This window comes from Gobius niger (assembly GCF_951799975.1).
Source record: "Gobius niger genome assembly, chromosome: 6".
NCBI lineage: Eukaryota > Metazoa > Chordata > Actinopteri > Gobiiformes > Gobiidae > Gobius > Gobius niger.
Window position 1 is genome coordinate 19,250,332 of NC_136857.1, and position 57,141 is coordinate 19,307,472.

The 57,141-nt window shown below is 40.8% G+C and overlaps 2 protein-coding genes across 2 annotated transcripts in view; one reads left to right on the plus strand and one right to left on the minus strand.

Moving 5' to 3' along the window:
- Nucleotides 1-3,237, plus strand: part of tti1 (TELO2 interacting protein 1) — an 11,641-nt gene extending 8,404 nt beyond the window's left edge. Inside the window, exons 13-14 of the mRNA XM_079559135.1 lie at nt 2,256-2,343; nt 2,836-3,237. Of these exons, the coding sequence (XP_079415261.1) occupies nt 2,256-2,343; nt 2,836-3,049 (302 nt within the window). The 3' untranslated portion in view covers nt 3,050-3,237. The remainder of the gene's footprint in view (nt 1-2,255; nt 2,344-2,835) is intronic.
- A 4,199-nt stretch (nt 3,238-7,436) lies between these two features.
- Nucleotides 7,437-54,016, minus strand: vstm2la (V-set and transmembrane domain containing 2 like a). Its single transcript, XM_079557648.1, has 4 exons — nt 53,637-54,016; nt 11,584-11,753; nt 11,105-11,149; nt 7,437-8,294 (listed from the first exon to the last, which is right to left on the minus strand). The coding sequence occupies exons 1-4, from the start codon at nt 53,752-53,754 to the stop codon at nt 7,881-7,883; spliced, it is 747 nt and encodes a 248-aa protein (XP_079413774.1). The 5' UTR covers nt 53,755-54,016; the 3' UTR covers nt 7,437-7,880.
- Nucleotides 54,017-57,141: the final 3,125 nt, after the last annotated feature.

Here is a 57,141-nt window from a genome sequence, read left to right on the forward strand (position 1 = left end):
GACACCATCGGAGAAGCCAGTGGCTTTCTGACGATCTCTGCTGCTTCACAAAGGCCGCGTGTTGTGTTTTAACAGTACGCGGTGGAGTTTTCTTCCGCTAAAACAGAGTTTCCCACTTTTCTGCGGTCTGCTCCTGTGCCTTTCTCTCACTCTGCTGAGTCTGAGCGGACCATTTAACTCCGCCCCTTTCCCTTGAGCCTCCATGAAGACGGTTGTCAATCACAGCAGAGGCATGAAGACGATAAAACTAAAACACTTTTGAAAATTCCATTGCTTATTAAGAGGTTTTGCTTTTGAGAGCAGACAAGGAATATCTAAGACAGAAATAAACATTAAAATAAACATTTAAATAAAGGGTTATGTTATCTTAATTGGCCTAATTGTAGGCTTCATTATAAAATATTAATTAAGGACTCTGAGCATTTTTTTTGAAAGGTCAGGAGACTTTTTAAAGTTTATTTCAAATAAAATTGATTAAAATCGTATTCATCCAAACTGAGTTAAAAAAAAAATGTAGATTTTATTTTTTGGCCATATCGCCCAGCCCTAACCTAAATATTGCTTTTTTTAACCACAATTTTGAAATAGCTATCAGAGTATACTTTCATACCACAGATTCACTCTCCAGACTCCCCCATACTCTACCCCGACTTTCATCTTCTCTCCCTCCATCCCGCCGGACTTTTTACCATAACCCCTAAGCTCCAAACTGTGCCGACTTTCAAGCCTCATTTCAGAAACTCATCTTTTTCTCTCTTCTTTTCCTATAGCTCTATTTGCCAATTCAAGCCACAAGTCATACGAGTTCACTGTGTATGGAGAATAAAAACCATGGCACACGATTATTTAGCCACTTCTTTCATTCGTTTCTACTCCTGTTTTTATAGTCTTATAGTCTTCTGTGGAAATCGAGATGCAGGGGAGAAAAATGCTCGGGGAAAAGACCAGGTGCGGTTACACTTTGTGGCCAGCGAATAAGAAATAACATTGCCAATTTGGAGGTAAATGATTTGCTTCAGTTGCTCTGTATTGCCTCGGTTCTCTTTGGGGGAATTGGAGGCCTAGTAATTGGCGGGCTGCGGTCCTCCCAGAGGTAAAAGATAGAGCCAAATCGGTATTCACGCAAGGAGAGGATTCTGCCGTGTTTCTGGGATGCTCTCTCGGCCCTTCTCAGACCGCTGTGGCGAGTCGCTAAAGCAAAAATTGTACCGTTTAAGTGATCTAAAGCAATCCCGTCTAAGTGGCTACAATTCATACCAATTTGGTGTGAAGGGAAAGGTTTAGATGAAAGAAGCCTTAAAGCCAGGTTATTATGCCTTTTGCAGGTATTTGGTAATGATTTAAAAACGTCTTGGTCACTATCTTGTCGCCTCTGAGCCTAAGTCTTCTCTCCTCGCTCCCCTTCACGCCAAACCCCTGTCACCGCGGATGTAGTGGCTGTCAGGACATCGGTGAAATTTTAATTCATTCAATTCATGACATTGTTCAGCATATTTTGACATTCTTCCTACTCACTCCATTAACTTAAAATCTAATAATACACATCACTAAGAAGGTTACATGCATGTTAAAGATTTTTTGATATTGAACTATTTATAAGTGTCATCAGAGCTGTAGTGTGCATGGGAGACAGTCTTCCTGCACGCTCATCTGAACCCATTAAGACTTGTAGTACGGTGAAAGTCCAGGCAGGATATATTTCCGCTTTCATCTGCTTTTCTCACACTCTTCTTTCATCTTGCTCCTCTCTCTTTCCAATTTAAGATCTGAAAATGACTCCTTTAAGCTACAGAGCTGGCTTTGAGTCTTGATTTCAGGGTTAAGCATATTATTTTCCAATGTAGTTTCTGGTCACAAATACGCTGACTATTTCTGATTGGGTCTTATAGGGTTGATGGTTGAACTCCACTCATTCTGTGCAAATCCATTCATTGTCTGTGTGACTGTGTGAGGCTGGTTTATCATATGTAACAAGTAAATTTCTCCATTGTGAGATCAATAAACGCTATCTTATCTGATCTTATCTTATCAGTTAATATTAAAATTGATTATGTAAAACAATTCTCAGTCTACCAGGTGGTTATCAAATAAAATACATAAATCATACACAAAACAACCCAATTCATGAATAATAAAATTATGTACACGAGTGTATTATGTGTATATTTTTAGTGTTACATTATCATTTTGCAGTCAAAGAGAAAGACGTGAAGTGCCAGTGTATTAATGGTTATTGTTGTTTTGTTTTCCCTCAGGTGAGGAGGATCTGGATAAAGTCTGTGAGGCCTGTTTGCCGTACCTGAGCTGCAAACAACCTGCCAGACTCCAGGAAGCTTGTCTCAGGTACGACTGCAGGACTGTTCAACCCTGTGTCAGTATCTCTGTGTATGTGCATGTACAGTAACACTGCCCTGTCCTCCACTCTGCCCCTTTAACAACACCACTTTTCTGACTGTCAAGCGATCACATAACACATTAAATCAGGACATTACAGAGTGGAGCAGGATGTGGGCGTCAGTGATGCTGACGGGTGGACAGGTCCCCAGGGTGCAGCCTGCCTCAGTATATCTACTCTGGGCTGGGGACGTTTGGTGTATGTGGGAGGGGGGGTCTTCACCTGCTGTGACTGACACATTGCATTAGAAAACCATTTTTTTATATTCTCTCAGCACTGGCTCTCAACTTAATGTAGTGCTCATGTGTCAATTTTATTTATTGTTATTGTTTCTTTTTTTCTACAGTAGTGCTTTCATTCAATTTAGTCACCAGTAAACAAAAATATCTTGTAGTTTTATTGAAGTGACTTATTTACTGTATTACTTTGTGTCCCCACAGCGTCTTTCGACATTTAATTCAGGTGGATCCAGACACATTCTGGTTTACACTGAACGAACTGCACTGTCCCTCAGACTTCGCCCCTCCTCGCCCGGACCTCCAGCCTGTGCACCTAACAGGGATGGGACGTCCCAGGGATGAGTATACGGACAATGTACTCAGACTTCTCAGAGAGGAGTTTAGTTCACAGATGACGACAAAGCCAAACTCATGAAGAAAATGGCTTGCCTGTGTAGTTGGTGGACTGGGGTACAAGCAGCAATGCAAGAGAAAAAGATGTACTTTCTCTTACACTGTATTTTCTACTGAATAATGTTTTTATGGAAACGTCATGAACCCTTCAGTCAGACTGAACTATTAGGGGTATATTGCGATACTATAATGTGACAATATGCGACACACCAAGTGAGGTGATGCATAGTGTTGTCCATATTTTCTATTTGTAAATTATACTGCATTTAACAAACTTTCTTTCTTTCATTGATCAGATGCCACAAAAATACTTTCCATTGTTTCGAATTAATAATAATTGAGAACAAAGCAAATACCATTTTTTTGTGACCAGTGATATAAATATGTTTAAATTGTGGATGTCGTCATCCATCGAACCAAATCGCAACCTGACTGCACCATTACATTCATAGTTCGTTTTCACTATATTCTCTTGACGTAGATATGAGTCAAAGCTCTTTATGTGTTGAATTTGAACTTGAAAATACACTGTACCTTTTTTGTGGTACAGTGTGGCCTCTCCAGCCCGACACCTAAAACCTTTAAGGTGAATAAGTTTAAAAGTCAGGGCTTAATACACTTTTCAGCATCATCTCTTTCTCAAAGGCCAGTATGCCCAGCCTGATTTTCGGTAAAACCTATTCACTCAGTGTGCTGAATTTCTCTTTTCATTTACTTTTCCTCTGTGACAGAAATGGCCTAACCTCTCTTTAAGTGCAGTAAACAGGAAGTGTCCATGTTATCAGGGTGTGATAGGAGCAGCTGCCTCCGCCTCATTGCTCCATAATGAATGTGTGACTGTGTGGAAACATCGGGCTACGTGTTAGCGGTTAGCGACCGGGCTAGCTCACACCGTGCAGTGCCTCTTTATCTCATAGAGCCATGTTTCTATTTATCCTGCTGCCAGCCCCGACAATGGCACCATTAGTCATCTGCAACAACAGGAGAGCTTTGGCAGCACCTATTACAAGCAGCCAGCGGCCTAATATAGGCTGTGCTTATAATGCATACAGACAAGCCGACATGGACACCCAGGCTCAGAGCAGAGGCTACAGCTGCACAAGAAACATGCACGATAACCCTGATGGTGAGGGGTTGTAGTGTCACTTCAGAGGAAGAATGTTTTAGTGTCTTTATCCAAGGCACGGTGTGTTTCTGCTTCCCAATCACTCAACGTAATGACATTAAAGTTGCATTATGGATTTTTTTTAATGCGATAATAAACATTTCCAATAGTGCGTATTAGACCTTTTTGTGACCCAGTGGCTGTATGGGTGGATATCATGATTCCTTTGCTTTCAAAGAGGCCTTTATGATGCTCCAGGATCCATTGTTTTTAGGGTTTCAGGTAGGTTTGCAGGATGGACTATATGTGTTACCATGGAGATGGTTCATTAGACAGAGTGAAGGCACACACATCCACTGGTCCTTAGTCAGTGTGCTGGATCAAAAAATGATAATGAGAAAACGACAAAAAAATGGTCTGAAGAAGTGCTACACGCCCGAAATGTCACATGTGGTGAGCTAAAAATTCAAAAAAAGCTTTCTGAGTTTTCTCATTAGCAGAGAAAACCTACCAGAAACCAAAAGAAAACAATATTGATCCTGGAGCGTCAGTGAGGCCTCTGTGATGGAAGCAAAGGAACCATGATGAACACTCATACCACTGTCACAAAAAAGGTCAAATACGCACAATTGTAAATGTTTATTATCGCATTAAAAAAATCCATAATGCAACTTTAATGTTGTTACATTGAGGGATTGCCATACAACCAAAGGTCAAATACGCACTATTATATATATTTTTTATTTCTTATAAAAAGTTGCATAATGCCACATAAAAATTTAAATTACACGTTTGTAAGGTGGTTTAAATCTTGCACCCAAATGCGCCGGCCTTCTCTTCATTGTCACCTTGCCTCACACTATTGCCTCAGAAAACTTGCCAACTTTCTCCACCGTAGAAAAGCTAAATCATCGATTGGACTGGGTTTTGGTACAGTTGAGGACATTTCGCTTCTAGTCATAGAAGCTTCTTCTTAGCTGTTTTGGTCAGAAAAGACACTTTTTCCCAAACTGGACAAAAAAATGCCATACAGCCCTACTCAACTCTATCCCTACTTTAGCCTGATTTATCTGTTCTATGATTAATACTCCCTGGATGAATGAGAGCCTTCACAAACATACAAATTCGTGATTTTTACAGTGAGGAAGACAGGTTTTATATACAATGTATTTTATTTGATAAAGGCATACATTTATGTGAGACCAAACATTCTAGAAGAAATGTATACTTCTCTTTCTATGTTTACAGTGATTTTTTTTTTCCTTTACAAAACCATAAATCAAAGTTTTAATCTGGATCAAACAATCTCTTTTCTCTGGATGTGCTGGAACAGAAGCACAGATAATCTTGAAATATGTACGCAGCACAGCAGGACACGTGAGGGCCGGAGTAGAGTTTGAGGCAATATTGACAGGCATGTCTTTTTCCAGTGCTGCTCCCACCGCATACAACATTCACTATAGCAGTATCAGTACTGAGATGAGTTTAATGGCAGCACAAGGCTCTTCTTGAGTGAAACGTTTGGGCCCTGCACATACAGTACTGTAGTTTGATTTACTCAGCGTCAGTCTGTACTAAGATACAGTACATCAGAGGGAATCTCCTGTGAGCAGCTGTGTGTCATTCATCTGTCTGTACAGCACTTCAGGAGAGGCAAAAGCAACGCAAATAACCATTCTGCACTCCACGCAACAGTAGAAAACAGTCAAGTGCTGTAGTCTAGACCAACTATTGGGGTGTTCATGTTGGGCATAAATCTACACGTATTAACACAGATTGTGCAAATAGCACTATGGAAATTACACAAGTACAACAAGACGGAATCAAGTAACAAAAATATCCAACACGTAGCCGACATGCAACATTAAGAAATGGGACTGAACACTTACAACAGCAAAACCCAGAAGCTTTTTTTATTTTAAATCCTTTGCACTCCACACTTTCTAAATACAGCTTTAAGTCTGGATTATGTTGAACGTCCGAAAAAAGTCGTTTTTTTCTTGACATTTTTAGTTTTATAAATCTATTTATATAGAAATAGAATTTCACATATGCAAGATTTACATATGAGCATTCTAAGTTCCTTTTGATTTATTTAGGTTTAAAAAAGCAAAAAAAAAAGCAATAAGGCCCAATAGTAGAGGTGGACTACAACACTTGACATGAAACTGGGGATAAAGTTATTACTTCAACAAACGCACTGATTCTTTGAATGGTTGGCTGAAAAAGTTGATAAGAAAATTACTAAACATGCGCTCACTTAATTTGCTATAATACATTAGTATTTACAGAGTGGCTTAGAGGCTTGTTGTGGACAGAATTGAGGCTTTTCTACAGTAGATGAGCTCTAGGTCAGTGCAGCAAAGAGTGACTGGAGGACACACACCACTGCTCTTCCCAAACTGCACGCTTAAGCCAGTGCTTTTCTCCTATTTATTCATATCTATTTCTGGGGCACCCCAAATCAGTGGCTTCATTCATTTGTGTGCCCCGGACTAGTGAACAGCGTGTGAAAGCGTCAATCAGCAGCATTGAGCAGAAATCATTGTGGATGCTATTTATTTCAAACGTATAGGTCTATCATGTACAATGATTGGATTTCAGTCAAGTATGTGCAAAGGTTTCTGTTCCACAATGTCACCACAGTTATTCAAAGAAGCTCAGGTGATTAGTGCTTCAGTGAGACCTTGAAAAAAATCCTTCAGAAATATGCTGATTCAGACTAATTTACTGTTGCTGTTATTCAAAATAACATTATATATACTATAGTGTTAGAGTCACGAGCTGCAGCTACATATATATGTGTCATGGTTAAAGAGAGGCAACTCTTTAGCTCATTAAAGAAAGGGGTTGGTCAAAACTATATTTTATGAATAATTTCTGAAATATAATGTATAAAGTATAATGTGCACCGGGAGTACACACAAGTGTTGGCTTGTTGTTATAGGACATACAGCCATAGTGCACTACATAAACTGGTATTTTATAATCTTAGTCTTTTTCAAGGACAATAGATATATTTCTATTAAAAAACACAATCTTTGTGCCATGTTTGTAGGAAACAACTTAGACATGATGTTGTGCCAGCTTTAAGGATTTTTAATTGTTCTGAATAACAACATAAACATCTGGTAGATTTATGATACTTTATAATATGTTTTTCTGTTAGATCATCAGTTTTTTTTTTTTTTTTTACAGAACTGTGATCATCTATGATCTATGAGAAATGTATAGTTTGAGTTTGGAAAATTCATGAAATGGGCAATAACCTTTCCCATAATTGTACATTACATTATTACTCTTGATAATTGAAAGAAAAGTTAAGTGTCATCCTCCAGTTACAAAGAACTGTCATACTTTGAGTGCACTAGATAACGGGGTAAGGCAGTAAAAGAAGAATGAGTATGAGAGCAAGGCTATCATTTACAGACTGTGAAGTGCGGGAGTGGAGTCGAGCATTGTGGGTAATCATAGTCTTTGTTGGCGCGACGACCAGAGAACAGTTGAGCTGCCTATATACACGCAGCCTCTGTTTCGCTGAATGTTGTGAAGCGAGGCCTAACGCACAGAGTGGGCAGCTGCATCCAGGACCTATGTGGGGCAGAAAAAAAAACCTGCCAATTTCTTCCACCTCCACCACTCGACATGGAACAGCTTGGGGGAGGAAAGAGGAGCTTTTTATGCCCCGACACGCTTCATGTTATGCAATCCTTGTGTTATGCATCACTGTGGTGGGATGACCGACCATCTACAGAGCGCAGCTAGCCTCATCGGTGCAGTCATTGCTACTGTCCCTCCGCTTCAGCTCTTTGGCCTTGTGTGTGTGGGAGTGGCCATGGTGAGGGGCGGGGTTAGTATTCGGCTTCTTGCTGTGATTCTGATGGTGGGCGTGGTCTTTAGCATGATGCTCCGCCCCCTTAGCGACGGCAATGGCTGTCTTGGTGTCGTCCAGTGGTTCGAAGTTGCTGTGATCTCCGTTGGGTTTGCCCTGGTTGGCCTCGGTTTCCGGGACGACCTGCAGGTGTGCGCGCACGCGGTGGTGACGGGCCCCGCCCACGTCGCTGAAGTCGATCACGCGGCATTCGTACGTGCCCTCGTCGGACTGCTTGACCCGGGACAGGCGCAGTTTGTGGGAGATGTTGCTGCCAACGACCTTTACCACCTGATAAAAAAGCAGAGAGCAAGAAATCAGAATACGGTAAAAGTTGAACCAGTTATCGCTTTTCACATGTAATTGCCACTTCCTCTGAACCTTGAGCCTGTGGGGATTATAAATACAGTATTTCTGATCCATAAATGAGACCGTGCCACTCTCTTCTCGGGTTAAGCTGTGGAGGAGTGGGAGGTGATTAGCGTCTTAACAGCTCAGCGCTAACAGGAGACACTAACCTTCTCCACAGACACAAACACACCTGCACCTCCGAAGACTTCTGAGACGCATAATTACCGCAACACGACAAAATTAGAAACATGTGGGCAAGTTACTTAAAAGTAATAAGTAATAAGGGCGCAGTTTTTAAACATAATGGCACTTTTTTAATGGTATGCGGATGAAGCTAAAAAAGTCAATATTTTCTGGTTGCAATTATATGTTAAACACACAAAAAAAAACATCCAAAAGCTATTTTTCATGATCCTTATCACGTTTGACACACAGTTCACGCAAGGTTAAACCAAACCTTGGCCCAAACCTCGGCCAAGGTTTGGTTTAACCTTGGCCGAAATGTTTCCAAGAAGACATCGATTATTATGATCCTTTGTCCTCAACAGAAAAGCTTGAGCTCTTAAACATAGAGGGAGGGTCAACACGGCCATGGCCTTTTCCATTCGAGGGCCGTCAGCTGAGGTGGCCTGAGGATCAGCTGTGAAATACAAGCACTAACCTGTGCTTAATTTGATCCCCCCTTTAGGGAAACGCATTCCCCCAATTTTCAGTTTTTTAGGGTAATGGGTCCAGGAAATATTTAGGATCCGACAAAGATTTGATCTGATATAATGGTGTTTAATGAGAATGTTCCGGCAAATATTTTGGCCCTGAATCCATCACATCAGACCAAAAGTGCTCCTGAAAATACTAATTTACAAATTAAGCACTGGCGCAATTCACTGCGCCACCGTGCCGCACAGAAACATCTGATGACAATTTTTCAGGTATTGAGATTGATTGATTGATTGATTGATTGAGCCGTTTATTTGCGCTGTTTATATTCTTATTCTTACAGTAGTTAAACATTTAATCACAATAAGGCTCAAAAGGAGTAGGTTGAAGCCGAGCTTACGTCCGCCTACCCCTCATTCACCATTATTAATCACTCTCGTGCTATACGTATTCAGTAGTAACTTTTTTTTTTTGTTCAACAGCAAGACAATTCAGAATTATTTTTGTGTCCATATGCAAGTATACACACAGGAACATGCGTGCACTTGCCTATAAATTAGATTTGATTTGCTTTTCAAATGACAATAATTAAATACATTGGTATCTCTTTTTATTAATGGTTGCGCGTTATGTATTAATTAGGTATTAACAAGTATTAGCAATCTGTTTAGGGCTAGGATTAGGGCAGCCCATGAATAAACTATTATTAATGGCCTACTAGAATTGTAAAAGATAATAGTATAATGAGCAGCTCATTAATATCTTTACAAGCATGTTATTAATGGCCTATTAATTACTAATGCGAATATATATATAATATATATATATATATATATATATATATATATATATATATATATATATATATATATATATACCAATACAAAGCGACAAGGTTTGCAGGTTTATTCATCCCATAGGGCAAAATATTTTGTTGGTTATAGAAGACATTATATCGACATTATATTGCAGCCATTTCAATCTGAATTTGGATTTGATTGCAGCAGTTTCTGCTGCTCTACCCAGAGGAATAGACCATAGATTGATCAATACGAAAATAATAAAACATAAGAGAACTTTTGAATGAAGAGTCAGAATCTAATAAATGATTTAGGGTACATTAAAATGTTTACTGTGTGCATCTATGGCACTCTGCTGAAAGAACAGTTGTGCGTAGCCTAAGCTGTGCCTTTTGTTAATGTGGCTCGGTGTGAGCTGCCATCTGGGAGTGTCTCAGAGAGGAGGAGCTGATAAATGAATCAGTATTTATATCTGCTGCGTCACATCTTATCACATCCCACACTCTCATCACTTTCTACAGTGTGTCTCTGGGATCACAGCAGGGTCCTACCGCCAACGTAAAGACTCCCGTCGACATCAGGGAGAGAGGAAGAAGGTGTGAGTGGGTATTTTCAAGGCTATTCTTTGCTTTATTGAGTCTGACCCAAATCATTCTAGTCTATCACTCTAGTCTATTGTGTCTGCGTTCATGAACATAGGGACTAAAGTAAGTTGACCTTTATACAGACCAAAAACTTTCATTGATTTTACATAAATTACAAGGCACTCACTCATTAATACCTTGCCCACTTTATTACCAGTACAAGAAGAGTTTGTCATTTCCATTAAAGGGTTTAAGGGTTAAGGGTTTAAGGACATCTTGGGACACCTTCATCAAATCAGCATTTTTTGTTGTTGTTGTATTGCAATCTGCAAAATGAATTGAACTGAAGAAGAAACTGCTCCTCATTTGAGAAAATCACTGATTATGTTTTCTCCAAGGCATTAACTTTTTATTATATATAACTGCCAAACTGGAAGTATTGTTTAAACTTATGCTGACCTTGCGATCCTGTGTTAATAAAGCTGTAGAGGCGCGTGGGAGGGATTGAGCAGATGCTTGGAGCTCTGGAGAACACTTACCACCTACACATGTTTACAGCGCTGTCAGCTTCATGTTGAACTGTTCAATATCACTGGCGCATCCTACATCCTGGAGTGGCACAGTATACTATAAGCTTTTGAGTCTACACGGTACATTCGAGACAATACGGATTTACAGTCTTTTGTGTTGAAGTGTTAGTTACACTCACACTTATTTTTGTTGCATCTTTTGGCATCTCCTCATCCAGGGACACCTAGAAAAGAGGCCAGAAATATATATTATAGTCAAAATAAACTGCAGACAAAAACAAGGTCCAAATCCGGACCTCCAGAGGCTTAAGTCCAGACCCCCAAAGCGTCTCAAGACACTTACACTGACGATTAATGATCAGATAAACAATATGAAAACACACTGAATTAAAATGGTAGAATTGCTGATTCATTGATGAGCTCTGCTATGTAAAAAGTCAACCTGTGCTCATATAATCAAGAGACTGGACCCTGGACACAAAAGCATAAACTTTTCTCTCACATGCCAGAAATAAGATAATTTATCATTTATGTATATGAGCTGGATTTGTCAAAAGATGGGACACTTTTCTTTAATTATTATGCAACTATCAACAGAACATGAGAGTATCACAATTCATCTGGCTCAGTACATGCTATCAAAACAAGTGCAGCAGACCTCGTTGGTGGTCCAGGGCTGCCGATCGGTCCAGTCCATGTGGTTGCGGATGTACCACCACTGGATCTCCAGGGAGTAGGAGGGCATGCCCGCCCCCCTGAAGGAGCAGGCCATCTCCACGTCCTGACCCCGATGGGCCGTCATGTCGTGGGGCACCTCCGTGAACATGGCTGCAACACAGAAACACAAGTCACATCAATAAAACCAGGGTATGTCTCCAGATCAGCATGAAACATCAAGCAGTGTCATTATATGCTAGAAAACGAAGAATGGATGACTATGCTATCTAGAATGTCGCTGTTATCTCTTTGGGTTTCGTTTTGTTTATGTTGTTGCCAGATCCATTATGATCATTTAACTCATTTCCCATGTTACCTATAGAATACATGATGGACCATTTACCAAACCGATGTATGAGCTCTTACATGGACAGAGATTAAATTGACTCTCAATCAAATGAGATGGCGCAGTTGTCCATTCAAACTAAAACCATTTGTGGCGAATTGCAGATGTGAGTGAAGTGTCAGAAGCGCTCTCGTAAACTCATAAATCATTTTGTTGTGCTGGGTCTGAAGCTGATGACAGTGATGAACTCTGACGGGGTGCACTCACGCAGCCTGTTGTGGTAAAGGGGAGGTCAGAGGTTCCATTATGAGCCAGAAATTCAATTCAGCCTCTTTTGAAGCATAGCCTACAGCCACAAGCGCCATTTTGATTGTTTAAACTATGTTGAGGACAGCAAAACATACAATTGAGTATGTTTTTTCCCCCCATTAAAAATAAACAGATATTTTTTTTTGTCAATAATAGGTCAATCTTTAACATCACCATTGCCTATTCCATGTTTCTGAATTGTGGGCTTCATTGTGACCTTTCATTGAAGTACAGTATAATGTGTGTGGTGAGTATTGGGCCTGGCTTCTTGCTCAAACCAGTTCCATCACATGACGTGAGGCTACATCAGGGCAGCAGGTGTTATTGCAGAGAGGGATATTAAGCCGGGGTTAGATATGGGTTCATCAAAAAGGAATTATACTGTATGAAAATGACAGCCACGCATTGGGGGTCTGCACATGGGAGTTTACTGTGAAATGATGACATGATGGTTTTGGCCTCGTGGGAAATCTACAGTCACACATGACAGGCTGTGATCTTTATTCAGATAAACGATCAAATCTGTCACAGCGTTTTGTCGAGGGAAAATGATGTGTTAAAAATATCAGACAATTAGCTCAAGATGGTACCATTACAGGGAATAAAAAAACATAAACAGATAAACAAGCACAATTGTTCCAACTTTGACCAACACTATTCTGTGACTTTTGAAACAGCAGGCAATCAATCAATCAATCAATCGTTCGATCAGGAATCTATCAGTCAGGCTCTTTGCTATGACCTCGATTTACCTCCGGTCAAATACAGTATTCTATGTTATGAATGTTCTAGTGTTTCACAAACCACCAGCCGGTCACACATTGCTCTTGTCCATTGATCACGGCTGCTTGTGTTTTTCATTTGTGAAACCTGAGACGCGAGCGCTATCGATTTAACATTACACTCACAGAGAAGCGAACAATGTCCACACTTCGCTTGCTCGCGCAGATAATATTCAGAACCAGGTCGGAAATGTAAAAGTGCTGCGTCAGAGAGAACGCCTGGACAATCATCATCCGTCTTGTTCCACTTCTGAAGCACACAGAGGTATCCGAGTGGATCTCTCTGAACTAATAGTTCTGCAAATAATGGCCACAGGGAAATGCGATACACAAACCCAATCTATTACACAGACACTGACCCCCTTTTTTGTTTTCTTCTTCTTCTTGTTTTGGAAGTGGTTAGTCAGCAAAATCAACAGGTGTTAGGTCTGTAAGTAGTCTGAGAGGTTACAAAGTTTGCATTGAAAGGTACATAGTCAATAATCATTTTTTTTTTTTCTTTTATCTTAAATGATTAAATATAGTTTGTATATAGTTTGTAAATCTTCAAAGTCTGTGTCCGCCCCAGTGCTGTTGTTGGCACATAGTAATAATAATAACAGTGTGTACAGAAGAGGGAGCTGCGCCTACAGCATCTCATTATCACAGAGATGAACGGAGAGCTCGAAGGCGGCACCACTTGGACACAACCATTTCCTCTGCTCATTTAGTCTAGTGTAGTTTAGTCTCATCTTGTGTTTTCTGAGGTTAACAATGTAAGAAGGAGCTTGACCATGTAGGGCTCAAAAAGTTAGCACCAAGATTTTAAATTGAACACGGAATTCAACGACGAGCCAGTGAAGAGATTTCAACACAGGAGTGACATGGACCCTCCTGTTGGTGCTGGTTAAAAGTCTTGCGGCTGAGATTTGAACTGACTGCAACCGAGCTAGCTCTTTTTGGTGGAGGCACGTGAAGAGGCTGTTGCAGTAGTCCAGGCGTGTGGACACAAATGCATGAATAATCATTTCAAGATCTTCTCTGGGCATCATGGACCTGAGCTTGGCGATGTTGCGCAACTGAAAGAAGCAGTTCTTTACCAGCTGTCTACAGTGTTTCTCCAATGACATGGATTCCTCAAAGATCACCCCTAAGTTCCTCAGCTTTGCTTTGGCTGAGAGACCCAAGTCACCCAAGTACTGTTTGATAGTGGGGGTAGCACTATCTGGGGCGATGATAAGGGTTTCAATTTTGGCGGAGTTCAGTTGAAGACTATTTTCACTTAACCACTGCTTCACTTGTGTGAGACACTTGAGTAAGGAGCTCAGTTTATGGACCTCGGAAGACTTAAAAGAACAGTACAACTGTAGATCATCAGCAAATAGATGATAGGACACAACACTAAACTGCTGGATTATCCGACCAAGAGGAAGAATATACAACAAAAATAGGAGAGGCCCCAAAACAGAGCCCTGGGGCACACCACACAGCCGATTGCCGGACTCGGACATTATATTATTGACAGACACACTGAACGTTCTCCCACTCAGGTATGAAGTGAACCATTGAAGCACTAGGCCCGACATCCCAATGCAGTCACGTAGCTAGTTTATCAGAATCCGGGGGTCGAGTCTGCAGACATCATGATGTCACTGGACACTTTCAAAAGAGCAGTCTTTGTAGAGTGGAATTTACGAAACCCTGATTGAAACTTATCATAAATGTCATGCGACTCCAAAAATGATGAAAGTTGTAATGAAACCACTTTTTCCAACAATTTGCCCAAAAAGGGAAGTTTAGAAATTGTCCTAAAGTTGCTGAGGTCTGATTGGTCCAGATTGGGTTTTTTAAGTTTCGGTTCCACAATAGCATGTTTGAACAAACCAGGAAACACACGTGAAGAGAGCGTCAAATTAAACATTTTGGTCACACATGGCCCAATTGTGTCATGGCCCAAGTGTTCACGAAGAGCTTAAATGGCAGTAGATCTACAGAACTGGAAGAGGGTTTCATTTTGGCCACCGGTGCAGAAATATCATAAAGACACACAAGGTTGAAGGAGGACCACATTTGGGAGGGGGGTTCAGTTGGAGATGGGCTACACAAAGGAAGTGGTAGAATTTTATCTTTTATATCAAAATACAGTTTGAGTGCTCAGAACGGCTCTAGTGATTTTGGGGGTTGTTTCAATAATCCAATAAACTCCAGGAGACACAGCAGCACAGAGCGCTTAAGAAGGAAAAGATTACTAAGACCTGTTTTTGACAAGTGAACAAACTTAAAACATGGAGAGCTAAAAAAAAAAAATTGAGACAGACTTCATGGAAATATTTGCATTACTACTTATCTTGGCACCTCACAATCCAATGTGTGTGATAACATTAGGCCTAAAGGAGCTGGTAAATATAAAAATGTGTTCAGGCATTTCCACCAACCAAAAGCTAAAACTTAAGCAGCAATAACATTAAAATATTCCATTTGCAGCACTGTGTATTGGCAAAGTGTCACTATGATAAATACTGGTGGTTATTTGAATGACTGGGAGGAAATAATTGTGAGAATGAAATACACAAATCGATGCCCGTGGACTGTACAATTCAGATGATGATCCAGATCGAACTCCTCTGATCAATATTCACATTATTATTGAATACATACTGCAAGGGGATTTAAAATCAAATCACAAATGTGGTATATAATGTTCAACAGACAACAGTGCAAGGAAGCAGTAAGTAGAGGTACTGTGAGGAGTGAATTAGGCCAACACGATGGCAGAAATAAATGTGTGTTGTTTTAAGTCTTATGTGGCATTTTCAGTGCATTAAGCTCCGGTTCAGAAACAAATAACTTCCTTCTTTAGATTATTGTTCATCACATCCAACATGATTTCACTCCTACTTTTATTTTGTAATACTGGCCCTGTTCAAGGCAAAAGTCAATACCCTTTTGGCACCTTTAAGCCTGACCCTCATGCTCCACAATGTAACTGCAAGGACAGACATAACAGCAAAGGTATAATAGCTCACTTTTATGTACACATTTATAAAGCTTATAGTTTCTTTGGAAGCCTATGTATAAATCCAGGGTTTTTATGACAGCGCTGGTTCTTAAGTGAAGTGTCAGACTATTGTTATTTATGAGAACTCATGGAGCTTGGAGTCTGCAACAGAAACAAAAGACACGGTTCACGTTGGGACAACACGTTCACATTCTAAAAGTCTAGAAGCTACACATAAATACATCTGTTTGGAGAGTAATGGGGTTAGCCCGCCGAACTCATACTGTATTTGTGCAATGTATACTTACAAAAGGATAGAAAAAATTAAAATCTGTTGAAATGTAATCTAGAGTATACAGTTGGTCTTAGTTCAAACTCAAAGTAGTGGTACTGTGGATACCTGATAAGCACTCACGCCTTTCTGAAGCTTTTCTGGGATCAGTGACACATTTTACACCAGATAATGTTTGCATGAATGTACAGTGAGCCTATTTACATCCTTTTTACGTTAGATGCATCCAACAGTAGTGGCAGCGGTCAGCACTCATGCTTCACAGCAAGAAGGTCCCGAGTTCGATTCCCACCTGGATGGGGCTTTTCTGTTGGAGTTTGCATGTTCTCCTTGTATCTGCATAGGTTTCCTCCTGGTACTCCAGTTTCCCCTACCACTAAAAATTGGTTGTGAATACATGGTGGTGGTCAGAGGCTCCATTGGGGCAGATGTGTGCAGATGTGTGCTGATGTGTGCAGTCACGACAGCACTGTTCTGTTAGTCTCCCCAGGGGAAACTAGTCACATTAAATGAAAATTAAATAAAAACAAACAAAAAAAATCTATTAAATAATCATTTTACTATCTAGTTAAAGCGGGTGGTGATTCATAACAGTGAATTGGTGCCAAATTCCTATTCAAACAGGAATACTCAAACATCAAGGCGTGACCAGCCCTATTGATTTATTGGACTGTGATTGTTTATCTAAATGAATATAACACATGCACATCCCTCATCCGATCCCAGGCTACAACCACAAATTGCACTGTCGCTTCAAACCCTCCTTCACTTCTGCATTCATCTGCATAATACACCAAATATTCTCCAAACTTTTCCCCCCAAGCCTCGCATTCAACTTTTGCCTCTTCTAACTTGGCTCCACAAAGCCTCCTGCCTGCGCTCCTGTGTTATTTCACAGTGCCTAACAAGGATACCCAGCACCCCGTCATGCCTCTGCCTCCCCGCGCGCTGCTGTTCTGTGCCTGCGGGCTGCTATCAACCCTGGCTCACTCTGCATTCTCCTCGCCTTGCACACCGGCAGGCCTAATTCTCCACGAGGACTCAGCCGACCGCGGGCTTCTGTGCGCCTTTTCTGCTTTGGGTCCGAATCCATCACCGCTGAGGAGCTCGCAGAGGCAGGCCCTGAATGTCAATGCTGTTAGGTGTGTGTGTGAGACGGGAGCTGGAGCATAGAGCCAGTCTCAGGAGGTTTTCCTGCCTCTTCAAATGGCTTCATAACAGCTGAGCGAGTAGTTGTGGCGCTCCGGTGCTCGCTGGGCTATTATAATGCTAATGAGTCTGATGTATGTGCGTCCGCTCTGAGCACCAAAAACTGCAGGGTTGGGAGAATGCTGTTGTCTTTAATTAGTCAAAGGACAAAAGCTATCGCTGTTACAAAAGAATTCCCAAGAGTCATTTTTTTGTGCACCTGATCATTTTCTTTGCAAGTTTTATTTTACAAACAATGATAAGTCATAATATTAAGATTGACCCATAACCTGTTTGGCGAGGAGCTCAAAAGTGCTATACAAGTGATATAAATGTACTAAATCCACACAGTTGTTTGTCATACAACGTTTTGAGAAGGTAAAAGTGTTTAAACCAGTTCAGTGGGTCAATTAATGATAATTTAGACCAGGGGTCACCAACGTGGGGCCTGCGGGCACCAAGGGGCCCTTTGGGGCATACCCAGTAGCCCTTGGGACTTTTTCTGAGGTGTAAAACACTTCAGTTTCTTGAATCTGATTCTTAAAATTACAGTTATTTCTGTTCTTGTGACTCTGTTTGAGTTTAAAATAAAGCTATTTTAATATAATATGGGGTCAATATCCTATAAGTGAACAGTGTACATTTAAGTCTTTAGGATTTATTTTTCACTGGTAGCCCTCGGACAACTTAATGCTCTTAATGTAGCCCTCAACTGAAAAAAGGTTGGTGACCCCTGATTTAGACATTTGACTTGAAGGACATTTGTGATCCCTGTCACTGACAATAAAAAAATTATAATATTAAAGTTACTAACTACACAATTTTTCCAAAATGCACAGCACGTTGGTTTACGTTTTTATAGGCTATGTCCGTAGTACAATGAGAAATGCACAAGATTAACCAAATAATAATAATATGGCGGTTTACGGGGAAAAAATGAACCAAAACATTAAATATAATAATAAATATTGCACTGGAAATTGCCAATTTCAGGTGAGAGAATTTATGAAGTTCATTCTGAATGATACATGACTTGACAACGCATTTCAGTGATACGTTACAAATTTGCACCTGTGATTAGAGCAAAAAAAAAAAGCCTAGCGGTTTTGGAATTGGCTGTTTGCTAAAGTGTCTGTGAGTGCAATTCCAGACACTCCTGTGAATGAAAAGAAAACAGGTGTACCGACTGCTAGACTAGTTTTACACAGTATATTATTAATTCCACATAGTTCATAATGGAGTTGGAATAAACAACAGAGTTGGACAGCAAACTCATTACATTACAAAACTCATGCAGCATTTCTCAGATGGGAGATAATTGTTTTCAGTAATGGAAATCTACAGTATTAACCTGGTCCGCTGTTTGTTCTCACACTCCTCAACTGAATTTGCTCCATATAGACCTCGCTCTGTCATCAGAACATCAAAACAGCTCTGTTTTATTGTTGCACAGAATAAAGCTGCTTATTTATAATACACTCATGCACAGAGGATGCCCGGTGAATCCTCCAGTGGCTCTCAGCACAAGGACAAGTGAACAGTTCACGCTCCCATCACTTTATATTCTGCAGCATCTCCCATACTCTCCTTCTCAGGGCCCTCTCCCCCCCACACTGGCCCAGGGCCCAGAACCCAGAAGCCCCCCCTCAGTGCAGGTCAAACACTATTTTGCCTCTTAATCAAATGAGAAAGGTTAAAAGGAGAACATGGCTTCCTGTGCCAGAGGGCTCATCCAGAACACCAAGGACAGCCCTGTCCCGTCTGAACCCTCACAACAGAGGTGGCACTCTGAACAAGCAACAGTCACCACATCATCTGTAGATCAGAACAAGCACAAACAAGTGTCCAGGTGAAAAGTGCACTCTCTCCTGCTACCTCACCGCAGCAGCAAAACCAGCAGCCTCCCTTTGAATTTACGATCACGGTTTGGAAGACTCTTTCTATTGCAAGATGAAGCTAAACGTTTCATTGGTGCCATTATATATATCAACAGACATTTACTTGGGTGCATTTACCTCACAATTCCAATATCCAGACAGATTCTGTGAAGATGAGACCACAGACACAGCTAGAGAAATCCATACCCATGATCACGACACATCAGCTAAATTCAGCAGGTATCAAAGGTCAGATACAAAGTAATTATCTGTTCATTGTTTCCCTGCTCAAAGCGGTGGCTGGTGCAGTTTACAGACAGATGTCTTTGTCAGCAGGGGAATCGCGTGAGGCTCGGCATGAAGCTCTTTTGAAGCTCCTTGGGGCTTATTTCACCAGTGGAGCCCGTCAGCTGTCTGCCTCCGAGCTGCTGCTACTGCTGCTGCTGCTGCTGCTGCTGCTGAGGAACAATAAGACATTCAGGAGCTGTGGCGCCGGGCTATTTCTGTCCTCTGTGCTGTGAATATCAAATCCACTCACCCCCTGGAGGAGACAGAAGCACCACCTCTGAGGGGCCACTCCACTGGACCACCTTCAAGTCTGGAGCAGGGGAGAAATGTGTCTCAATTTGCAATCCGCTTAAATTATTTACAACAGCTCCGCAGTCCAGTGGAATGTTTGGACAATTTCTGTTTCTACAGTTCATCCCCGAGGTTTCTCATATACAACAATTTGTCACCTCCCCAGCACATGGCTCTATAATTGCATGTTACCTTTTCTATCGCAGGAGCAATGTTGTTTTCAGACAACATAATCAATACACACAGCGTTTGTGATATACCAATTGCAAGCATTCAAATTGTGACTTCATTTCGATTGCAATTAATAGTGAAGCTTTGGCTTTGACCAACAAATTCAATCATACACCCTCCAGTCCATAAACAGCTATTAATGATATTGCGTCACATATGCAAGTCTGTTTTTATGATACGTCAAATAAACTACACCATGAAAACACACTCACACTGACAATATCTAAATATTTCTTCTCGATATCAATATCTTTGTTTATTAATTTATTATATATTATTATCAACGATTCAGTGCCATTCTCCACTCCTTGTCGGGCAGCTCTGCAGAAGTAATTAGCAGCTAACGAGTGTTCGTCATGACAAGCCTCATGCTCCAGTAATGAGCCTGTGTAGTGCGCGGTGGTAAACAGCTGCACATCAGTTACACATGGAGACTTAACACTGAGCTAAGCCTAACCAGCGCCCCACCCATCACTCTGTTTCTCTCTCCGGAGCACTGTTTTGAAGATGCTCTAATGGATGCAGAGTGAGGGGCACCGCTGGAGATTGCGGTGCATATTGCCTATTCATAAGTCTCGCACACTTTTTCACAACTTCCATCACCAGCCGTCCAAAACAACAGAATGGGAGCGCGTGGTTCTGCGGTGTAATGAATGTAAAAAGAGTTAGAATGCGGAAATGCAGTTTGGTGAGATGGGGAAACAGGAGAAACATGCGTGAGGTTTCTTTTTATTTTCACAGCAAGAATTTACAATATCACATTAAGATGTATTATCCTGTTTTCTCTTCAAGTACCACTGGTGGTACAATCGTCTGCCAATACAATGTTTTTGTCCTCCTTTGGTTGAATATTTTTAATGACAACCTTATCGTGTTTTATTTCTATTGTTTGTTCAGTTGTTTCTTAGTATTTTATACATAATACGGTAAAAGCTTTAAAACTGGTACAGTCCCATTGCAAACTGGGTTTAGAGGTTTGAGAACGGATTGATTTAGCTTTAGCAGTAGAGCTGCAGTGTGTGTGCAGAGCAGCTTGTCTTGTCAACATTGTAGACATACTTATAAGTGTGTTATTTGCTGAATTAAAAAAAATGGCTCCCAAAACTTCATTATAAAGAAAAACCTAAATCTTACAATATGCTAGAAGTAGCCAGTATCTTGGCTGAGTGCACCCTCAGAGATGAAGGAGGTTACAGTGCTACTTCTCCAAATGACTATGCTCAGGGCATCTTAAACTCTATGAAGGGCATGTAATGTGACCCATGAGGCCTTGTTGGGGTGCTCAATGAAGTGCCCTTGAAGGAGAAATCTGAGCAACCTCCTGACAGCAACCTCCTGACCAAATACATCTATCAATACTGCCAAATATTTGTACCACTTACACAAAATAACGAAGAAGTGCAGATGCATGTGATGAATTAAACCTGTTTGGTATTTTGCATTTAGTTTTGGTGTACTTTAAAAAGATCAATTTGAGTACTGTATTTTACTTGAGCGTAGTGTGCTTGTCCTTGGCCTGTTTTGTTATAATACAAGGAGGAACATACTGAATTGGCTTAATTGGTTTCTGGGAGAAATACAGGTCACTGAGATCACAGAAGCTGTCATCTTTATAAATAAATAAAAGCACTTGACAAATATCTATAATTAACTGGTGGACTGGACTGTTTTTAGCCAGGCTGCGTGAGCACTAAGGAACAGCCCATAAACGCGCTGGCATTTCCACTCTGCGGTCCAGCCTTCCCTCCATCCATCAGAGTTTTATGGCTAGTTAGCTCAGCTCCTGCCTGCACCAGCCACTCGCGTCCCACAGGGCATCGGCAGCGAGCCTTGTAAAAATCATTACGCACCTCGATGTGTGTGCCTCTGTGTGGAGACCTGAGGACACTGTGGGTTTAAGGAGAAATACTGCGCTGAGGCGGAGAGCATACTAAACACATTACACCGCTGAGAGGAAGAGACTGAGTGCAAATATACAGGAAGAAGAACAAGTCTCAACAATGATGTGTTCATGTGGTCATTGTCCCCAAAAGATAAGACAACGCTTTATAATAAGGGTGCATGAATTCATGCATAATGCATAATAAATTCATAATTTGTAATGTATTCAAATGAGTTCATGAGTTTTTATGAATAAATACTCATGAATTAACACTTAGGCAATGAACTCATAATGATCATGAGTAATTAATCATACCATACCATACCAACTTTATTTATAAAGCACTTTACGAACTGTACAGTTGGCCAAAGTGCCGCACACAGAAACAGATACAAATATTTACAGTAAAAAATATGAGGAAAAAAGTACAACAGCAGACAACATCAATTTGCGTTAAACGCCAGAGAAAAAAGGTGCGTTTTTAGGAGAGATTTAAAAACAGGTAGGGACTGTGCCTGTCTAATCTCTAATGAAAGCTGTTCCACAGCTGCGGGCCAGCAACAGAGAAGGCCCGATCTTCCCGAAGTTTGCGCTTGGTTTTTGGGACAACCAGTTGCAGTTGATCCGCTGACCTGAGAGCATGATCATGATCATGATTAATTCTGTGTGCGGAAGAAACAGATGGGGATAAAGAAATACCATTGTCTAAACTAGCCAAATCAAATGGATCATTAGTAAATCTGAAAGTGTTGTACCTTTTAAAACTTAAACAAATATGGAGTTGTTTTAAAGGAACAGGCCACCATTTTTACATACTGAGATACTACGTCCACTATCTCATCATGTGCGTGTGCGTGTGTTTGTGTGCGTGTGTGCATGTGTGTGTGTGTGTGTGTGTGTGGCTATGGGGAGGGGGGTGGGGTGAGCAGGGTTATTGTCTGTTTCTTTGATTGATTGATTGATTGATTGATTGATTGATTGATTGATTGATTGATTGATTGATTGATTGATTGATTGATTGATTGATTGATTGATTGATTGATTGATTGATTGATTGATTGATTGATACGTTCTTGCCTGAGCTTAGACGAGTTGATACGTACCTGTCTGGTCTTTGTGTCTGCCCTCAGTCACTCAAAACGACCAAAGATGTTGTTAGCATTTGGCCTCTCCCAGCATGTTCCTAAACGGGGTGAAGTTAGAAGTGAACAAGCTCTTCCACGGGCACGCACAAAGACCAAACAGGTACGCATCAACTTGTCTAAGACCATATTTCAGTGTGGAAAAACCTGTTTCTTTGAGAGAGCAACATATTCATACTCTTATGATAAAGTGTTACCAAATCCCTGTGGCTAAGGAGTTAACATTCTTGCCTCAAAACAATAAAGCATGTATTCTCACTGTGATGGCTGAGGGGGTGTGTTTCCTCCAGGTGCTCTGGTTTGCCTGATCAAACCAAAACATGCACAATAGGCTAAAACCTACGAGATCTTGGGATGTATTTTCACTGAGGTGCGGTGAGGGATCATGGACACATAAACCTATGGGGACAATAAAGTATATGCATATACTGTATATGTTTAACTCGAAAAAGTTTACAGAAAAGGTTCCCAATCAACACCTTTTCTGGGTTCTTAGGCCTGTCACCACATATGGTAATAACGGAGCCACAGTCTTTGTGAGCGGTGAGTCAGATAATGAAGTTTGGCAAAAATACTGGTCTACAATTTCCATTTCTGGCAGGTGGCGCCGTGACTCACACCTGTTATGACAAAGGGCTGGACCGGACTGGCTGCAGGAGAAAGGTTGTCTGAAAGTGAGAGGCTGTATCCGGGAAATGAGGTGAAAGAAAATAGCCTGGGCGGATGAAATCACACTCATTTAGTGTTATTGATTCAGAGTTGTACGGGGAGCGATGTCAAACATGTAGGTTAATTGTGTACAGCCAACAAGACAAACAGCGCAACCCAGGGGCTAAGTAAACAATGCAAGAATACACCAATGAGGAGGAACAAAGCGAAACAAAACGCATTTCTCGGGAAAACACCGCTGATCAATAGACAAAGCATTTAGCCCCGATCTAAAGGGTAAATCCGAATGCATCACAGATAACTCTCCTTTTTTGAAGGACCGTTATCTCCTTCGGCAAGACCAGCCGAAATTTGTCAAATCACCAGCTTTTCTGTGGAGAAATGAGTGCCTGTAATAAAACTGGGTTATCTGGCCAAAGGGAACTACCCAATGCGATCTGTGCCAGCATGACGTACAACATGCTTTGTTCAGAACCTCAAAACTGCAGAGAAGAAGCGAAAAGAGCTGTTAGTAAATTTAAAAAACACTGTGCATGTCCGAAATGGGGGTGTACCAGGCTTCAATGAAATATAAGGGCGTCAAGGGGCTAACACATATAGCATCTAAAATGTGTTAGTGCATAAGAAGAAAGCAAGTTCTTAATTAAGCTCTTGAGAATCAACAGGATCTTGTGCAGTAGATGGCTAACCGGTTGCACTTCCTGCAGTGAACAAACAACGCTCAAACGTATGCACATACTAATGAGGGCTGTATAGCACATCCTGCGCCGCGCTGAGATCTTTCAAGTCTGTAGCAACTCTGTGGCTCCTCCTGTGCCTGGCCTCCAGTGGCTCCGTCTCTCTCTCTCTCTCCCTGCTTCCACGGCGCAATTAAACCCGCACAACCGCGTGTCGATGAACGTGAAGCAGTGCGCCTCACCCTGAGACAAGCCACTCGATATGCAGCCATCTCCAAGGTGAATCTATACGAGGGGCCAATCGACACAGCCAAAGAGAGAGAGAGAGACGCAAGAGCGGAATTCAAACCAGGACATGCAAAGCCCATGGTAATAACGAGCTGTCCATGTGAGAAATAATACACATTACTTTTGACAGGCACTCGCAGGACTTTGGATTAGGCCATTATTCATACTCTCAGTCCTCAGTCACACTGTGGTGATATGACGCCTCTATAGGGCAAAGGGATCCTGAGGCAGGTATCAGGGTTAACTGTTTTGCCCATACTGTCCTTGGTTGAACATGAATTATGTCATGTCCAAGAGGTAAGAGATTATGTGGCACACTACAAAAAGTAAAAATCAAGCATGGGTTTAAATTAGTTGAATTGAGAATATTTATCTTGTTTTGAGCAAAAGAGTTAACTGAGCCCAGACCTATTCACCACAACTGCCTCTAAAATCCTGCACTGTCACTCAAAAAGTTGTTAATTCAGGTCTGAAGTGCCGTCATGCACAAGCTTAATATAGAACCTGCAGTTACGCGTAAGACCTGAGGTGGCAGTAGTGAGTATAAAAATGAACAAGTTTGCATCTAGTCCCATTAAAGCAGTACTAAGTAACTTGTTTACCTTAATAAATCCTTTTCAAAGTCCCTCTGGGGGTAATACAAGTGTTAATGGGATGATTGGTGGGTCTTTCAGGTCTCTGGCCAGAAAACCACAATTGCAACTTTCCTGCCAATCAATACACAATAATAGAATTACAAAGAAGAAGCCAACAGGCTAACGGGCAAAGCTAACTGTGGGCTAGTGCCACTTTAAACAGTATTTACAGCCAAGTTTGAGTGAAAATAAAAATATCTCCATTGTGTAAATGGATGTACAATATCCCTCTCTCTCTCTCTTTTCTTTTCAGTGTAGTATTTACTCTCATAGACAATTAATAAGTTAAAAAATCACAGCATGCTACGACACCTGCAGTGGCGCTTGTGGCCTCTAGGGGCATGAGTTACTTAGTTCTGCTTTAATCTTGTGCATGACGGCACTTCGGCCCATTGCTGGAACATGTAGGGGGGAGGAAAATACTTGTTTTAACACACCTGTAAGCAATTTCATTCACAAAGATCGCCCTGATGAAGACATAGCTGTCGAAACGCGTTGGCGTTTTTTAACCTTCTTGTCCATGCAGTAATAATGGATTTTTAATTTTTTTCTACTCCGGAGTGCCTCCATACCTTTTTTGACAGCTCTCTCTTCTGTCCTCATGCACTATCGGCTCCTTGGAAGAGCACCCGTGAGTCTACTACAACCTATTACACCTATGGGACCTTAGCAGCGCTCATTTTCTATTTTTCATCGAGGAAAATACTTAGCTTTAACATTTTTAAACTTTGTATAGTCCCTTTAACTTTTGTTCTAAAAATCGTATCTTAAAGGAATAGGCCACCGTTTTTACATACTAAGATATGTTCTTACCTAACCTTAGACGAGTTAATATATCCCCGTCTGGTCTTTGTCCGTGCGCTCTGTCACGCAAACGGAGCACATACGCAGCCTCTCCCACATGTCACATAGCTCCAAAAAAGCTCACGATAGAAGCTACCAAGCTCTTCCACGTGTTCCCTATTTAAATAAAGTTACGTGAAGTGTTTTCATGCAAAGTATATTTACACAGAAATGTAGCATGTCAATTTTATAAGCAGATAAAAAGGGGTACTATATTGTGAGGCGTAATGATACGAGGAGCAAAACGTCCGCGCAGTAACTCCTAAAGACTTCCCCCGCTCACTTCCGTCAATAGAAGCTGCGTGACTTGTAGAGAGCCTTTTACAACAAGCAGAAAATGTATTTCGGAAAGTGCTCTCGCATTCCTACCTCATGGTAGAGGTCCTGAGTCCTGTGTCGTCGTCCGGGGTGAGTTGGAAATCTGTTAAACATTACTACACTATATACTTTCTGCTTGTTATCACAGCCCGGCACGATGCACGTAAGAGGCATTGTTCACAAGTTATCGACGCTTCTTCAACTGTTCTCTGCGAGCTCTCTACAAGTCACGCAGCTTCTATTGACGGAAGTGAGTGGGGGAAGTCTTTAGGAGTTACTGCGCGGACGCTGTGCTCCTCGTATCATTACGCCTCACAATATAGTCCCCCTTTTTATCTGCTTATAAAATCGACATGTTACATTTCTGTGTAAATATACTTCGCATGAAAACACTTCACGTAACTCTATTAATAGGGAACACGTGGAAGAGCTTGGTAGCTTCTATCGTGAGCTTTTTTGGAGCTATGTGACATGTGGGAGAAGCTGCGTATGTGCTCCGTTTGCGTGACAGAGCGCACGGACAAAGACCAGACAGGGATATATTAACTCGGCTACGGTTAGGTAAGAACATATCTCAGTATGTAAAAACGGTGGCCTATTCCTTTAAAAATATCACCCACGTTGTGATAATAACAAAATACAATAAAACACAAATGACTTCAGTAAATATAGGAAAAAGGACAATAATCTGATAATATTTGATTTATATACTGTCCTATCGTAATTACTGTATTGTGACAGACTCATAAATTCATAAATTATCACTATGCAAATCACAGTGATTGATCTCTGGACATTTTTAGCTTTCAAATGAGGATATGTATGTAGTTTTTAAACTCACTAAGAGTGCATACTACAGCCTTCACGTCTTCAAAGAATTGTACAGCTGTAAACCATAATGCCTGCAATGTTGTCGCCCGCTTTTTATTTTATTTTCTTGTCATGTTTTGCGCAGCGCTGCACCCACGTGAGAGGAGTCAGAGGAAGAAAAGGATGCTGTGCGTGTGAATTCACAGCAGGGAGCATCTCTCTTCCTCTACACTGGCCTATTCTCCAGGGCCAGGGGAGAGGAGCAGACAGGAAATATCAGGCCTCACAATCTAATCGCTCCCCTCTCTAATGCACTGGAGGATTCTCTGCAGCTCTCAGCGATAACGTCCACACGCGCTCCTACACTCAGCTAAAGGGAGGCTCCCAGCATCGGCTGTCACTCAGACCTGAAGGGGGCTATAGGAGGAGCAGCATGAGTTCGAAATGGATTGGCCTGTACAAAAAGTCAGCATTGAAACGACAATACTTATAGAGCTGCCCAATATAGCGAGATCCTTGTTTTCTGCGAATACACAAATATGTATCACAGGAATCTGAAGTAATGGCAGTAACAAAATGTTTTTTCATCTGACAAAGATTTACAATTCCTCTGTTATGTTATCTCCCATCCCCATAGAAAACTGCACAGTTGTCACAAAACAAGCTATATGAATGAATGAGTGAATAATTATACAATATATATATATGTATATAAACTTATCTAAACCAGTTTTCTTAAACATCCATGTATTTACACATCCATGTATTTACATTGATTTAATTTTTCTTTTTTAAATAATGAATAGAATTGCTTAAGAACATCGGCGAGGCCATTCTTTTTTTAATTAAGTAATAAACATTACACAGACATTGAGTGATGGACATAGTATAAGATACATAAGGTGCATATTTACATAAGCGAGAAGGACACACAACACAATAGAAGAGACAAATGGAATATATATGGGAAAGGAGGATTGTGCATGATTGGATGACTTAAAGCATTACTCAGTAACTCATGCCCCTAGCGGCCATAAGCGCCACTGCAGATGTCCTAGCATGTTACAGTTTTTTACTTTTTTAATTGTCCATGAGAGTAAATACTATTGTACATCCAATTACACAATGGAGATCATTTTTTTCATTCAAACTTGGCTGTAAATACTGTTTAAGTGGCGCTAACCCGCAGTTAGCTTTGCCCGTTAGCCTGTTAGCCTCTTCTTCGTGATTCTATTAGTGTGTATTGGGGGCTCCGACCTGGAGACAGCAAAGTTGCAATTGTGGTTTTCTGGCCAGAGACACCAGGGGGAGATGAAAGACCCCCCAATCAACCCATTAACGCTTGTATTACCCCAGAGGTACTACAAAAATTGACATCATGATAACACAAACTTTTGTTTTCTTTCCCCCCTTTCCTTCTTCCTTCCTCTTTTTTCCCCCTTTCCCGACCCCTCCTTCTTGGCAAGTCCATTCCACAAGTCGACCCCTTTAACCGAAATGGTGTTCATTTTAAAGTTTGTTCTACATAGTAAACTTAAAAGTCAGAAAAGATTTATGGGTGACCTGAATTGTCCATGGCGTTAAAACAACAGAGATACTATCACAATGCGACCATAAAAGTCACTACAGAGCCCTTCGAGCACCAGATAACACCTGCAGGTATACAGCCTTTTTGTCTAACACCCCGACTGCTGTTATTTTTGTTACCAGCAGCCCTTCTTTGCCCCGCATCCCTCCACGCTCCCTCCCTCCCCTCCCCTGCCCGTGCAGGTGAGAGCTCCTCACGGGGCGAGCTGACAGCGCAGATAAACGAGGCAGCCGCAGCGCGCTAGTACATAAAGTGGGCACAAGGATACGCAGCGCTTCCCAAAGACGTACACGTGTGATATGAAATGAGAGGGGACGGTTATAGGAAGGCGAGCCCCCAGCGGGTCCTCTCTCCGGGCTGACAGTGAAGAATGGGGCAGATTACGGGGACAGGACGGGCCGCCGCTCAGCCTATATATCGCACAACACATGTGATCAAAGGGACAGCGTTGCCACATTTATAACAGCAATGTGTGTTTTAATATAGAGTCCCGGGACCCTTGCCCCAGTGTGCATTCGATAATACCAATCATGCACATTTCCACACACTGCAAAAGCTTCACAAGTGCTAAAGTCAGCAGTCAATCAAACTGTGAGACCCACAAAGTTGCCAGTTTTGTCAACATTCTCTCGTCTTCTGTTTAAATCCCTCCTGTTGGTTCACTAAAATCCTTTCATCCCTTCCTGCTCATTACGTCCCTGTAGAAAGAGGCTGAAAATAAATACAGTTGGTTTTGTGGTGGAGCTAAACAAACACGGCGGTGCCAGGTTGTCGACTGCGAGATGAAAACCACGAAATTCACATCACTTAAACAAACGCAATAATAGAGAGATTTATTCTCGTCACAGATTTCAACGTTCATTTGTAAATTTATTATTTTCTAGGCTTTGCTATATTTATTAATTAACTGTATTTTGAAAGCTGTCGGCACTAACGAAGCCAGACTGTGAGGAGTTTGGAGTTTCTTCCCTCCACTCATTACCGATGTCTAAACAGAACTAATTTAGTCTTGAAAGTGCACTATGGAGTGACCTCATTATGCGCCGACTTGTGCTAAATGCCACCTCCCTTCTCTGCATAAAGACTTGACGCCAGTGTAAACAGGAAATGCCACGGTGTGCAGCCACTCTCTAGAAATGACATTTAAAAAGAAACAAATTAATGCCACCAGCCGCAAGAAGGCAATTGTTCTGCACTGTGTGTGAGAAGACGAGAGCAGAATGCAGAGGTGCATTGTCAGTCATGTTGGTGATGTATATACACAGATAGTTCTTAACTTAGTGGTGGGAGGGAGAAGATCATAGGTTGCTTCCCGTGTTTTGGGGGAACGATGCAGAACAACACATTCAAGTGTTTACAGGGTCATGCATAAGTTTCAAACAGAGCCCGACCTATATATCAATATTAGGATATTTTTAATATCGGCTATCAGCCAGTATCCGAGACTGAAAGTGATAGAGGTTTCGGCACCGGAAAGAGCTCAGTCAGAACTTTAAAATGAGCCCTCCCACAACGTCCAAGGCCTCAGAGGGGCAGAGAAACATTGCGGTGAAAATTGTTTGTAGACCTGTTTTACATATTTTAGTTTTTGCATATAATTTCAGAACCCTAAGAGATAGAGACTTACCGTTTTTTGTTTTGGAATCTACAGATTTTTATCTTTCAAACAAGTTCCCTCTGAAGTAACTACTAAACATAATTATACAGCGCCACCAGCTGTTCACAGTTCAACACTGACACATTTAGAAGCTTCATACACAGGATTATTTGCCTGGCCTGCCAGACATTCCTCCTTTCTGTTCACAAGAAGAACCGTCTGGACAGCTCCTCGCAGCCTATCATTTCACGATTTTACCCACATCGGTCCAATCCCACACCAAGAGGCGGGACTTCATTCCCCCAAGCGGCGGAAGATGGCGTGCGCGACGAGTGATACGATGTTTTCTTCTGCTCTTTCGTCTGTTTTAAATCATTTGAAAAAAAATGTAATCCCTGAAACCGGAGCAAGAAGCAGCGTTCGAAGCGTTCCTCGTAAATAAGGACGTTTTTGGAAAGGCTTCCTGCCGCTTGTTGCTGCGACGTATCTAGCGTTGCTCTGATTGGTTGATGCCGTCTGTCAATCACGCCCACCGGGAAATCGTTGAGATCATGCTTGCTCCCAGACTATATGTCTTTGAAATATCTATAAAAAAGCATGGAGTTTGGCAGGCCAGGCAACAGGATTATAGACAGTTCTAAAATTTGGCCAAAAATATCAGTTTGCAAACTGGCATCGGCCAATCAAAATCCCCGATAATTGTTTAGTAGTTTAGTTTAGTTTATTGAAAGGACAGTGTGCAGTTACAATAAAAAGATGGCTGCACCAGATTTAGCACTATGCTAATTTCCATCTGTAATCCTCACATTGGCCGACCAATATTTCTATATATTTCTATGATAGAAACCTTTACTATAATAATAAATGCTTAACTTTAGACTATTTGCGAGATTTCAAAAAACAACAACATCAAATGAAATTACTTAAAATATCGGCCTTTATATCGGCTATCGGCCATGCCAACCCCCTTCCTATTGGTATCGGACCCCAAAAATCCATATTGGTCGGGCCCTAGTTTCAAGGTTCAAATTAGAATGAATTATCAGTGACATATCGGCTCATGATCTCCCAAAAAGGAAATATTGTGAGTTTTGTGCTTTTCCAAACCTGACACCAGCTGTTTCCTTTTCCCCACCTACCATTTGTCAGTCTCTGTTTTACTCTGCCTGAGTGACTGTGGGTTTAACCAATCAATCCCAGAGAAGTAGAAACTCTCACAAGAAGCAGCTGGCTTTTGTTACCATCAATCAATGGTTCTGTATGTTTTGTATAGCCAATATCACAACCGGAGTTTCCTCACAGGGCTGCACCAAGCATTACCACTTAAAAGGATCATCCTGATGAAATCTCAAATGTAATCCAAGTTGCAAGGAAATCATGAATAATAATGAATTTAAATAAACAACATCCTTTTAAACCAACTTTCAGTTTACAAAAACTTCTGGCAAAACAGTCCCATCCCTGAATATTGTTCAGATATTAATTGACAATTTCAAACCCCTCCTCCCATCACAGTGTTTTGAGTTCTCAGCTAAACTTAAACTGCACTGTATTGGCTGATGCCTCCACTGATTGGTGGGCTGAACTTTCATCAGTCGCTCTGAAACCTAATGTTCGACTTCATAGGTGAATTTATAAATATGCTGCTCCTTGTCAAGAACCATCCAAACGCCTCTCAACCTGCTTACTGGAATAATTTCATGGCTGTGTAATATTTAAAGTAAAGGAGTGTGGCTTTAGGGTGGCACTGGCAGAACAAACTAGCGCACACAAAAAGGTATGTGTTGCACCAGAAGGCAGGCAGATGAAAGTGCTGTTGAGAAGTGTGACTGAAGTGAGAGGAAATGTGTTTTCCACCGAGCTAAACAAAGTCCTGCGTGAGCGTGTCCGGAGCAGACTGGGGCTTGTTAGTGCTCTGCCACGGTCTAATTTATTACATCCACACGGAGGAAAATACAAAGTGAATTTATAATGCATCTCTAAACTTTTGAGTCCACTAATAGCAGTATAAATACCAAATACTATTGTACGTCGTATGCTGTAGGGGAGATCTTTCCATACAGGTAAGAACAAAAAGCTCAGGGGAAACGGAAGCACCTGGTCTATGCTTTTCAAGAGCGCGCTGTAATATTGTCATATTCACCTTATTCCAGATGCTCCTGCGGGAACTGCCATGAATTGCTCCTGCCCCCTCTCTTATATTAGTTTACATAGGACTGCAGAAGAGAAGATCAGTTACTACACGGACACGAAGCTGTTTTCAGGTCTCCCACAGAAACAGGGCAGTGCTGACTTTGCGCAAATGAACATCGGACGTTTTACACAAATCAATCTACTGTGCATCAGATTTTAGCGGCAAACATTTTCCCTCGATCTCCGCTTAATGAACAGACTTCACGCTCTTACCGGAAGAGTCATGAGACCGGATGTGCCGATCCAAAAGGGGGCGGGGAGAATAAGGTGAATTAATTAATTAATCTATTACTCATAGATATGGGCTGTTATATATCAATCAAACACATATACAATATAAATACTGTGTGGGTTGTGATGATGATGATGATTTTATAACGAATAATAACAGTAATACTAACATTGTGATATACCGGGTATTGGAATGAATAATTATACAACGGTCTATTCAGATCAGTAGAGCCACAGGACCTTAGTGACGCAAATGAAAGTTAGTCGGCAACACACCAAAAATAATCTTATCACAGTTTTCTTGGACTCTAAATCATGCTGTGATTTTCTGTACTTGACATTTTATATCATTAGCTGAAGCTAAAGCTACCAGCATGATTAAAGGCCTATTACACCTAAAGTGTGAAAAAGCCTCTGAGACATCTACAACTCAAACAACTCTCTTTTTATCTCTAATAGTGTGCACGTCAAGTAGAACATTGCATTCTAGGGATAAAATAAATTAGCTGTTTTTGATCAATGTACAGTGGCCTATTCACCTTATTCCGCCCCGCCCACTTTTGCCACTTTTTGCGTTGTCTCGGCACTTCCGTTGTCCAGACACTTCCGGTCGAGCGCGAAGCCCGTTCATTTAAACGGAGAACGAGGGAAAATATTCTCCGCTCAAATCTGATGTTTAGTCGATTGATTTGTGTAAAATGACCAATGTTCATTTGCACCAACATGTCGACACTGCACCGTTTCTCAGCGCGGCCTAAAAACGACTTTGTTTTTGTGTAGTTACTGATTTTATGTGGACTTCTCCAGTCCCATGTTAACAGATAGGAGAAAAGGGGCAGGCACAATTCATGGCGGCGCCCACACGAACGTCCGGAATAAGGTGAATGCGTTCCAACCCTTGTTGCCCCAGACTTATCAGAAACCATTCTCTATCACTTAAACATGTGTAGCAAATGACAGCAGACGGAGAAAGTGATAGAAGAAGAAAGAAAAAGTGGAAAAAGTAATGAAGAAAGCACAACTTTGACACAGTAGATTAAAACAGAAATAACAAGCGCCGGAAAGTGTCAGATCTAATCGAGACAGAAGACATCAAACCTCCTTCGAGACGGTGAGCTGTCACACACACGTTACTCCATCTAAAAACAGAAGCGGGTGGTGTCGCAGCGCTGCTAATCAGAGGCGACACTGGGAATACGACTACGCACTTGTAATCTATTTGCAGCAGCCTCTGCATCGCTAAGCTTCATTTGTGAGCGACGGCTGTGTTTGTGTACAATTTGGTGGTCCTAATGAGGGCGGCCTCTCGCAGGGCTGGGGTGGACAGGGACGCAATAGGGCTTAGAGGGATTCAGGATGGGAGCTGGAGTGGCATCTGTAATCGACAGCAGATACTGTTTAGATAGAGAGATATGGAGAGGAATGGATTAGAATTGAGATGTAAGGATGAGGTGGAAAGTCATGAAAATACATTAATACAAAGCAGGTGTTAAGTCGAGGAGACAACGCTCACGCTATGAAAACTAACACTGCTTACAACAGATACTGTCTTTATCCAAACAACACAGTAAAATTTCAATATCAAGTTGTTAACGGTCTGTTGTATTGTGAGGCAAGACTCCTTTTTATGTGGCTGGCTGCGACAGGAAAGGAATCTGGTGCAAAAACAGTGCAAGGTAAATGTAAAATAAGGACGCACTAGTTATATAAAAAGCCTCAGCTGGTCTGAGTCCTGTCTGACACTGATCCACGAGGAGTCTGGACCAGCCTCACCTAAACCCCTTCATACTGACACATAATTTAACAACGTATTCTCTCTGTTCTTATAATGACTGTACGAAATGCAAATGATACTGAAATAACCATCCAAAGTTGTTCATGTAATCTACAATGAAACGTCTACTTAATATTGATGTCTACACAGAACAGAACAAAAATATAAACACCCTGTGTGTAAAACTGAACATTTCACAGTGGACTTTTGTTGTAGCCAGCCTAGGGCACAGCATCTTGATAGGGCACACCTGTGAGGTGGGGTGAGTTATCTCGACAGGAGAATTGCATTTAGACAGATTCATGAACAATATTTAAGAGAAATGGGAGCAAAAGCAAAAGGGTTGCATTTGTATTTTTGTTCAGTGTAGGACTATTTGCGCAAATCAAAAAATGCAACTATACTAGCTCTGTCACCACTACTCTTATATTGCTGTAAGTTGTGTGATAGAATATTAGAATTTAAATACTAGAATAAACAATAAAGTAACTGAATATAGTTATTATGAATAATTTACTGAATAATTTATCAAGTGGCTATGCATTTGTTGAGTCCAGAGGTGATTTCATATGCACCACATTCTCCTCTCTAATCCCTCGTCTGCAGCCGAGTGGTTTCATGCCCGCAAAATCCCCTCAGTAGCCGTATACCGCCTTGTCGCTGATAGAGCATCATGTTTATGGCCGCTTCAGTATTGAGCCATGGCCAGTGCCTGCTCTCGCCCCGCTGAAGGGAAATGCCCACTCCGGGATCGTTATGCTGAGCTAAAGCGAATCACTGATGCTTCTGCAGCTGCTATGGATTTGACATTCTCTACGAGGTTGTGTTCACTTGACATCGCAACAGTCTAAAGAGCCTATAGCTTCATATGGAGGTGGAGGCAAGAATTCGATGGTAAATTCAGCCTTTAACAGACAAAATGTAGGTGTCCGACCGGGTTTGTGGTTAATAATTACAGGGCTTATTGACAGTTGGACAGGATTTTAAACCAAAAGAATAATACGTCAAACCCGCATTCCCTATAAAGATTATATGTTTCAATAGGCCTTAGTCATTCATCTCAAAATATGACAAATAATTCTATAATGTCACAAACCTAACCTATTCTTTAGGAGGTACATTGTTTTGACTAAACAGACCCTAAAATAAAAGTTGGTTTTGTTTTGCTATTAGAGAAGTTCCTCTTGACAAAGTGGAATCAGGAATAGTACTTTTTAATGAACAGTTTGTAGGCTCCCTAAGAGGCTGGACATAGCCACAACCATTTCATGATTATATGAAGCAGACAAAATGTTCCCTCAGTTGCCGTCGACAAATGTGGACAAACCACGCCGCTAATTGCCAAACATGCTGTATTACTGGGTGCAGGGCAAACAAGTCTTTGTAAATCTAATAAAACTTTTTATGAACCTGTGCAGGAAGAACATCAAGTGCTGCCAGTTTAGTGTCTCATTTACCATAACGCTCCCACAGTGGGATTCGTCAGATGTTTACAGGCCTCAGCTTGGCCAATTTTATGGGCAATGAAAAGGGAGAGTGTATTTTCTTTCTTTTAGTTTCTTCCGTGGTCAAGACTCACTACAACAAACAAAATGAGACACTCAGATGCACTGTAAACCTCATCATTTCTAAAGGCTTAAGAAATGCTTAAACTGACTTGTAATTGTGGATCATTATTCTTAAGCAAGAGTACGAGATTGTGTTTTGGTAAGCTCGCCAGCTCATTCTGTTTTACCTTGTATTTTCCCTTCTTTCCAGTGTCCAAAAGGGATGTCTTATCTGTGATTGATTTAGGTATACAGCGATAACCAGATATTTCGGCTTACATGGCTTTTGACACCAATTTTCTCAAATAAGGCAATTTTGTTAATGAAGCCATAAGTTTAATAATATCTGTCATAGATTACATCACTACACAGCTTTCTCAGTGATGCATTTTGCTCACATTTCTATTATAATAGGTGCATGTGAGAAAAGCATTAGCTGGGTAATATACTTTTTTTCCCCGATGACATTGTTTCTAAATAAACTAAAGCATGCAGATTTGTATTCTCCCAAGTGAGTTTGAACCATTTTAAACAAGCTGTCCAACTGTGCACTGCTTTGTAAATACCATCAACCTCAAACATGACCACCCACCTATTAGCCGGACATGCTGCATGCGGATCACTGGCAGCCAGAAAACCTCGATTGGGTTCCAACAAAGTGTGTCGGACAGTGGACGTGCGATGCGGCAGGACTCACAGACAGTCATAGAAGTTAATTTGGCTCAAGTTTAGGTAATTGTCGAGCCGCAATGGAGGGATGTGGATAGTTGGAGGCATAAAGTATACCCTGCCTGTGCACACCCACCCACAGTGGAGTGAAAAGGCCCTCCACAGCGCTGTAATTAGGCCCAGCCAGTGTTGTAATGGAGAGCCCTGTCTGCAGACGGCCAGCGGCAGAACAGCCCATATGTGTCTCATGAGAAGGAGAACAAAAATGTATTTCTTCTTTGTTCCAAGATGCTGCTGGGGTACAAGCCTTAACAACAGAGCTTTAAGGTATGTTAACTGTTTACTCACACATGTCGGAAATGTAAACAGATATAAACTATAGCAGCACAAGCAAAATGTTGTAAATCCTTCTTACAGTGTCACAGCAGGTCATTATTCATTTGCTGTGTGTGATATTGGTGAACTACGAGCTCCTGCAAATGCTCCAGGATTGACGGATAGAAACATGGCATCCACTCTCTGCTCAGACCGCCACCAATTATTCACTCGCACATTGTGCACACATGAGCGTGATCAATGCGATATTGGAAATATGTAGTGTGACAAGTTACCCGAAATGTAAGGCATTTTTTGTCTCTTAACTTGTCCAAATGTATAGGAGAGAGAGAGAGAGATTTTATTCATGTCAAGTTCAAGGATTTGCTGTTTTTATTTTTTCATCATATGCGGATGGCCAAGTACTAGACATGATCAATGACTCTCTCAGACTATAAAGTGGGAATAAAGTGAGTGAAAATATAGCAAACCATAATAGTGTTGAATTATTTACAGAACTGCAGTAAAAATGTATCAGCACCTGAATTTTAAATATTCCAACACAGTGTGACGGACTCCCTGACACTCCTCACGCTAAGTTTTTATGGGAGTCGTATAAATAATTCAAGCTTGCCACGCTATCCTTGAAACAGAACTTCAAAAAAATCATCAAAATGTAAATGTTTGCTCCCAGCACAAGCCACATGAGAAGCATTTTTTTTTAGGTTGCAAAAACCATTAAAGAAATCTTCAAAGTGAGCTCCCTCCGTATGCAACGCGTCACAGGACGCTGGCTACAGATTACATGATGGAACGATTTCAAAGCGCAGTAACATACTGTGCATACAGAACACAGCCGTAGCATGCTATCTACCACTAGCCCGTTGCCATGGTGACAAAGCAGAGGAACACGAGGTGAACAAGTAGTGGTAAATTAAGTACACACGGTATGTCACTGGGATACACTCTTGTGGGTCCGTGTTGGAAGAAACACAAAGGCTGATTTTATTTATTTTCTTGTAAAAATATGTTTTATGCATTTAACTGCTTGCAGGTTTTGGAGCCACCTACGATCTGATATGAGCCATGATCCTGGTCAGGAGTCCAGATGGAGAATAGGTTTAACCCAACTATTATGTACCATAACATAATTCAATACACATTTCCTTCCTTGCGACTTCAGTCATTCACAGCCTGTGAAATACGGGCCGTATGTGACTATCAAGTGCTGGAGACTATCAAGGTCATGGATATGATGTACATTATTTGCATACTCATAAAACTGTGAGCAAAGTCCTTGAGCCGGCTCATTTTACAGACAGACCCAGTGCAAAGATGTTCACAAACAAACATATGACGTCTGCAGAAACCTACACTGACTGAGTGGCACAATGCAAGGAGCAGTTCAAATAAACACCATGAATTATGAGAAGCAGAATATGAAAATACAATCTACTAGAATCGGCTGAACAAAGTAAACAGTAAAGACCAGGAGAGGCTCGAGCAGGAGTCAGCTGGATTTGCACATTAGAAAACCCAGACAATAAAAGTACAACTACAGTATGTAAAAAGGCATTGTGGAGATTCTTTTAGGAACATTGCTACATGAGTAAAGTATATGGCAGCCCCTCTGTAGCTGAGGAGCTTTCAGACTGTCAATGAATGACTGATCCTGGACACTTTTCACTATAGCTGAGTTTTCTTCAACCCACTCCTCGTCTCGTGCTGCTCGCTCAGTGTGTCTGCCAACTGCGGATCCTGCCAAGAGCCTCCCCCTGAGAGGCCCGGTGCGTCTCCAAATCTCAGCCAGTCTATGTGTTTGCTCTTTGATGGAAACGTTGGCAGTAATGTGTCTAATAGAAGATAAGCAACACTCGTTCAAACAAGTCTTCACAGCCAAGAGCTCCCTCACCAACACAGCACTTCTGAATGCAATAAAAGGAATTATTTAGACAATCCATTTTTGAGAACACACGAGAACACACACATGTGGTGCTGTGGTGAACCGGTCTGGGCTCATTCTACGCTCTATTGCTGGAACATGTAGGAGGAGGAAAATACATAATTTTAACATTTTTAAATTCCATATAGTCCCTTTAGTGTGTTACATGGTTAAGAGAAATAACTGCATTTGTTCAGACTCCCAACATATGTCCAAATTTGATTTAGTTGAGGACCCCTGCTCTAGCCCATTCCTGTATGGAGTTATGTATTTTTCAACTCAAACAAAAATAATTCTGAAAAAACAACACAGCATAGTCAAGACCCCCACACTGAAGAAACGTGCCTGGTGTTAATTCTCGTTAAGTTTTCGTCCAGCATGGCCATAAGGTTCCGTAAGTATCCTCTCGTGTGTTGATAGCAGAACAAAATAATGTTGGAAGAATGCTTGATGTGGCTCTGTTCTCTGGAAAGCGTTTGAAGAAAGTAAAAGGGCTACACCTATACAATACGATGAAAGCTGAGCATCCATAAAAACACAATCATTTTTTTTTTTTTTTACATAACAGAAAGAATATATTAAAGTCTCCAAGATGAAGAAAATTCGTGAGCACGCACTGAGTGAAATAGTGCGTGGGTTTGGATCGTCTGTCTCAAAGCTGCTTTTATCATTCCTCACACAAAGACTGCTACACACAGTTCGAGTGATGAGTCGGCGCGATGAGTTTCAGTCATGGCGCGAAGAACCTCAGAGCAAGTCGGGCTTTGGATCATGGGCCTCAAAAGCTGTCCGCCATCGTTCCTCCTCAGAAACTCCTTCACACATACGCGAAGGGAAGGGAAGGGAAGCGCTTTTGCCGAGGTGCCGGGGACGTGAAGCAGAAGGCACTTATGGGCAGAGACAGAGAGGGGAGTCCTTGACTGAGAACTGACCCCGCAGCTTGTTTGTGCCGATTTTTGCAGAGCGCATTTCCGACGGAGGGGGATGGAGAGGACAGCGTTCAGACTTTATTACTCACGATAGTTAGGGGTGGCAGTCGGCAAGAGCAGAGGAAGACGGAGGATGCTAATGGGATGAATTCGCATTGTCAGGAGAGGAGTGGAGCTGCTGAAGAGCTGCCAGCTTCTCTTAGGTTTTACCCACGCTATCAGCTGTGCTTTACAGCCCCCAGCGGCATCTGGGAGGGTGGGGAGCTTAATGAGTAGTGCAAGATTTCGTAAAAATGCGTTTGAAAAATACTGTACTAAGTCATTGATCCCATGAAGTAAATAATCGTCGGCACACTGCAAGTTCTCTGAAGCAAGAAGAAGCAGGTTTGGAGTTAAATATAGCAGCAGTTTTGTCGGGCTCATATTTTGAGATTTTCAGGAAAATGTGTGTATAAAAAAACACTTCAGAAACCTCATCGAGTGACGACGGGTTGGGTAACAAGCCTTCTGACAGGCTGAGAACGCACCCAATATGTCCTAAAGAAGGACCAGAGTTTGGAGAGTAGAGACAAAAATCTCAGTTTGGGCTAATAATGAAACGAAAATCAAAACACAATGGACAGCTTGGATAACAAAAACAGCCAATAGCAACTGTAAGTGCTGGCAGTGCAAAAGAAAATCGAGACAGCGTTATTCATTAACTTTAACTTGACCTGAAAAGCTAATGCAGGGAATCCTTTTCCCCATAAGCTACTGCTGTGCAATAACAACCGCAGAGAGAACTATACGATTTGGGCACAGTGCCCCATGGACAGACAAGACAATCATCCAACATAAAGAAAGAAAATGACTTTAGTTTCCCCATGAGTACGGACTGTGTTCATAACTCAATCATTTAGAGCAAAAGGGGGAAATACAATCTGAAAATATGACCCGACAAGCATGAGATTGTGTTGTTTGTTGTCGAGACAGTAATCAAATTGGACTTATCAAGCTTTTGTAAAAGAATGGAGATGGCCTTTGTGGAGCTGCTTGAGTTGTTACTCCACAACAATCCAAATTAACAAGTTAAAATGACAAAAAAGCTTAGTTGTCTCAAAATCCTGCTTTCCCTCCGCCCTCCAAATGGCTCAGTATCACATAAATCACCATCTCCAAACTCCATATTATTGAAGGCTACCCCCGGCTTGTGAACCACTTGCAAACAAAGCCAGCAGACATGGAATATATCGATGTTTCGGAGATAACCAGGCCCGAGTGTGCGTCAGGGGAGCGAGCAGCTACAGTAATCATTTGTCAGCGGTGAGCGGCTGGTGCCAGACTGCCCCCCTACAGCACTTGTCTCACTGCGCAGTATATATAAGGTCAGGACCTAAATACATGGGCTGTACTGGGGAGCCGAGAGTGAAAACAAGCTCTAAAACTGTCAGCACCTCTCCCTGGCGTCCAAAACACCTGACTTTATTTTGCACACTATTTCAAAGGAATGTATTGGTACTGTGAAAGATGTCAAATGTGAAACAATTACACCTTACATGGACTCGTATAGAATATTATCCAGCAGTCTGTATCTCAAACAGGGTATGGGGGGCATGACTACTCTATCTCAAAGCTCTAGTGGAACATGCGCAAACCACTAATATCCACTAAAAATAGGCCATAACATTCAAGTTCTCAAATGTCTGTGAATATATATAGGGATGCACCGATCCGATACTGGTATTGGATATCGGAGCCGATGCTGGGAAAAATAAGATATCAGGTATCGGCTACAAATATCCGATACTGAACTGATACCAGTTTTGGCTCTCAACGCCTTAAAAACACAATTTTTACCACTTAAATCTCAGTGAATATGGACATGCTGTATATCGTTTTAAAGCTGAGACCCTGGGGAATCCAATCATTGATTTAGTTTAAACTCCACAAATGTATTTTTGCCGTGCAAAATGCCGCACTAACAATAACATGCTAAAGCTAGCGGGTGCATGCTAATGTTAACAAAAACGAATGAAGGCTGGAACGGAAACTAACATAGAAATACCTACACTGTTAAAAGTCGTATGCCCATTTTGTTATTGTAACGTAAGAGTGTAGTTTGTTTTCACATGACAATGATCGTTTTAAATGTTTAACTTATGTCAGTAAGTTCAAAGGTGAAAAACTCTTTGAGGTGTGTTGAAGTAACATTTCTACATGAACTTGACTTAGTTTGGTAAGTTTTAGAAAGAGACCGGATCTTGTAACCCCACAACCATATTACTGCGCCACACATATAGTGCTAGAAAATAGTATAAAATAATATTCAGCTTTTTTGAGAGTGAATACGTATTTTTAATAATAACTCTTACTGTAACAGCTTAAGAAATGTTGTTGGTAAAAATCAATCTGGACAAAACTGGCGGAAGAATACGATCCACATCAGTCCGTCCTACGGTACATTTCAACAGTTGTTTTTTTCAAATGGAGTGGACGTTTCTTCGCTGAGGATCGCGCTAAAGTAAGGAAACAATCTTTCACTTGTGTTTTAGCCAAATATAATATATGTTCAATATCATCCTAAGCAATGTCCTGCCCATATATGGATATATGGATTTTTTTTTTTTTTTGTAAAGTAAGCCATGCGGTGCTAAAGCTAGCTTCAAAAGGGGTGGGCTATTTGAAGAAAGTTGTCTTAGAGTGGGGTTTTTAATTTGCTCTAAAAGCTTCATCGTGGTAATATTTTCTCGTGTAACACAGCAGGCAGCAGGCGAAGTCCAGGCCAGTCTCCCAGAAAGGAGAGAGACGAGGAGAGAGACAAGGAAGAGGGAGCTACTGAGCTAGTGATGCCACAGGTTTCATCTGAGTTCGTGTCTGTGCAAAGGTAAACTACTAAGGCTGTTAGTTTACTGTTTAGCAAGTACTTTAACCGCTCAAGCAATGACTTTGCTACCGATAATTTCCGCATTACATTATTGTTTGTGTTGTACAACGCTGCGCGCCACTTTTCTCTGATTTGTGGAGCGGCGGTGCTAAGCTAAGCTAGCAGGGGTGCTAAGCTAAGCTAACACGGGTGCTACGCTAGCGCAGTTCAAGCCCAAGAACAGGCCACGCTCTGCGGTCACTGCAAGTGTCTCTGGCCGCAGACCCGTCTCGGTCACTGGGCTGGTAAAGCCCCGTGCCCCGTACGGAGGTTTGAACGTGACCAAGTGATTCTTCCACTGTCAGTATGGTCTGCGTTTTGGACCAGTTTTACATTAAATGCTCGTCAAACGTCTGTGCGTCACTGTTAAAATGAAATGATTATTCTGTTGTCATTCTGAGTAAATGCTCAGTGTGTGTTTATGACACGTGCGTGTCTCCGTGAACATGAGGTGGAGACAACACGCGTTCACGAAGGTCTGGAAATGCAGTACTATAATAATTATAGATTCACGTTCACTTGCATTGTCAGGGGAGGATGAGAGAGGTGGCACTAGTGCAGTAAAGGCAGAAAGAGGAAATGTGTTTTAATATGTATTTTTATACTAATACATTGTATACATACTTACTGCTTTTAAATACATCTGGTGTGCTTCAAAATGCCTAATAAAGTATGGGAATGAAATTGAGGGAGTATCCCATGGTTTTATTTATTGGCACATGACAAAAAGTAAATACTTTAATGTGTTAGCATATAAACTTGGATTATAAAATTCCACAACTTGGGTCAACCTGGATATGTAGCAAACGTATTAGTTTCGATTGTGTGCTTTTTATGCCGTATGTTTGAGATTAATGTCAGGTCTTATCTTAACATATTTCAAAAGGAGCCTCAAGAAGGTGACTGTGAAGAAGAAATGGAGGAAAACTGGAAGAATATGGAGAGAAATTCGTAAAAACAACCCCATTCATGACAAAACCAATGGTGGGCCCAGTGGAAGAGAGAGCTTGTCAGTGATGAGGTGGTGTAACTGTTTACTGTTTATTGTTTTGTTTTTTTGCGCGCTTGCTAATATACATTATTTGTATTTTGTTCTCAGATAAAAGCTGAATTTCAATGAGTGGCTGTAACTGAACTGCTGGCTTCATTTCTGGACGGCCTTGAGGAAGTTTTCCCCAACTGCTAGAGCTTCACGAATGTTCTAGCAATTGCTGGAAGATGTTTCTCCTTGTGTCATGTAAAAAATGTAAGTATAGTGGGAAATTAAGTTATCCTTTATTAATCTCTGTAGAGTAATCTCAATCCTTAAAACTCTGGAACTTCTAAATGCAGTAGATGTCATTTTATTCCTCAGTGTCTAGTGCTCATAAACAACATTTGTCAGTTTTTGCAGAACACAAGAGGAACAGGACTGCTGCTAAGGTGGTGGGATCAGCACTGCCTCCGAGAAGATCCATCCAGTGTTTTTTGAATGTGTGCGGTGAGTACACTAAATTTGATCTAAAATTAAAATATTAACAACAAAAATAATTACATGCATATTTGTTAGTTCCTGGCTTTCATCGTGAAACATGTTCGTTAAAGGTACACACTAACAATTTCATGGACACATTTCCCCCCAATTACATTCTGCTGCGGTGTTATCAAATGTGTGGTATCGTACAGTATTGTGCTGTCATTCATGTGTCCATGCGTTTGTCCCAACACACACTATATCGTCCTGTTTTTCCAGTCGCTATTTTTATTTTCACACGTATCCTTCTGGTTATTGATTTATTGTCTATGGGTAGGATTTACAGGGTGTTTCCTCTAATTTTGGAGCTTATTTAAATATTTAGTAAATCAGCCCTACTAGCTCTGAGAGATGTTGAATGGTCAAGTAAAAAAGTAATGTAGAACAATGTATTGCAAAGGTTAATGGTAAACACTTTAAATTACACTATATTAATCCCAGACATAAATAATTCACACATCATCATGAAAGGTAAAGACGCTTTGATGTTTTGACACTTATAGTATGATTTTTCTTTCTTAAGGACCATTCAAACCATCTGGATGAAGCGAATGGAACTTGGATTGCTTAATATCTATGAAGAGGAGCAGGATGCTGTTGCACATCAGGACTTTGTAGCAGGTGTGGTCACAGAAAGCCTCGTGCTTCAGCGTGAGAAAATCAACGTCACGTTTCTGCTAAAGGTCATCATGAAAATCAAACTAGAACAGGCTCCGCTGGAGTACATGGACTGCACAGGTACAAGATACAAACCATTACCATAGGCAAATGCTGTTGTATTTTTTTTTTCATCCTCGCTCACTCTTCTGAACCATTTTTGATATGTAACAGGCCTGTTTAATTGGCCACTTTTAGAAGTAATTTTAAAATGAGTTATTTTTGTTAACACCAACATTACAGTTTTTGTCAGAGCGGCATCAGAGGCACTGCCATGCCTCCAAGTTTGTCTACAACACAAGTGTAGGCCTGTCACAATCACAAAATAACCACTAAAACCAAATCTCAGTAAGCAGTTGTTCTGAAAGTACATGTTAAGAGATCTTCAACACGAGTTGCAATTAACATTTACTTAGGTAAAATGCTAAATTATTTTAGATTTATATGAAGTAGATATATGAACTTTTGTGACAGGCCTACACAAGAGCATACAAAAAATATACATGTATTTGCTTAAATGTGTAAACAAAATTTGTGAGTTTCATCAGATTTTAACATTTGTAACTTTATAAGCACTTGTATATTTTTTTTTACTGGAAAATTAAAATGCCTTGACTATAATTGTCTCTTGTCACTTGTATCTATCTGTTAACAGGAATTATAAGTAGATGTTCTGTTAACTTAGTATTGTTTGTGAAGTTTCTGCCATAAACATTTGAGTTCTTTTAACATTAGACTGTAAGTGGTACCATTGTTTAAAAACATAGTATTTTGTGTTATAGTAGCAAATATATTTGGTTTCATTCAACTACAGTGAATGAGTTGAAATCTGTTAATAACTTAACCTGATATGTTCATAGAGGTCAAAACATTGTTTTCTTTTGACATTCAATTATAAGTCAAAGATGTTTTTAACTTAGCCTCGTGAGTTTAAAAAACACGCACGCTTGCGTTAATATAAAGAAGCAATACAAGTTTATGGTTGGCACAACAAAACATGTTGGTTTGTTAAAACTGAAACTGTTAAGTTGAAACAATTTATAGCAATGCTTTATGAACCATTTATAACTTACTGGTTTTACTTGATTGAAACAATATCGGTTCCTTCAATGAGCTCAAATCTTTATGGCAGAAAGTTAACATAGAATTTTAAGTTGAACTGCTATATTATTTATTACAGTGTAAAGAAGTCTAATAAAATAAAATAACATTTGTAATGATCAGATCACTTCATGTGAGTCGTTCATAAGAATGTAACCTAAAGCCTGTCATATACCCAAGGATATTTAGTGTAGAAAAATCCAGTGATTCTTGTTTAATGTTTATCCATTTGTTTATCAATAGATATAATTGATAATTGATTTGTAATATCATGACAATAAAATATGAGTTTACTGATGAGAAAAGTAAAGAGTCAATTCAATTTTTCATTCAGAGAAAGATACTTTTAAGAAAGTCTCTTGGCTTCGGCAGATACTCAAACCCCAGTATCGGTATCGGTAACAAAAAAGCTGGATCAGTGCATCTCTAAATATATACTACACAGATGGATTTTACTCTACTATGAAGTATGTCAATATGAAATCAGGTACAGCCCCTTTAACTTGTCAAATATGGAAATAACAGAGCTATCACAGACTGGAATAGTTTTAACCGTTCATACATGCGCTGGGACATACTGTATGGGCTCAGCAGTGCAAAAGTTTTCACCGAAAAGAACTTGGGCACAAAAAGTCCCGCACAATCTTAAAGGCACTGGATAACACCCACATCAGTCTTATATGGTTATTATGAAAAGCTGCATCTATTCAAAGAACCTGACAGTCTGCCCATGTTTGCCTTTTAAGATGACTGCACAGAGGAAACAATCAAAACATGACTTTTTCCCATGAGACCACGGCTATATTTGGTTTGTACAGTGTCCCTCCTTTTAGCAGACGGCTGTCACGATAGATGGAACCCCACAGCGCTGGACACGGCTGGACTGTGAGGAGGAGAAGGGGACAAAGTACAAGGACATACAGTACGTACAATAGAGTGTGACTCTGCAGAAGACAGCACTCCACAGGCTGCTCCTGAACGCCTGCAGGGAGACGGCACAGGGCACAGTGAAATCTTTAACAGTTCAACCCTGAAGTCATGTCACTGCTCTGGTTTGGCTCATAATGTGGTTCTCCCAGGATTCACCAAATCTACTGCTGTGTTGTTTTCAAAAGGGCACTTCAGTCCAGTAACATTTATTTAGCCCAAAACAAGTGTGTGCGCTAACAGTCCTGCTGATTCTTAAATTCATTTATTTTATTGTATTGCATTGTACTTTTTATTTATTTTATTTAGTTAAATGAATGAATTGATATTATTTTATTATTTATTATTATTTAATTTATCTATCTTGTTTAATTTAATGTATTATTATTATTATTATTGTTATTATTATTATTATTATTATTATTATTATTATTATTATTATTATTATTATTATTATCATCATTATTGTTATCATCATTATTACACATACAAATATAGCAGCATCTCACTGGCTTTATTCATAAACAATGAAAAAAGGAGCATGTACATTTCAAATTATAAGTTGTTGTCCAAACTGTTCCCAGTTCTTCACAAGGATGAGTTTTTATGAGCACAACTTACAGGCCACATGGCAACATGAGCAATAACATCTAGTCTGTTGGTTCACCTTAAATAAACATGCTTTATTGTAACAAATGCCTGCTTTTACAAAGGACAAAGAGTAATTTCATCACAAAAAACAAAATCATGTATATTAATTCTGTAACAAATGTCATTTTAGCTTCACCGTGCAGCAAGAGACGCGCTGATTCAGCAGGGCAATGAGATATTATTATCTCTGCCATTTAGTGCTACTTTTTTATTTATTACATCTCGGCACATTGTGGCAATAATTGCATGGGAGTAAGCAGGCTTTGAATATGTACAAAGCTCCCTTTCACAATAATAATTGCGATAATAATGTCCTAGTTTGAACTCATTTTCGCACTGGGTTGAGACTCTGACACCTCTACTATGTCCCAATAGAAAGGGCCAAGAAAACTAACCATAAAGAGGCCGGGCTGTGATTGTATCAGTGCCGACTCTGAATACACAATCAGAGCGGCACTCCCCGAAGCAGCTATCCCTCCAGCCCTTTAAACCCTGCCGAATGCCTTTGTGTGGACAATGAATAGTAAGGGGTTCACCTGTGGAATTGGATGAATGGTTCAAATCCAATCTGGGATAATGGGAGTCCGAATGAGGCCGGTTTAGAAGGCGATAGGGGTCACAGTCTGGTAAAGGTATATAAGTGAGTCCAGGCAAAGCTGGAGGACCGAATATCTGCAACTGAGAAGAGCTGAAGCGCAATAGGCAGCAGTGCTATACACAAATGTCAGTCTGTGCTAGTGTGGATGCAGCATGCTAAGCACTTCTGAAACAGCTCATGGTTCGCTGTGATATATAATGATATTATCATCCTGTGCTAACTTGGTAAATTACAATGTTTAATTCTACATCAAATACGTAGATTTGGGTATTAAAAATGTAAAAAACAATATTCCTTCACTGGACTTTGTTTATATATTTAGACTCTAAATGTGCTAATGACTACATTTAAGAATTCTATCTGCAAAAACATGGTGACAATTTTGTGGTTCTCAACTGATGGGTGGGAGTCAAGACTCAAAAGCTGATCGTGGAACAAGGCTTTCCCAAACAAATTTCTTTTTTCAATTGCTAACTACTGAAAAAGTAGGTAAAGCGTGGCAAAACATTACACAATGTAAGGTCGCAGTTTGTCTTCTCTGACAAGAAACACTGCTTCATTTGTGACATTATTATCAACACAAGTAGCTCGCACTTACTCATCAAAGTTTTGGATATGTCTGCATATCCTCCAAATGTCCGCAGTATAGAAATTACAATATACACTGCTCCAGTAGAAAAGCTTTAGTTCTGCACAAGCCAACGGCTCATTTCGCCCTCTCAGATTAATTAAAGCGATTGATTGGCTGGAACAATCGGCGCGCTGGATAAGCGGGCTCTAATGAGAAGTTAATTGAAAAGTATCAATGAGTAAAGCGGCGCCTGAGCAAATGTGGAACAGAACATTGTTGAAACGGAGAATAGTCTTTTCTCCCACATGCGTTTATCCGAACTTTCTGGCAGCGCTCTGTGCCAGCTGGTAACGGGCCAATGGAAGAGACTTAAGATAAATGATGACCTCTAGGGATTCTTACAGCACCACTATGGAGCAATATTACACTATTTTCTCAAAAAGAAAGTTTAAGTGTCTTAATTTCCCTCTACTATTCTTCACTATGGGGCTGCACTACACATTGGATACTCTAGACAATACCTTTTGCAACACTTCTTTGGTTTAGTTGGAATGTGGGAAGCATGCGACTAATTTATAAAGCCGACGCAGAGTGCAGTGGGTAGCAAGTAAGTAATGCGCAATTGCAGCTGTGGAGCTATAGCACTACAGTGATTTTAGCAACAGAAGAAGATGGTCAGCCTCCAAGTCAAATTTCCGAAGTCAAATTTGTATCCTCTATGAGAAAAAAACAACAACAACAAACAAAAACACTTTGGAATCCTCATTGAGAGACAGAAGATGTCATTTTGTTTGTAAAAATCCTGCCAAGTTAATGTAAACACTGTTAGGTTGACTTCACCAACTTTAGTGACCATTCTCGTGCCTGGGCGAAGGCTCTGCATACACCTCTCTTCCTACATTAATGCCTGAACTGAGAACCTACAGTATCAATTAGGAGCTCCGGTGACTGGACGCGCTAATGCAGCACCGACACCAGGCTTTACCCCGAGGACAAAACAACAGGCGTTGGCACACTCTCATTTCCATTCATATCCCACTGCGCGGTGCTGAGCCAGGACGCCGACAAACATGAAAACACGTCCGGAGTGAAGAGGCACTGCATAGACCTACAAACCTGGACCAGTCCTGTTTTAAATGGGACTAGAAGGCAGAATTCAACACGTGATGTAATGGGGAAAATTGCAGTGCAGGTTAAAAATGTATCACTATTATATTGTTATTATGCCACTATTATTTAACCTCATCTTTTATACATGATTTTTTACATTACTATGAATGGTTTAGAGGGACTGTACATATTCAGTTCTCAGTTTGAATGCCAGAAGTAATCTAATTTGTAATGGCAATGTATTTTCATAAGCATGGTCATAATGAACAGTTGCAAGAGACATTTGACGAATATTGAAAAAGTGCTTATGGTAGTTAACACTATATTGTCCTATCATGTGAGCTTCCCTTCATGCATTATTGTTTTTATTGATATAAAGGATGGTTATAAATGTACCGCATTTGTGCAGCCTTTTTTCGTTGTTACCCGTGTCTCAGTGCCAGTCATTTGCCCTTGCCATGTGCTCATTCTCTGGTGCTGGTCAGAGTCTGGAGAGGATTCAAGCTCATTTCTATTAGAGAAGCCAGATGGTGCATTTGGTCAGAGGCTAACAGTGACCGACAACAACAGGCATCCCTTAAAGAGGCCATTGTACGCTCTCTGGATATGAAGCTGGACTACGCTCTTCTCAGTGGTCTGTGTCGCAACACTGCTGTGCTTTGGCTCAACAGCAATGATCTGGACAGGGCTTGTTCGACCGGCTTTCATGCGGCAAACTGTGCCTTGTTCAGCTGACTGAATGAAAGGTTCATCTACCAGGCTGTCATGAAGCTGAACTCTCCCACTTCCCCTTAACTATTGGTTTTGTGGTTTTTGTATTATTTGTCTTTATATTTTGTCTTTATATCGAGTCTAAGGACGATGCTTATTTGGACATTATGTTTGCCTGAACTTTACATTGTCTTTTCCTTGTTTTGGTTCATTGTTTAAATGATGCAGCTTTGAGGAAACTCCTGTTGTTACTGTATATTGGGGTATATATAAAACAATTGATTAGATTGGATTGATTGATTGATTGATTGATTGATTGATTGATTGATTGATTGATTGATTGATTGATTGATTGATTGATTGATTGATTGATTGATTGATTGATTGATTGATTGATTGATTGATTGATTGGTTGATTGATTGATTGATAACATGAGGTGATCTGAACCAAACTTCTTCCAATTTATAAATGATTTATTTAAACATGATTTATTTAGGAATGGTTCACCACATGGTCCTTCCATTGACTTTAACCCAACTAGTTATCAATGATGTGAGGCCTCAGATGAGCAACTCCTGCCCGTGGTACAAAATGTGCTTTGGTTATGTCATGTAGATGCATGGCATACATGACAAGACAATTTCAGAAACCACAAACATCTTGGTATGAGAATTATATGAATTTTGTTAATGCGTTGAGCACTTGTCCTAACTATGCAAAAAGTAAAGGTGCATATTTTGTATTGTATATTGTATATTTTATAATGTGAAGAAGACACATGACTTTATGACTATGTGGTGATACTTTTGTGATGATGGTTAATCATAATGATACTTGGTGGCTTGGTCCAGATGGGGCCTTTCTGTGAAGCCCATGGCTACTATCCGGTGTGGCATTTTTACCAAAATAAACACTGTGTAGCCCAACAGAGAACATTTCACGTGTAGTTTTCTAAATGTTCTTCAAAAAGCTGAAAAATTATGAATATTGGATACAGTTGAGCCATTTTTATGCTATCTGGATACTGCAATTTACAATGTGATTGTAATGCATTGCATTGTCTAGCCATACACAACTCTACCAGACATTATTATAACACGGCTAAAATATATTTGAAAAGAAAAGAAGCTTAAGCTAAAAATCTAAAATGGGTGTCAGCGTGTCATAAAGCAATGGATTGCTGGCTTCTAGATTTATGCAACTCCCTGTATTCTTCCCCAGCCCACACATCCAGTCCAGCTGCCCTGCCAGAGCTGCCAGAGTCACACCAATGGAGACACTGTCAGACCAGGCCAAAGTCTCAGAGCTCAGGGACACAGCTGAGGAGCTGGAGGTGACGTAACAAAGTGCAAGCTTCAAGCCATTTAGGGATTGTACTGGACTGAGCGAAGCCAACAGGTGGAGCTGCTTGGAGAGAGGATTATGGAAAACTGGACCAATACTTCTATAACACTGACATGCTATAACACAAGCATTCACTCAGGACAGTAGTGACGGGGCAGAAATGTGGGCAGTAGAGTAAAGGCTCCTCAGGCTAAGGCGACGCAATATCGCCCAATTGTCGCCATCAGAATACTTGGTGACCAATGTTCATGTCACAAGAAGCCACAATGTATCGCAAAATGACTAAGGTCTTCTATCTAAAACAGAATCATGGTAATTATGCAAAGGACACATTTTATTGGAACATGAAGTATCACAGTGTTATTATCGCAATATTCTAGACAATTTTTCTCACTTACTTATGCAGCACTACCTCAGACATATATGACAGTCCAAACATAAAGTTACATTTGGACAGGAACATGGTAGTTTATATCGAGTGAACAAGACACAATCTACTTTATGGATTCGAAACTGTAAAGCATAAAAAGCAGAAAGCGTCATACAAATGACATTTGATCTATTAACTTGGACTGGTCAAAGCTAAAGTTGTTCTCATTCAGAGATGATGTTTATTGTATAATTGACTGATTGATGTTAAACATGAAAGCAATTAACCCTGTAAGTGGCATGTTTTTTTTGTCCACTGTTTAAGCGTTTGAAAAGATATGGATGGGATATGAAACACGCTCATTGTAATGCCTGTGCGTTATCAATATAATCCTATCTGACACTAAATGTCAGTAAGCCCATTCACCTAAAAATATGATTATTAACAATGATTACTTACGTCACTACCTTTGTAAGCAAAGTTACACAGAGGTAGTGATCACCAAACATTAGGGTCCCTAAGCCTATTACTTTGTCATTGATCACCGATGCATTTCCTTGCAGCACTAATGGTACACTGGTCAGGTTAAAAAATAATTCCTCTCAACCCACGCATTATTCACCTGTAGGTGGCAAAAGTGCATCTCAATCACTGTAACCCTCGCCAACACGCCCACTCAAGACCCGCAATTGCTCCAAGAAGTGCAAACGTCCGGGTGGTGCAGGCGAAAGACGGAACGTGCGCTGACTATAGGCGCAGGTGATCAATTCAAAGCACACTTAAACTGTTCTCTGATTGAAAGGCAGGAGCACAGACACAAAGGGAAGCCCAGTGGCACCTGCCCGCGAGCCACTGCTCGTTGTTCAAATCACCCACGCGTTCGAAACAAACGCTGCCATCTCCGACAGCATTTCAAACGCGCTTTTATGGAGCCAAACGTGGCCACGCAAAGGAGCTCCGTCACTCACCGTTCCCGGAGATGTGGTTCTCGATCTCGCCGTGTCCAGCTTGCCTCGTGCACACACTAAGTTGCACGCACAGTCCCATATAATGTAAACTCCCCAGCAGCACGCGGAACGCTCCCATTTCGCTTCTGTTTGATCTGTGCAGCTTTCCCGCTCTTTTTTTTTTTTTTTTTTTTTTTTTTTTTGCTCTTTCACATCAGGTGGGGGGGCAGGTCCACACAAGGATCAGGGATCAAGGGTTCCTTCCTCGCGCTTATAGATCCGGGAGACTTGTTGTGGAGGAGTTGGTTTACCTGCGCAGGGAACGGAAAGCGTCCGCAGCCTTCCCGTTCAGCAGCAGCAGCAGCGCACTGACTCACTCTCGCTGCGCGCTGCCTCCGATCCTCGGCTCTACATGCGGCGGAAGGACACCTCCCACTTGAGGAGTGGTGTGGCGAGCTTCTGGAATGTTTATGATGAAGCAAACATTTTGGAGAAGTTTAGTTAGCTTGTTCATTAGCCTGTTTCATTGGCTAGTTCATGTTTGGAATAGACAAACAGGCAACAGGCTAAAATGGTTCGACTAACTTTGATATAATTTATAGCTTCATCCGAGTTCAGTCTTTCCACCTACTGTGCGGGGAGCTGTCCGTGGTGCTGAAACACATCAGCGCGTCCTGAGCCTTTTTCAGGACCACGGACAGCTACAGACTCAGGCAACATAAAAGACTGGGGTGCGTTTTTATGCAGGCTATTATAGAGACACATGTGGCAATACACAATTTCCTGCCAGATTTAGGCCCCAATTTGAATTCCAAGTCTTCTTATAATTTGTTCATCTGGTGTTCCTTTTGTGGTGTCAGTGGGTTTTGTTGCAACATTCTGTTGAGTTTCTGCTTCTTTAACTGAGGTTATGAATCTAAAATTGTGGAGTGCGCCCAGCTTTAATCTTTTTGGCTTTTCCCAGTAATGGCTAAACGATCGCCTCACCCCATGTTTGCTGTCTGGATCCCAGTGACTGATGGATACACAGCAGCTTTATCTCCTGCAGAACAAGACCTTTATCTGTGATCAATGCCGACCTCAGCTGAACTCAGCTTTCAAGTGAAAACATTAGTAGACCACTTTTCTAAACCGCAATTTGAAAACTGCTGGCTTTGTTTTTGTTGACCAGACTGAGCTTGAGCAGCCTCACCACTGGCAAACAAAGCACAGCAATCACTGTAAGTAGTCAGGTTTGTATGGTTAAGTTCTAGCTCAAAGACATAATTTTGTTCAAGTGTCACTCAGAGACTAAAAGAAGAAGTCTTTTCACAGTTTAGCACCGAAGTACATCTCTGACATGTTGCAGCCGTCTGAACCATCTCGGGCCCTGAGAACTTCAGGGAGGGGTCTCCTGGTGGTCCCAGACTCAGGACTAAACACGGTGAGGCTGCGTTTCAGTTTCATGCAGCAAAAATCTGGAATAGTCTTCATGAGGATGTGAGACAGGCCTCAACTCTGACCATATTCAAATCCAGGCTGAAAACAGTTCTTTTTGCCCGTGCACATGACAACTGAAAGTATGTTGTCTGCAGTCTTGCCTTTTATTGTAATAGATTCATTTTTATGTTGATGTTTTATTGATTTTATCTGTGTTCTTGTAATTTTATGCAACTGTGAATTGCCTTGTGTATGAATTGTGTATGAATTGTGCTCTACAAATAAACCTGCCTATGAATAAAACGAAAAGCTTGTACACAGAGGTATAAGCAGCAGATGAATTTACACATCTTTAGTCATGCAGCATTTACATCAATTTAAGGGCCTTAAAACTGTAATACAGTACATTTGTTGCAGAAATCCCACAAATGTCTTCATGCGATTTTCCAGTGTGCACTTGGTATTTAGCACCCCCATAGTGAACATGAAGCTTTTGTCCTCAGTATATAGGTCAAGGGAACCCAGGTGGAGGTATGTTTTTAAAGCAATTGAGCGGTCATGACATACCTACCATTATTTTTAGGCTTTGGAGGAACAAGTGAGACTGTAACGCTATAATAACTATTTGAAGACTTGGTAATGCTTTAGAATACAGTCCGTGTTCCGGGTGTAAGTACGGGTAACAAGAAAGTAATTACACATGTAAGTACAGGTACTCTTACATGTGTAACAAGGGGAAAAATGTGTCACAAGGAAGCACAACATGTAACAACGTGTAACTACGTGTCAAGGTGTAGCAAAGATATTCATTTTCATGTTTTTATTCAATTCATTCAAAAGTGACATCATTCAATCATAACAAAACCATCAAGCTAATACAGTATGAATGAAACAGAGCAATTAATGGTGCTGAGCCGTCAGATAGTTGTGGCAAAAGGGAATGTGGTATTGTGCATATGTTTTAATGTTGCAGGACAACAGCATTTTTACTGATTGTTCTTTATTTTTTTTTATAGTGAAAGTAATTACACATGCAAGTACAGGTACTCTTACATGTGACTGTAACAAGCAGAAACAAGAGTGAACAGAGAAATATAAGAACTAGTGTTCAAAAATGATCACGCTTTGATAGTGTGATGATTTTTGGAGTCTTGTTCTGCTTATTTTTTCTCTGTTTACTCTTGTTTCTGCTTGTTACAGGCAATAGTGTCTCACTTCAGTTTACAGCCCGTGCTCTCTTGTACATACACATTAGTTACAGTTTACATGCACATTGATAACGTGGTACTTTTCCTTGTTTCGCTTTATTTTTCTCTGTTCACTCTTGTTTCTGCCTGTTACAGGCAACAGCGTCTCAATACAAAAAATAAACAACAATCAATAAAAATGCCTGGAGTCATGTCTTCACTTTCACAACAGTAATACTGTTGTCCTGCAACATTAAAATTAATGCACAATTTATAATACCACATTCCCCAATAATAATAATACCACAACTATGTGACAGCTCAGCACCATTAATTGCTCTTTGAATAATATTTCACCTTGACACAGAGCTACACATTGTACTGCCTTGTTACACATTGTTCCCCCTTGTTACACATGTAAGAGTGCCTGTACTTACATGTGTAATTACTTTCTTGTTACCTGTACTTACACCTGGAACGCGGGCTTTATTCTAAAGCGTTACCGAAGACTTGAAATGTGATGCAAATAAAAGCTGAGGGCGATAGTTATGAAAGGTGTGCATTCTAACTGTAGCCCTTATAGCTTTCCACTTCGTATTCTTGGTTTCAGAAAACCTTCTTCTCACTGTCGCCAACAGAGAGATACGCCTACTTCCCAGCAGAACACTGTTTGCAGTCAGCCACTTGGAAAATACAATTATTGGGCCTCCCCTGGTCTGTGAAATTGCTGTAGGAGCTGTTAACACGCGGCAGTCATAATCACTGATAAGAGATGCACAGGGCCCAGCCTGTGTGCCAATACAATATGCAGAGCACCCCACCGTTCTGCCCATCTTGTTACTAAGTGATTTCAGAGTTAGGAGGAGAGCAGGCAGATGTGACAGCTGTCGGTGCACTTCACTGTGGGCTCCTGCTAAGAT

Coding starts and splice junctions, on each gene's coding strand:
- vstm2la (XM_079557648.1), bottom strand. CDS start 53,754: ATGGGAGCGTTCCGCGTGCTGCTGGGGAGTTTACATTATATGGGACTG. Junction 11,150..11,583: donor AGCCCTGGACCACCAACGAG/GTCTGCTGCACT, acceptor CCTCTTTTCTAG/GTGTCCCTGGATGAGGAGAT. Junction 8,295..11,104: donor AAGATGCAACAAAAATAAGT/GTGAGTGTAACT, acceptor CTTTTTTATCAG/GTGGTAAAGGTCGTTGGCAG.